At 29.9% G+C, this 72,089-nt stretch overlaps 1 protein-coding gene across 1 annotated transcript; it reads right to left on the reverse strand.

Moving 5' to 3' along the window:
* Window positions 1-21,995: 21,995 nt before the first annotated feature.
* Window positions 21,996-58,917, reverse strand: LOC135950384 (mucin-5AC). The gene is made up of 3 exons (XM_065499931.1): window positions 58,812-58,917; window positions 42,144-42,392; window positions 21,996-25,093 (listed from the first exon to the last, which is right to left on the reverse strand). The coding sequence occupies exons 2-3, from the start codon at window positions 42,376-42,378 to the stop codon at window positions 22,383-22,385; spliced, it is 2,946 nt and encodes a 981-aa protein (XP_065356003.1). The 5' UTR covers window positions 42,379-42,392; window positions 58,812-58,917; the 3' UTR covers window positions 21,996-22,382.
* Between the last annotated feature and the right edge of the window lie 13,172 nt (window positions 58,918-72,089).

Consider the following 72,089-nt stretch of genomic DNA (forward strand, 5'->3'; position numbering starts at 1 on the left):
ACATTCAGATTGACTTTTTTTTTGCAAATTCGAATTTTTTTTCAAAATGGGCCCTTTTTTAAAAATTTTTTTTTAGTCAAAAGAAAGCTTAGGTCCATTCCTTTAAGATATTTTAGGTCCCTTAGTGGGATACGAGTGGGATATCTATCAAAATAAATATTTTGTAACTCAAGATATACAATTTTTGATTTTTTGGCAAAATCAAAAACTTTTAAAAAAAGGGCCAATTTGGAAAAAAAATCGTATTTGCGAAAAAAAAAGTCAAAAATTGTAAGTCTTGAGTTAAAAAATATTTATTTTGATAGATATCCCACTCGCATCCCACTAAGCGACCAAAAGGGTCTTCAAGGATAATATCTAAGCTTTTGTTTGACCTAAAAAAAAAGATTAAAAAAGGGTCCATTTTGAAAAAAAAAAAGTCAACAAAGTTTTTGATTTTGCAAAAAAAGTCAAAAATGTTATGTTTTGAGTTACAAAATATTTATTTTGATAGATATCCCACTCGCATCCCACTAAGCGACCAAGTAGGTGTTCAAGGAAAATATCTAAACTTTATTTTAAGAAAAAAAAAAAAAGGACGCATTTTAAAAAAAGTCAAAAAAGTTTTTGATTTCGGAAAAAAAAATATTAAAAATTTTTTATTTTTTTTTTTAAATATTTTTTTTCGAAAGATCGAAGAAATAGCTATCTATACTATTTGGGACACATTTTGCTAAGAACAATAGGTAATAAGTTACATGGATAAGAACAAACCCCTGTTTGACCAAATTGTCAAAATTTTACCCCCAATAACTCAGAGAGTTCTCGACCGATGTTGTTGAAAAATTGTGTCTGAGTTACTATCCAATAGAGCTAACCTTGGTGCAAATTTCATCCCGATCGGAAGACATCGATTTCAAAAGTTGGTTCACTTGACATGAAATGCCCCATGTATGTATTACTTTTGTTTTCAACAAAAAACAAAACAAGTAAGAAAGTATGGTCGGTCAAGCCCGACCATATAATACCCTACACCAAGTAAATGAGTAAAAATATTTTTCTTTTAAAATTTCAATAATTTATATTTTTGAGTGATTTTCGGAAGTGGGCCTTATATGGGAGCTATGACCAATTATGGACCGATCACCATAAAATTAGGTCGTGTGATTTATGTCTATATGAAAGTTATTTATGTTGAATTTTGTGTATATACCAAAATTTTTAAGTGATTTAAGCACGTTAAAGTGATTTTCGGAAGCGGGTCTATATAGGAGCTATGACTAATTATGGACCGATCGTAACAAAATTTGGTGACATGAATTTTGTATATATAAAACTTATTTGGAGCGAAATTTGTGTAGATACATATATAAATTAAACATTTATGACCAATAAAGTCCAATTTCGAGAGGACATTTGTATGGGGGCTAGGTGAAATAATTGACCGATTTCATTCAGTTTCAATAGGCTTCGTCCTTGGGCCGAAAAAATTTTATGTACCAAATTTTATCGAAATATCTTCAAAATTGGGACCTGTACTCTGCGCACAAGGTTTACATGGACAGCCAGCCAACCAGCCAGACGGACATCGTTTAATCGACTCAGAAAGTGATTCTAAGTCTATCGGTATACTTTAAGGTGGGTGTTACACACATCTGCTCACACGCATAATACCCTCCCCACTTGGTGGTGAAGGGTATAAAAATTTTAAATTTAAAAAAATTCGAAAAAAAATTTTTTTTCAAAAAATGAATAAAACTAAAAAAATAATTAAATTTTGCTTACCTAAAAATATTTAAAATTTTTATTTTGAAGTATAATTTGTTGAAGGGTATATAAGATTCGCCACAGCCGAATATAGCTCTCTTACTTGTTTTTTATTCAAAAACTCGTTGTAAATTTCACACTGCTAAATTCATGCATTTAAACGTTATGTTTAAATGCATGAATTTAGCAGTGTTTGTTAATTTTTTACTATTTCTGCCAAATTTCAAAATTCTGTAGGTTTCCTTGTTTAGACGCCATCGTATTTTAATTGTTTTGTAAACGTCGGACGAACATTTCGTTCCATGATTTTAGAACGATTTTGCCCAGTTTCAATACCAAACATTTCTGTTCAGCAGAGAATATTTGGGGAAAATTGTATCCCCTTATCGTGTCATTAACTGACAGATCGTCTTAAAATTGTACAAGGAACCAGAATATGAATACTTTTCTGGGTATATGACCAATATTTCAATGTATTACAAACGGAATGACAAAATCAATATCATTTTGGTGGTGGGTATAAACATAATTTAAATCTTCCCCTACCAACAGGAACCGCGCCTGATGATAATGTTATTGTTTTGTTTAGCACAATGTATGACCCACTTAAAAGTTTACCAGAGATTTCCATTTTATTAAAAACAATATCAACAAAACTCTTCCATAATTGGACCACAAACAACTAATTAAACTTTTATTATAGTTTTTTTTTTATTCCCAAACTACATGGCTGGATTTTATTTCAAAGAAAAGAGTAAAACATTTTTGAAAAACAATGTGGAGGCCTGTTTTTAGGCAGACAATATACGCATAATAATTATACTGCAAGCGAGTTGGTATTTTTGGCAAAATATTTTCGGTATTTCTTTCTTGTACATATTTTTATATGGGTAACGTTCTGCTTTATAATGCGCAAATAAATTGTATGCTTGGCCTTGAATAAAAGCAACAAGTTCATTGAAATCGTTTAAATTCAATTGTAGACAAATATTATTTGCAACATAAGATAATGAATAATACAATGAATTTACACTTTTTATTTGTATCATTAGAGCTTTAAAGTGTTTGGATAAAAATAAATGTGTCATACGCTTGACCTTCCTTAGAGTTATGCATTTCCAGATGTTGAGTTCTTCAAATCTTTTATCCGGTTTTAAACATTTCAGGAAGTAAATACATATTATTTAACAAATTTCAATTCAAAAAAGTTTAAAGTTCTCAGAGATATTAATAAACAAAAAAATCATTAAATATTCCAGCTCTCAAAGCTAAATTACAATATTCATTGATTTTAGTACAAATATTCACGTGTTTGCTTTTAAAAAACAACAGACTATAAAACCGGTATTTGTTTTTAAATGAATTAAATCATTAAATACACACATTATAGCATATATTCAGACAATTTTTATTTATTTATTATTATCATCTCAAAGTTTGTTTTGTTTGTGGGCAGACTTTAAGATTAAGATTTGTGTTTAAACTTAGTACTCAGTTCATATCTCTGTACTTTGGCAGATTTTATGTCTATGCTTGCAAATAATATGCATATGTAGGTCAAAAATAATACAGAGCCTAATTTCAAATAGGTGGTAACAAATATTTAAAACATATACAGTGAGTGATAATACCATGGAAACTTTTGGGGTATTCACATGGTCTGCTATTAGTCATATTGTCATAACGTCCTAATATATTATATTGGTTGTTCTTGTGTTTTAAACAAAAAAAGTTTTATTTTATGACAAAACAATAAACATAATTCAAATAGTGTTATTAGTTTGAAACACAACAAACATTTGTTTAAACTATAATAATATATTAGAACGTTATGACAATATGACAAAATAGTAAACCGTGTGAATACCCCATTTATTTGAAAACAATATTTATTTTTAAACAAATATAAATGTAAATTTCTAAAATAAATTCAAATTTACTAAAATATGACTCTAGTTTGGAGATTACAGCACTAGAATGACCCCAAACTAGGGTTGTAACCAAGTGGTTACAATCCAATGAGTTGCGTGTTTTGAAGTGGCCGGTCCAATCGTCTGATCTCAATTTCAGAAACCAATGAAATATTTTCAGATGCGGGAATGGCCGAATATTAAATTGTTAATTGGCTCAATGTATCGTTGCTGTCAAAGGTTCGAGAGAATTACCCTTTTTTTATAGATGACGTATCTTTTGAACACGGTTTTTGTTTTTTTATAACTTATACGTCATTTTGAAGGGTACATATCTGTCATTTATTCCCACCTAGTTATTGAACATTAAAGTTCAAACAACAAAGTCAGTCATATGCGGGAAGTTTTGCTTTACTTTTTTTTAATTTGAAAATAAAGTGCCGCTGAAGCATATCGATTGCTCACCGAAGCTTCTGGTGAATGTTGAATCGGTTTCAACGTGCGAGAGTTGGTATGTACATGGTGATTTTGACACGGAAGACATAGATCGCTCAGGCCAGCCAAAATAGTTTGAAGACCAAGAATTGGAAGCATTACTTGATGAAGATTGTTGTAAAACTCAACAACAGCTTGCAAAATCATTGGGTACCATACGAACTGAAGCCGGGAGACCTTGTAAGACGATTTTGCATGTTCGAAATTAGAGTGTCCAAAAAACCGGCAAATTTATAAAACCGGTTTGCGGTTTAACCCAAAAATTGTGTTTTTAAAAAAACTGGTTTTGATTTTTGTCTTTTAAAAAAACCGATTAATCGGTTTTTGTTTTTGTCTTCAAAAAAAAATATGAAAAATTTATTTTAATTTGTGGACGCTAATTAGAAATATATTAAGAATTGTGTACTAAATCTTCTGAAATTTAAAATTTTTGAATTCTTAACGATCTATCTTTATACAATTATTTTATATATTTTACGAAATATTGTCAAATGCTACAATTTTCTATAAAATAAATCAATATTTTTAAAAATGTTGTCAAATATTTTCAAAAATATGTTTAAATGAGCTTTAGAAAGTATATTTCATTAAAACCGGTTAACCGTCTTACAAAAACCGGAATTTTAAAAAACCGAAAAGTTAAAGAAAACCGAAACCGGTCCAGTTTACAAAGATGAAAAAACCGGTTGACCGGTTTTCTGTTTCGGTTTTAGATACTCTATCCGAAATGCTGCAAATCATTTTTGCATCGAATCATTACTTGCGATGAAAACAATAACCCGAAGAGTAAGATATCGTCTGTGATGCCCTGCCAACCAGCCGAATCGACACCAAAGCCAAATATTCATGGCGCTCTGTATTTGGTGGGACCAAAAGGGTCCTATCTATTATGAGCAGCGGAAATCTGGCCAGACCATCACAGGGAACCTGTATCGAACACAACTGATTTATTTGAAGCGAGCATTAGCCGAAAAACGCCCAGAATATGCGACCAAACATGAAACCATAATATTCCATCATGACAACGCTCTGCCACATGTTGCAATACATGTTAAAAACTTTTTAGAAATACAGTGGGGAGCTCAAATGAGTACATGTTTCTATTTTCTGCACTTCTTATGGAATAAAAATAAAACTAATAAAGCAAATCCAAAAATGTTTTCTGTCATTTATTTTATGTTTAATATGTAACAAAATTAATTACAATTCAAAACAAAAAACATCCAGTTCTAAATAAAAAACAGACAAAACTAAAATAACTCGCAAGTACTCAATTTTGCACCCCACAATAACTTTAGGGAAGAATTGCATTTTTTAAAAAAAATTTCAAAATCCTTTATTACGTAAATAAAATTTTACACGCATTGGCATATTTTATATAAATTTTTCATTAACTTTTTTTGGAATACTCTCTCTCTCGTGCTTAATCCGCTGTTAAAGCTCGTACAAATTGGTAGGAGTTAATCGGTATTGTTTCAACTGCCAATTCACGATTCACAAAAAATTCTCAATAGGATTGAACTCAGGACATTGAAAGTAACTGCATTAATAAGAAATTTTTCTACGAACACCATTCTTTACGATATTTGACGTGTGCATTGGGTCACCATCCTATTGAAAAATTACTTCTTCTGCAGGATTTCCTCTTTTATATACAAAAACGTGATGATGAGACTACAAAATCGGTATGGTGAGTCTGCAAAATACGCAGATGGTTTTCTTTACCCATTATTTCATTGATTCTTTGCATTGGTCCAAGGTGGCACCATATAAAGCAATCCCATATCATTACCGTGTTTTACTGTTTCCTTACTGTGTCACCAATTTTGAAAAAATCGGCGAAATAATGAGTTAAGAAGACTATCTGCGTATATTGAAGACTAGTCGTACCGAATTTATAGACTTGCCATTCCGATTTTGTAGATAAGAGCGCCAATCATGTCGAAGAAGTTATTTTACAGCAGAATGGCGAATTAAAGCACTCATCAAAAACTTTGAATAATGGTTTAGTGAGTAAAATTTCTACCGAAATAGTGTCCAGTTCGATATACCGACCTCAATACGTAATCATCTTTGTATTTTTCACATTCATCTTTTGACTTTGTAGATTATAACGCTTATCCTGCAGAAGAAGTAATTTTTCAATAGGATTGTGACCCAATGCACACGTCAAAAATCGTAACGAATGGTGTTCCTAGAAAAATTTCTTATTAATGCAGTTATCAGCCCAATGTCTTGAGTTCAATCCTATTGAGAATTTTTAGTGAATCGTGAATTGGCGGTTGAAACAATACCGATTAACTCCTACCAATTTGTACGAGCTTTAACAGCGGATTGAGCACGAGAGAGAGAGAATAATCCAAAAAAAGTTGATGAAAAATTTATAGAAAATATGCCAATGCGTGTAAAATTTTATTTACGTAATAAAGGATTTTGAAATTTTTTTTAAAAAATGCAATTCTTCCCTAAAGTTATTGTGGGGTGCAAAATTGAGTACATGCGAGTTATTTTAGTTTTGTCTGTTTTTTATTTAGAACTGGATGTTTTTTGTTTTGAATTGTAATTCAAATTGTTACATATTAAACATAAAATAAATGACAGAAAACATTTTTAGATTTGCTTTATTAGTTTTATTTTTATTCCATAAGCAGTGCACAAAATAGAAACATGTACTCATTTGAGCTCCCCACTGTAAGTCGTTGGGAATATTTGCCTCAATTTTCAAATATTTTCAAATTTATTCAATTTGTATTCGATTTGAATTAACAAACATTTAATCATTCAAAGGTTGAATGAAAGCAGATATGAATGAATTCCGGAATTCGGGAATGGTTTTATGGAATGAATTGCTGACATTTAAAATTCTGAATTCAGCTAAAATTTTTTTAAATATTCGAAGCTCTGGTTGCTGTGTAGTAGTAATTCAAAACAATGGCTATCCAACAAAATTCTGAGTCACTAAAAGGGCCAGACAATTTTTGTAAAAATGAAACCTAAGTTTCCATTGTTTTGTCAATGCCATAATAATGAATACTTTTTAGTTTGTTTTCTATTTTCGTACTTAATTTATTATATTCATATTTTTTGTTGTTAAAATAAGTAAATAAAAGTATATATTAATGAAATATGTACTAAAAAAATACAAATTTCTTAAGATTTCTTCTTTGGATTTAATTTTGGAAAAGTTTCCATTGTATTGTCAATCACTGTTTATGACACAAAAGTTTCCATACATGACATTGCAAATAATGTTTATCAGCTTAAAAGAATTATTAACAAATAAAATAAAAGAAAAATACATATGTAAACACTGGCATTAAATAACACTAGTTTACAATGTTTTTGCTCATGAATTGAAACATATTGGGATTTGTGTAATTAGGTCTTCTAACTTCGGAAAAAATATTAAAAAAAATCCTAGACGTCAAACTTTAGAGATATTTCTTAAAAACAAAACATATAAAAATTTACAATTAGTACAAAAAAATTAAAAGTGAAGTGTTTTAGTCCTCTTTTTATAATTATTTTCATTTGTCTCCCTCACGACACTCCCACAGTAGTCTCCTAGCATATTCTGATCCCAAAAACCTTGATAATTCCTCTCGAAAATCTTCAAATCTTGATGGAAACGCTCTCTATGTTCATCACTCATGTGTCCGAGGTTTTCCGGGAAAAAATACACATGAGAATGTAAAAAGTGAATTTTGAGGGATATATTTACACCCATCAGTTCAAAATTATGTAATAAATTCGCAACAATATCTCTGTAATTTCGACTTTTCTTATTCCCCAAAAATTCTTGAACAACAAGTTTAAAAGAATTCCATGCTGCATTTTCAACGTCGGTTAATAGACACTCCAATTTGGTATCAACCAAAATGTTTCTTATTTGAGGACCCACAAATATCCCTTCTTTTAGTTTAGCCCCAGAAAGACTCGGGAACACGCTGCATAAATATTGAAATGCTGGTTTTGTCTTATCTAAAGCTTTTACGTAATTTTTTAATGTAAATAAGAATTTTGCAGTGTTTGTGTTATACCTTGATTTGACTGAATAATTTTTCCGCAAATAAAACAAAAATGGTCTGGGTTTATTTTACACTTTCCAGAAGACATTTTAAAATAGTTTTTACTTTAGAGTTTTGTATTTAATAGCGATTTATTAACATTTATCTACAGGAAAGATGTACTTTTAAACAGTATTTATTTTTTTCCCGTTAATTTTTTTTGGAATTTGTCAAAAGAATACAACTCTGAAAGTATCTAGTAGCTTCGCCAGAGTGTTATGTACCCAAAAACGATGTGAATACCTAATTACCACAATTCGGTACACTACAGTATGCATTAGTAGTACTCAGGTCAGGGGAAAAATAAAAACCCATATATCTCAAAATTTGGACGTATAGAAGGGAAACAAAAAATGGTCAATTAACTAGCGTCCCTAGCTCTTCTCGAAAATATAAGTTTCATTCCATGAGCAAACAAAAATGTTTGATTTGTAAACTAGTGTAATTATCAGTCGTATTTGCTTAATAAATTCCATTAGAACTTATCGATAATAACCGGTCTTGTAAAACTGCAAATCATTGAGAACTTAATTACAAACTTTATTGTTATTAAACCTAGTTTAAACGTAAATTTTGTAACAAAGTTTGGAAATATTGAAAACTATAAATCGTAAAAAATATTTGAAACCTTTTGAAAATGTTTTTATTCATATCAAAAACCTTGTTTCTTCAATATCTAATCAGAATATTCGTATGGTTTTTTTTTGTGTGGAAAATTGCACTAGAGAACAATAAAATTATTCACAACATGCTATGTTTTAGATTCTAAATCAACTTGAAGTTTAAACACGTTTAGATTAAGATAATAATTCTAATACTAAATTATTGCAATTTACCACACATAGTGTTTATTTCAAATATTTATTGTCCTCTATCAAAGTAATTAAAATAACAAACTCACAAAATTGATAATTGTATTATCAAAAATTTTAACTGTTTTCCTTTTCATTTTTGATATGTACTTTATTTTATCATGATTTATGTATTAAATGATTAGTAATTTTAAAATAGAATTTTTAAAACAAAATTGTGATAAGCTGAGTTCACATTTTTGGTATTTTTTTTTTTTAGGCGGTGATAAGATTCGAAAACAATCTGTATATTTGTTGACCTATAACAAGTGGTTGGTTTCTCTTTTATAACTATTACTCTCACACTGTCATTCAGCGTTCTCTGGCGATCATTATCGCTCAGACATTTCAATATTAAACTCAATGCTAACTAGAAAATTATATTAATTATAGCAATATATTTACGTATCTACGTACATTCTGATTTGTAGTACATATTTCAGTGTTGCCTTTTGGTTACATTTGTTATATATTCCCCAGAATTGGTGTAGTGGGGTCTCAAAATAGGTCACCTCAGAAAAAATTTCAGTGATATATTCTAAAAGCCCTCGATTAGGCACATAGGATGCTTGTGTTGCTATTTATCTCGATTTATACGTATTTGAAAATTCAAATTTCACCAAATTTTTGTACCGAAAAACCCCTATAACTCATTGCTTCCTAAAAAAAGTTTCTTAATGTACAGGTCTAGTTTTAAAATAGAAAACGCATAAAATATACAAATTTTGGTTTCTCTAGGATCTTTCGAATTTAACCTATTTTTATACCCTTCACCTTCGTCAGAAGGGTATATATAAGTTTGTCATTCCGTTTGTAATTTCCACAATATAATTTTCCGAACCTATAAAGTATATATATTCTGGATCCTTATAGACAGCGGAGTCGATTAAGCCATGTCCGTCTGTCTGTTGTCTGTCTGTCTGTCTGTCTGTCTGTCTGTCTGTCTGTCTGTCCGCCCGTCTGTTTGTTGAAATCAATTTTCTGAAGACCCCAGATATCTTCCGGATCCAAATCTTCAATAATTCTGTCAGACATGCTTTCGAAAAATTTCCTATTTAAAATCAGCAAAATCGATCCACAAATGACTGAGATATGAGGAAAAAACCAGGACAACCTCGATTTTTTACCTATTTTTGACCTATATCTGGATTACTAAGTTCAAAGACCTTTGCGTATATAACGACGTATATACGACCATAGTAAGTTGGACCTACAAACTGGGTCAAAATCGGAAAAATATTTTTTAACCCGAATTTTTTTTCACCAAAAAAAATTTAAAAAATAAAATTATTTTTTTTTTAAATTTAAAAAAAAATTTAGAAAACAAAAATATTTTTTTTAAAATTTAAAAAAAAATTATTTTTAAAATTTAAAAAAAAGAATTTAAAATTCCAAAAAATGAAAAAAAACAACTTTGGAAAAAAAAATAATTTTGTTAACCTAAAAATATTTAAAATTTGTATTTTGAAGAATAATTTGGTGAAGGGTATGTAAGATTCGGCACAGCCGAATATAGCTGTCTTACTTGTTTTTTATCGAATTTATAAATTAAGTCAAACCGTTTATAGTCATATACTCGGTATATTCATACTTGCTTCCTTATTTGTTTTGTAAATATAAATTGTTTCAGCAAATGATTACTGAAACATTTTTGTTTTTATATGCTAAATCGAAACTTTTTCAAACAAACCCTGGCAATACTAAAATGTATACATTTTTACGGCTGTAAATTCTGTTCAAAACACGATATTACTCAATTGCATATAATCTACAATTTATTTTATTCAATTCAATTATGTTTATAAAATGTTGTTTGGTGATTTGAGCGTTAAAACGTCATAAACTCTCGTGCACGTAGCCGGCAATTTAGAAGTTGATAATATGTAGTGTAAAAAATACACACATATCTACAATCTAACATTTATAATCGTGTTTTACACTGAGAAACGTTTTTGATTATAAATTGATTAATTTAGATAAATTTTAAATAAATTGAAGTGCTTATTGCTAAAACATGATAAGCTATGTGGTTTCAAATTGGTTAATTTTATTGCATTATACCTAAACTGCCCTCAGCAAAAATATTTTTATTTTCACTTATTTGAAATTTAAAAATTTATTATTTTAATTTTGTGACTTATTTTTTTATTGCACTAAGCAATTAATTTAATTCATATATTAATGTGAAATAGCGTATTTTATACGATTTGCTTGATAGAATATAACACATTTTTGATAAACAAACCTACATGAAATGCGTTATAGAATTAACTAAATAATGTGCATATTTAAACAATAATTATTACTGCTGTTTATATTTATCTTTATTATTTTCTTTTTATTTGTGCCGTTTAAATAATAAAAACAAGTCCAATGAACTTCAAAAATTTCATTTATCATTGTTTTTATGCATCCATTGAAACGTTTCAAACCGATAAAATTAAATTTCACATAACATCTCATACTTATTATACATATTTCCTTGCATAGATTACTTTTAAAATATTCTTCATTTAAAAAATATTTTCTTTACATAACGAAGAAATGTCAAACCACAATTGTTATGTGGTACAGGGACGGAAAATTCAGTACTATTGTACTTTTAGACCAAAGGATCGAAAGAATTGATTCTTAATTCAATTTTCAAAATCAAATTAATTATATCTTCTTAAAAATTCCATTAAACCATAATTAATATGATATATTATTTTCTTAGTACTCCAAACGTATTGAATTAATAAATATTGAATGCAAATTGTTTCAATTAAGTACTTCCAATACTATTTTGATCGGATTTCAAAAACAGATTTTTCCATGTCTGATGTAGTATGTAAATCTTTATTTTTTTCTGTTTCTTTAAAGACTTCATAATTTTGATTGATTTTTGGTTGATGTTCAAAGTCTTCTGTTAACTGCAAAGACTTTCAAAAAATTTAACAACTTTTATTGAGACAATCACTCAAACTTAAAAAATAATTTCACATTGTTTACACATTTCTAATGTGTTTTGTTTATTTTACTAAAGTACAACTATTGTTGTCTACCCAAAGTACAAACGTTAGCAGTGACTAAAAAATTTTATTATCATTTCGGTTATTCAATTCTGCGAATAATCGTTGAGTCATGTTTTGCATAAAATAAAATAAACTAAGATTGTCAAATTTTATACTAATTATTTTGTCTGTTGGAACGATTTGTTCAGGCCTGAAACAAAATCGTTTCAGATTTTCAAAAACATGACCTTTTACCAAAAACAAATTATATTTCTAAGATAAATTCAAATTTACTAGGTTCTCTATTAAAATATAGTAAATTTAAAGGTTTTTACGCATTGAAGTTTAATAAAATACATTTATAGAATGTGATTATACATCTTATCATTAGCAAAACAATGGAAACTTTTAAAATTCTGCAAGTAATTGAATACTGATCTCTTTTCGGATGAATCCAAATACAATTAAAGAGGTAGTAATAGTAATTCATATCATAAAAGATACTACTGACAGATCCATTTTAAGCGATGTTATGTATACACATCCTGAGGAAAAATGGTAGGAAAAAAGGGAGATTCCATTGTTTTGTCAATACCATAATAATAAATACTTTAGTTTAGTTTGGAAGGGGTGTGTACTTTCACTCGAAAACCATAAGGTCCGTTGTGATTCCCTTCAAGAGTCGGTAATAAGAAAAAGTATGCCTTTTCTGAAAAAGGGGGACATGAAGAAAAGAAAGAAGAAGAATAGTAGTGTCTTAGAGATAGCAAAAAGAGAAACAAAAAAAAAACCTCCAAATCTGTATAAAGAAGAAAAATGTGGTTACGGATTTGAAATCGCAGTAGAATATCCATTAAATAGTCAACCTATTTCCCTGATTAAACCTAGTATGCAACTCTCGCAAGTTCATCTATAAATCTGTTACCTAGACTCTGTTGTTTTTGTAGCAGCAGTGTTTGCTGAGTTGACAGCCTTTGGCCGAGTGAACTCGGGTCATTCCGGTGTGTAGAACCGGCTGTCGTGGGAATGCCTAGACTCTGTAGTCTCTGGCAGTTACACATAATGTGCTCTAATGTCTCCAGTTCCTCTACATCCCCACACATCCTACAAAAATCCTGTGTGCTATTATCTCACTTACCTATAAAAGCCCTAATTGAGCAGTGACCGGTTTTCGCTCTTACTAGAATTCTGAGACTACACCTATCAGGTGCCAAAAGGCCATCCGTCCTACTATTCCAGGGTTGATTGGTGGAGTCAAGGAATCTTTCAAATATTTGCCTGCAGTAGTGACAAATCGGAAGTCTTACTCCCCGTTCCCTAGTACCAAGTTCTAGATCTGAGCCATGTCTGACCAGTTCATCTGCTACCTTATTTCCCTGTATGTTACAGTGCCCTGGTTCCCAACACAATCTGATTGAGTAGCGTACCAATAACTCTTCAAAAGCTCTCCTACAGTGACGTTTTATTTTATCAACTCTGTGGCTTTCCAGACCGCGAAGATCTCTGCCTGGAAGACGCTGCACTCGCCAGAGTGTAGTAAAAACTGTACCCCCATCGAACAGTTGATCAGATCCAACCCATTCATTCCTACTGGTTAACTATATTGGGGGTGATGCAGCGAAGTTAAAGGTCGTGACCCTATGATCAGAGATCTCAGTGGGAATAATTTCCTGATAGATAATACCAGCCTTGTTCATAAAGTTCACATTTGTTCCGAGGTTGGTAAAATGATTTCGAATACATCATAATATCTAAAACGGTTGACCGTATGGAAATTCCTGCTTTTGGATTTTAGAACACTTAGCCTAAATTCAAAATATCGATAAAAACGTATTAGTACATATTAGTACCTATTAGTATATTTTACTCGTTTTCTATTTTAAGGCTAAACATGTTGAGATACATTTAAAAAAATTAAAACAATTTAAGTACATTTTTTTCTAGAAAGCCAAGACTAAATATAAATGCGGAAATTCAACGTTCTCACAATAAAACAATTTAAAATCGATCTTATTTTATAAGAGATTAATAGTTAATAATTAATCGAGGACTTTAAAAATATATTAAAATCTTTGGGCAAACCACAACAAATTTCCAATCGTTTGAAAAATTTTACATGTCCGAGGTTCTCTACTTTGAGAATCTACATTGCCGCGAGCACATTGCCAGATCTGACAACATTGTAAAATCTGACAACCGTGTGTACGTAGCTTAAGATACAAGTTAGAATTGAACAAAAGTTAGCTTAGGCTAAATCAGCTTAAATATGCTTTTTTCCAAAACATAATTAGTAGCCGGATATTTTTCAACCGAATAATTTGGAACACTAAACCTGGCCAACTAACTTAATGCCAGTACGCCTCTTGTTTATTTACACTTTTTCCTGATTTTATTTTTTTTTATTTCAAATATTATGATTATTTATGTTAACACACACAGTGTTTTTGAAAACAAATTTATAGCATTGTTGTTTACAGAAATTTTGGAAACTTTTTAAAAAACAAACCACACAGAAAATATAAATAAATATAAGTAAAAAATAAAATAAGAAATAAAACTTATAAATAATAAAAAAAAGTAAACAAACATTTTAATAACACAAAAATTTAAATGAAATATACTAACACTTTGCTATATATATAAAAAAATCAAATCCAATTTAATTGTTACTCAATTATATGTTCAATGATGTTGCTATTGATGTTGCTGCACACTTTTTGATCATGGCACACAGAAAGTAAAGCACGCGATAACTTGGTATATTCTTTTATTTGATTTATTTATTTTTACTTTTATTTTAAAACTTTTTCTTTTCTAATACAAATTATTTGATTGTACACAATATCACATACACCAACAACACTTTATTTCCAACACAAAAAATCTCTCCCCAATGCGGTAAAAGACAATTTTAAAAAGTATATGTTATTTATATATGGTATATAAAAACCACATAAAAACCGTCTCGCTATATAGTGAAGTGTATAGGGAGAGGAGGTATAAGGCAAGGAATTGACTTGACTTGATCTTAACCGATCAACGCGTTGAAAACAACTAAATATTCAACTGTTTTTTTTTCATAAAATTTACTTTATATTTGTCGATTTTAAACTATATGGCTCCCTCTCTTTTATTTTACAACTTGTGTCTCTCTTAATTGATAAAAGCAAATATTAATTTAATTTGTTATGTCTATATATTTTGTTGTTATTTTCTTTATTGTTTATGTACATATTTTTCCCTATATATAATTTGTTTAAGAAATGATGATAAACATTCATTTATTGTTGGTTTTGCAGTTATCGCTGATCATGATGTGGTCTCTTAAATTTAGTTTTATTATGATTTTGTTGTTATGTTTTGTGCTGTTGTTTGTGTTTTTCTTTTGCTGGAGCAGCATTGCATTATCTCTGTTCTGTTTAGGTTTTTATTTTCTCTTAAGAGATCCCCACAATTAGTGTTATTGTTTTTATTTATCGAATATAACCTAGATAATGGGTAACCGAGTCATAATTTTGTTATTTAAATCTAATCAGAAGAACTTTGAAATTATTTTTTTGATCCGGACTCATTGATTTCGATATTAATCGAATTTACTGAATCAATCGTCGTCTCATTTGAAATATTTTGCCATTCCCTTATAATCGCATCTTTCCTCATGATATAATTTTGAGTCCATATTTTGTGATCTACAATTTCATATTTTCATCAGCATGTAGATACATAATATCGCTTAAAATGATATGAATTGGTTCCCATACCTAGCCCTGGAAACCAGCCCCATAATACAATATTGCCACCGCCAAAATTGAGATAAAGGTATGATCTGGAGAATGTTAGTCCCAAGAATTTAAAAAAATATCAATCAAGATTAATCGAACATTTTGGCATGATAACAAATATTTGTCGTATTAGTAATCGAATATTTGTCAAATATTTTAGTGATAAGAAGGACAAATATTTAATTTATTTACTTAAATATAAAAGAATTATAACTAGAGTGTAGGGTTCCTAATTTCCCGGACTTTTTTCATTCCCGGGAGGAAATTAAAAAATCGTTTCATTCCCGGGAATTTTTGAACACTAAATTAAACCAAAAACCAGACAATTTTTTTCGAATAAATTGACTTATAATTTGGTTGTTGGTCTAGCCTTTATAAGGGTTTCTGATTAAATAGTGGCATTTGATCGGTATTGTCACAGTCGTAGTTTTCATCAGTATGAAATCAATAAATTCATTGTTTAATTAAAAAACTTAAGAATTGCGACCATGTTAAATCTACAAAACATGCGTAGTTAGAGAAATTTTTCAAATCTGATTGTAAATAAAGAAATTTGAACCACTATTACGTTATTATTTTCTCTAAATATGAATAATACTTATTGAATATCCCTAAAATATGTAATGTTAGGCATCTTAATAATTCGTTTAAGAGCATAAACTTTAAATTTGATTCATTCTTAATAACCAAATTTTTCTGCTGTGGCTTGAGTTGAGTGAACAAAATTCGGTTATTTCAATAGTAATTCTTCTTTGCCAATTGACTATCCATTGTTAGAACCGAAAAAATCTATGGATATAATAGAATAATTCAATTAGCAACAAACTTGGCCATCGACGCGTATCTGAATATAGTAACTTTTAGAAGAAAACTTATGAAGAAATTCCCGAAAATTCCCGACAAACATTAACCAAAAAATTTTTCCGCGTAGGAACCCTACTAGAATGTTCAAAAAAACCGGTAAATTTGAAAAACCGGTTTCCGGTTTAACCGAAAAAGTAGGTTTTTGAAAAAACCGGTTTTGATTATTGTCTTTTAAAATAACCGGTTAAACTGTTTCGGTTTTTGTCTTCGAAAAAAACGCTTAACCGGTTTATATTAAATTTTTATTTAATATGCAAAAAGGGGTCCTTAAAAATGTGTTAAGAATTGTGAACTAAATCTTCGAAAATTTAGCATTTTTGAATTCTTTACGGTTTTGGATACTCTAATTATAACTCTTTTTCTAATAAATAAAGGTTTGTAAGATAGTAATCGGTTTGCGTCACTAATTCATGAATACCTATCAGTAAACTGAAAAAGACAGAGAGCGAGAGTGAGAGACATTCGTCTACACAAATGTACTGCATCAAGATCACATTTTACCGGTCGCTGATTACGTTTTGTTAATGCATTCATTATTTTACCACACAATTGTTTTGCTCCCCAATTTTGCTCTCTGTAGTGTTCCAGCAAAAAAGAAATAAAACTATATGAAGATGATAAGCACGAGTACACATGTACCTACCCGTTTGAATGACAGACGTTATTGCATGGGGGAGTTAGCTTCTTTTTGTGCTCAGGGCTGATTTAAATTATTAAAGAAATTAGTTAAGAAAAGCTAATAAGATTTTTTTTTTCACTTGTTAAACGAAATATAACAGTTTTTTTTTTAAAAAACTTAAATTTATTTTTCAAGAAAACTGAGATGTTTCAGTATGTATCATTGTTTAAAGTGGCATTAAACAAACGGTTAAAGAAAAACACGAATTATATTTTCTTTAATAAATCTTCGTAAGTTCTTGGTAACTCAGATCCTGCATGTAAATAGGAAATATTGCATCATCTTACAAAGTTTAGTTGCTTTACCACAAATGTTCTTTTTGTCTTTTTGATATTTATTGAAAGAGTGTCTGTCAGCTACTTTTTCCACTATTCTTCACTAAATTTCTTTCAAATAAAGTGCCAGTGATTTTCAAACTAAAGTATCTTAAACAAATAAGCCTAAATGTATGCTGCGAAAATTATTGGTTATAAAGTTGTATCTAAAATTTAAATGACTTCAATACAATTCATACATGTTTTATTAAAAACTTCAACATAACAACTTAAAAATTTTGCTCATCATTTGATATTTTTATTGGTAATTTAAATAATGATTTTATTAGAGATAATCTGAAAAATTCTTTTTATATAAAAAAAATTATTTTCATATAAAAATCGATTTTTGGTTGAAAATATAAGTGATCACAGATGCTCGTCCTTTTTCCATTTGGGCCACTTTTTACCGACTTATAGCCACTTTTATGTTTTACTTGATTTTCATATAAAAAATCGGTTTTTGGTTGAAAATATAAGTGATCACAGATGATCGTCCTTTTTCCATTTGGACCACTATTTACCGACTTATAGCCATTTTTAGGTTTTACTTGATTTTTGTACAAAAAATCGAATTTTGGTTGAAAATATAAGTGATCACAGATGATCTTCCTTTTTCCATTTGGACCACTATTTACCGACTTATAGCCACTTTTATATTTTACTTGATTTTCATATAAAAAATCGAATTTTGGTTGAAAATATAAGTGATCACAGATGATCGTCCTTTTTCCATTTGGACCACTATTACCGACTAATAGCCATTTTTATGTTTTACTTGATTTTTATACAAAAATCGAATTTTGGTTGAAAATATATGTGATCACAGATGATCGTACTTTTTCTATTTGGACCATAGCCACTTTTATGTTTTACTTGATTTTTATACAAAAATCGAATTTTGGTTGAAAATATATGTGGTCACAGATGATTGTCGTTTTTCTATTTGGACCACTATTTACCGATTTATAGCCACTTTTAGTTTTACTTGATTTTCATATAAAAAATCGATTTTTGGATGAAAATATAAGTGATCACAGATGATCGTCCTTTTTCCATTTGGACCACTATTTACCGACTTATAGCCATTTTTAAGTTTTACTTGATTTTCATATAATAAATCGAATTTTGGTTGAAAATATAAGTGATCACAGATGATCGTCCTTTTTCCATTTGGACCACTATTTACCGACTTATAGCCATTTTTATGTTTTACTTGATTTTCATATCAAAAATCGATTTTTGGATGAAAATATAAGTGATCACAGATGATCGTCCTTTTTCCATTTGGACCACTATTTACCGATTTATAGCACCTTTAATGTTTTAATTGATTTTCATATAAAAAATTGATTCTTTACCGACTTATAGCCATTTTTAGGTTTTACTTGATTTTTATACAAAAAATCGAATTTTGGTTGAAAATATAAGTGATCACTAGGGTGGCCCTTAATAAACGAAAGTTGGATTTTGGCCATTCTCACCCACCAGTTTGGTGAACATTAGTAAAAAAATCATCCTGAAAAAATTTTAGATAAATCGGCAAGCCCTCTGAAGTTTTGAGATGCATTTACAAGGGGAAAAAATGCATTTTTTTCAGTTTTTGTAAAAATTTTGCCATTAAAAAATTACTGATCACAGATGATCGTCGTTTTTCTATTTTTACCACTATTTACCGAATTATAGCCACTTTTATATTTTACTTGATTTTCATATAAAAAATCGATTTTTGGATGAAAATATAAGTGATCACTAGGGGGCGGATTTATATGCAAATGCATGTTTTTTCTCGAACTTCCAAATACAATGTAGACTAATTATCTATCCGAATCGCACATTTTGCTGCAAAATGGCATCGATTTGTTAGTGCATATTTTTGCATATTTTATTGATAATGCATATTTTGTTATATTTTACTTCAAAATGCATATTTTTATGCATATTATGCCAATTTTTAATAAAAATATAATTTTTTGTCGTTAATGGGCAATACATTGTTTCGACAAACATTTTTTTGTTGAATTTGTTATCGACTAACTTCGTTCGACATCGAAAAACTAGCATTAAGTTCTTCATTTCTCTATCAGTAATTGAAAATTATCATTTCAAAAAATTTTTCTTCAAAAAAGTTTAGTTTAACCGCTCCTGACAGTCATTTGCAAGCCGTTCTACGTGACTTTCGTAAACTAGTGATTTTGGATAACTTAGAGACAAATGCACTACACAATTAACGTTTAAAGTCCCTACACTATAGATTACATAGACACTTAAGTGACAGTTGTCTTTATGCTAGATTACATGCGATGTATAAAGTAACCAATTGACTTCTCTCTGCATTACAAATAGCTCGTCAAATGACCCAAAATATATAAATTGTAGTCAGCCAAGTGATCAGACATTATTAACAATTTCCGTCTATAAGGGATACATTTACTAATTGCTTAATTTCTGGGTTATTACGAGATAAAAATTAAGGTTGGATGCTACTTTACAGCACGATCAAAATATTGATGATTTTAAAAGGAAAGTCACAATATAGAACCTCTATGGCTTTAAACAAGTATTCATACCAAGATATTACATCGTTTTTTCAGAAGAAAAGTTATGTTAAAAATAGTTTTAGAACTTTAATTGTTTAATTCCTGGTATAATTTAAAGAGTTCTAACTGCTGCCACAAAAATATAAGTGCATATTTTTTAAATTTTTAGGTCATATTTTGATTTTTTTGAAGCATATTTTAGGCGCATATTTTCCAATAATAAATGCATGAAAATCCGCCCCCTAGTGATCACATATGATCGTCCTTTTTCCATTTGGACCACTATTTACCGATTTATAGCCACTTTTATGTTTTACTTGATTTTCATATAAAAAAATCGATTTTTTGTTGAAAATGTAAGTTATCACAGATGTTCGTCCTTTTTTCATTTGGACCACTATTTACCGACTTATAGCCACTTTTATGTTTTACTTGATTTGGTTTGAAATAGAATTTTGGTTGAAAATATAAGTGATCACAGATGGTCGTCCTTTTTCCATTTGGACCACTATTTACCGACTTATAGCCATTTTTAGGTTTTACTTGATTTTTATACAAAAATCGAATTTTGGTTGAAAATATATGTGATCACAGATGATTGTCGTTTTTCTATTTGGACCACTATTTACCGATTTATAGCCACTTTTAGTTTTACTTGATTTTCATATAAAATATCGATTTTTGGATGAAAATATAAGTGATCACAGATGATCGTCCTTTTTCCAATTGGACGGCTATTTACCAACTTATAGCCATTTTTATATTTTACTTGATTTTCATATAAAAAATCGAATTTTGGTTGAAAATATAAGTGATCACAGATGATCGTCCTTTTTCTATTTGGACCACTATTTACCGACTTATAGCCACTTTTAGTTTTATTTGATTTTCATATCAAAAATCGATTTTTGGATGAAAATATAAGTGATCACAGATGATCGTCCTTTTTCCATTTGGACCACTATTTACCGACTTATAGCCATTTTTAGGTTTTACCTGATTTTCATACAAAAAATCGAATTTTGGTTGAAAATATAAGTGATAACAGATGATCGTACTTTTTCTATTTGGACCACTATTTACCGATTTATAGCCACTTTTATATTTTACTTGATTTTCATATAAAAAATCGATTTTTGGTTGAAAAAATAAGTGATCACAGATGATCGTCCTTTTTCCATTTGGACCACTATTCACCGACTTATAGCCATTTTTAGGTTTTATTTGATTTTCATATAAAAAATCGAATTTTGGTTGAAAATATAAGTGATCACAGATGATCGTCCTTTTTCTATTTGGACCACTATTTACCGACTTATAGCCACTTTTATATTTTACTTGATTTTCATATAAAAAATAGAATTTTGGTTGAAAATATAAGTGATCACAGCTGATCGTCCTTTTTCTCTTTGGACCACTAGTTATCGACTTATAACTACATTTATGTTTTACTTGATTTTCATTTAAAAAATTTAATTTTGGTTGAAAATATAATTGATCGCAGATGATCGCCCGCCCTTTTCATATAAAAATTGATTTTTGTTTGAAACGGTACTTTGGTTTATTTCGCAAGGTATTTTAGCGGTAACTGTATTTTAATGATCTGAAAGGGTATTTTTGAGGTTAACGGTAGCTAATCCTGTTTTTAAGTTCTATAAATAATACTACTGAATAATGCTGGTGAATACAAACCCCATTATATTACTTTTAGTTCAATATCTTCCTTTACTCATTAATAGCCATTTCTTAAAAAATTGTATTTAATAAATAATTTTTATTCAATAATTTACACTTATATACTAAAAATAAATAATCAATCACAAAAATAAACGTGATGGTGTGTGGTGTATCAACTTAAATTTAACGACTCTTCAGAGGATTTTCTGCTTCGGTTACTTCTTGATTTTCTTTCTTCATCTTTTCAAATAAATAAAGCTGTTTTATATACAATTACAACAATACAAAATAATATATATAAAAAAAATACTACAACTTGTGCAAAAAGATTTCAAAGATATTTTAAGATTTGGTATAGAACAGTATCAAAAATACTTTTAAACTATAGATTATTTTGTTTTTTTTCTTCTTCTAAATAAAACTAAATGTAATTTTTTAACGCCAATTGTATTGCAAGTTTAGTGTTACGCTTTTTTAGCTTGTTGTTGTCGTTGCTGATTTCTAGCCAGATCTGTTAAATCGTCTTCGTCAATATCGGTAAGATCATCATCAACCAATGAGGAAAAATCATCAAAGTCATCTTCTACGCTGCTGCTAACTAAAGAATCAATACGTTTAATAAGATTGTGTTGATTGTTGGCCGAATTCACTGCTGCTTGCCCTTGCTTTTGAAGCTCAACTTCCTCTTCGTCTTCTTCATATTCATCGTCCATGTTAAAGGCTGACAAATCATCTTCGTCGTCAATTTGTTCTAAGAAAGCTCCGAAATTGGCATCGTCTTTGAGATTTATTCTGGATTCGGGTAATTGATCATAATCAAACACTTGTCTCGTTTCTCGTGGTATGTATTCGGTAGTAATTTTAAAATAATTATCATCTTCATAGTCCTCATACTCTTCAGCATTTATGGGTTCCAATTTTGTGCTGACTCTGGCCTCTATTTGTTGTTGTTGCGGGCTGTCCATCTTCATTGTTATGGGCTTTAGTTTGGTTGTCGTATCTTTAATCTCCATTTGCTTTTCCATTTTAGCAGCATTCTCAGTAATAGGCTGTTCTTTAAATATGCTGTCTAGGGAAGAATCTAAAAAGCTTAAGAATCCTTGCATGCCCGTGGGTGGTGGTTCATTTATTAAAGCTTGACTTGGTTTTTTGGGTGTTTCTAAAGCATTGGGATTTGAAATTTTTGGTGACATTTTCAACTCGTTTTTGCCTGAACTTTTGACTTCCTTGCTGTCGGGTTTATCCATTTTGGCGGGAATTGCTGTTGTTACACTTAACTTGGGAGCCGGTTTTGGTGTAGTTGGTTTGACAGTTGTGGTCGTGGAAGTAGTTACCACTTTCTTTGGGGTTGGTTTAATTGTTGTGGTAGCTTTGACGGTAGTTTTGGGCTTAACGGTAGTGAGGGTTTTTGCAGTAGTTTTCATTTGCACCGCTGGTGGTTTGGTGGTTGCCCTTGTGGTGGCTGGTGCTTTTGGTGTTGTTGGCTTTGTGGTTGCTGCCTTTGTGGTTACTGCTTTTGTAGTTGTTGCTTTTGTGGTTGCTGCTTTTGTGGTTGCTGGTTTTGCAGTTGTTGTCTTTGTTGCAGATGTCTCCATGGGCTTTGTAGTCTTTGTATGCAAATGTTTTACTAGGAATGTTTCTGGTGTTCCTCGCTTTTCATTGGGATCAGCCATGCGTACCACAGGTTCACGTTTCGGTATGATGGGTACAATTTTGGGTTTGTGAGGATCTAATTCGTCTTTGCCATAGGTTTTGACTTTAGAGTGACCCTCGATGATCAAATACATTGGTCCTCTCAGGGGTTTCTCTGGTTGATTGTAGTGGGAGAACAATGCATCGGTAGTCATTTTCATGGATGTTACAGTAGGTCGGTAAGCTAAATTACTGGTGTTCGGTATTAATAATCTGGTTGGACTTAAAGTGGTAGTAGTTCGGGGAGCATGGGTTGTATGCGTTGGTGGAGTTGAGCTGTACATGGGAGAGGGGGATGTTGAAGTAGTTTGTTTTTGGGTAGTACTGGTTATGTAAACAGTTTGGGTAGTGCTAGTAGTACTAGGCATAGTAGGTGTTACAAATGTTACTGGAGCATAGGTAGTACTAATACCTTGTGGTCTCATAATCGGCTCGAAATGTTGTGGCTCCACATGTGAAGACTTTATGGTTTCAACATGATATGAATTTGGATTCTGTGTAGGCTTTACAGGCTTAATGAACTCTTTTTGTAACAAATCGTGAATCCATGGTTTCCTTGAGCTTGTCACTGATGATTTGTGTCCACTGGATGCACCTCTTATCGAATTGGGAGAATAAATTTCATGATGGCCCATGCCAGCATTCATTCCCAACATTATGGCAGGTGTACTGGTTAGACTGGGACGGCTGTGATAAGATAAATAATTTACTGACTCCTGGTGATGGGAATCGTGTGCATGAGGATGAGAATAGCGGTGAGAATTAGCCGACATCATTAAAGGAGAGTGGCCGGAAGATGAAGAAGTTGTCATAGATGGTGAACTAGATGTATGCATCCAAGGTTGTGTGGCAGTAGACATATAATAGGGTTTCGAATGAACACTCATTGAGCTCATTGGTGATGAGGTCATGTAAGAATGTCCCGGCATGCTATGGCGATATTCGGTGTGTACTGGTTTTACCATATGCATGGATTGAACTTGATGCTGTTGTGACTGAGACTGTGGTTGTGGTTGCTGCTGTTGCTGCATTTGAGAAGACTGCAACTGATGCTGTTGTGCAGCTGGCTGCATTGGTTGCATGGGTGGTGGCATCAAATGTGTTGGCAATTGATGTGCATAATAACTACGTCTTATTGAGGTATATTTTGGCTGCAGCAAAGGAGTTTCCCCTTTAGCATTCTTTATCATGTTGGGTACATGTTGTTGCTGCACTGTTGCACCTCCACGCATTCTATCGCCCGTAACACCCAACAATAATATCTCATTTTTACCCGGATTGGCCTTTTTAAGTTTCGCATCTACTAAGGCTGCTGTTACCTCTTCCGTCTTGTCTTTTTCCTTATCGGAATCAGCCCAGTATCTAACACGATCCAGGGTTGGTGGACTGTAATCAAATGTGGGATCATTTTTCAATGGATCACCTCTACCAACTGGCCGCCATTCATTGTTGTTGTAGTCCATGCGTGGCGAAAAGTTGCGCACTGTAACGAGACACAAGAAAATAATGCAAATTAATAAAAAAAATAAAAAAATGAATATGTTTTCAGTTTACGAACATTATTCGACATGTGTTTTACAATGATTATTACATGATTGTTATAATTGCCTTTAACATACAATTGTGGCTTATGGTAAAACATTTTATTGTATAAAATAACAGTGGTTTGTTTAAATATTTTTGTTGACATAAAAATAATCAGCCCAATTATGAATAAAACTTTCCCGGGAGTTTTTTCCCTTTTCCCATTTTTCCTATTCAAATTCAACATTTCAGAATGTTTCTGCTTTGTTTATATAAAACTGCTGGATCACAATGGATAGGTAGAATCAAAATATGTTGGAAATTAATATCTTATATATAACTGGCTGATTCGATTGATATGAAATTTAACAAAGGCGTAGTAGAGAAATATTTGTGTTTAAGTCTCAAAATATAGCACCGTCAAAATTTATATACGTTTGTCAGAGCGCTGTGGGGTTTGAGGCCCCCATCGATCGAATTCATTCAAATTGTTTCTATTATTTAAACACTTAACAAAAAATATTATAAGAAAGTTTTTGTTTTTGATTGCTGCTTCACAGCAAATATACATATTTTCCCATTCCCGTATGAAAGCATCTGATAAAGCTTTATTTGTGGTATAATTTTGAGTCCTTATTTTGCGATCAACAATTTCCCATATGTTTTTTATGAGATTAAGATCTGTAAATAATAATAATACAATAACAAATGAGAGTGTTTTATTTAAATAAATTCTCGTTAAATATTTTGCATTATCAATTTGAATTTAAGGGCCTGTAACGACTGCTAGCAACATAAGTGGAAACTTATCAACAATATTGATAACATGCTGTTATTTACTTTGTTTATAAGTATGACAACATTAACTGTGAAGTAGCTTTAAAAGCTCTAGGTGATCATTGTGGAAGTAGAACATTCTAGTTTTTCTATTAGATTATTCATGAGACTTCTAGAAGATGACACTGTTAGAGTTAACATCAACTGTATTACCAGTGTATTATTGTAAAAGTGTTTGCATTAAAAGTGTTTATATTAAAATATCATGACACATATGGGCATTTCCTGGGGTCACGAACGTACGTTCGTAGGCTTTTGATGTCCAAAGAATTTAGAAAAAAACTTTTTTTTTTGGTAGCTCTATGTTTAGTGCAAAAGATGGATTCCATCGACTTTAAGTTTTCATAATGATAGTTATAAATATGTGGTAACGAACGTACGTAAAATAGAAGTCAACTTTGGCTGACAGTAGTGAAATGTAATAATCTGCGAAAAGGAACGGAATACTTAAAAGCGATTATTTTAAAAAGTGTATTAATTAATTAATAGAGACCTATCCAGTATTTATACAATAAAATATCTATTGGTTTTTGTTTAATTGGCTTAATTAAGTACCGGTCGCGAACGTACGATTTTTCCATATGTTTTTTTTATTATTAACACCATGGATTTTCCCATAAATATCTTCAAATTTCCTTAACAAACAAGTAAGAAAGTATGGTCGGTCAAGTCATAAAATTTCAATGAATGATTTTCGGAAGTTATTGACCGATCACCATGAAATTAGGTCGTGTGATTTATGTTTTTTTTTTTTCATATTTTATTTATTGTATCTTCACAAAATAATGTGAATTTTAATAATTTGTTCAAATCTTAAATCTAAATATTATTTTTTATTTACGTCCCACCACAGTTGGACGAAAAATTATGTTTAATTTATAGATCCTATCATCAGCACAGGTCTGTTGGATTCCTTCTTCTTAGTCGGATGTAGCCATTACTTCTCAATAATGTTAGTGCAAGTGGGTTTGGGTGAACTTCTAACTTTTTCAAATATGACTCCGCTTGTTTTTTTATTTCATTTTTCACCAGGGAGACACCTAGGTCCTTATGAATGTTAATATTTCTCACATACCAAGGCGCTGCCGTTATCATTCGTAATACTTTATTTTGGAATCTTTTTTATATAATTGAATTCTATAGCACCATATGGGTTTTATTATTGAGCTGTACAGCAAAAGTTTGCAATCTAAACTCAATCTCGAGTTTTTACCAATTAGCCAGTAAATTTGTAATAATTTTAACTTCATTTGAGTCAATTTCGTATCTATATGCTTTTTCCAGGTAAGACGTCGGTCTAGATGCAGACCTAGATATTTAACTTCAGTTTGTTGAGGTATTATATGATTATTTATTAGGATTGGAGGGCACGATTCTCTACGCAATGTGAATGTAAGATGTATACATTTTTGCTCGTTTACTTTTATTCTCCATTGTTTTAACCACCACCTTTCTATGTCGAGTATATGGTCTTGTAAAAGTACAGATGCTTCTTGGGGGTTTTCATGAATGGCTAGTATAGCTGTGTCATCAGCAAAAGTAGATATGTGGGTTCGACTGTTTGTAGGCATATCACAAGTAGATAGCAAATATAGGAAGGGACCCAGTATACTTCCTTGGGGTACGCCTGCTTCAATAGGCTGTGGTGAACTTATTAAGTCTCCCTCTTTAAGAACGAACTTTCGATGACTTAAATAACTTTCTAGAAGATTGTGTGAGTTCACTGGTAAATATTGTTTTATTTTTATAGATAATCCTTCATGCCATACTTTGTCGAAGGCTTGCGAAACGTCGATGAAGAGTGCAGAACAATATTTTTTTTCTTCAAATGTCTTGGATATGATTTCTACCAACCTGTGAGTTTGTTCTATGGTGTTATGTTTTTCTCCAAATCCGAATTGATGAGTTGGAATATAATCAAAATGATTCACTATCGACTTTAACTTTAGCATTAACAGTTTTTCGAATAGCTTTGATATATTTGACAATAGGCTAATGGGTCTATATGATTCTACTTTATGTCTTTATGAAAGTTATTTATTATATTTTAAGGGTTTACCAATGTTTTTAGGAGATTTATGCACGTTAAAGTACATCGGACCGATCATAATAAAATTTTGTGACATGAATTCGGTATATATAAAATTTATTTGGAACGATATTTGTGTATATACCTATATAAATGAAACATTTATGACCTATAAAGTCCAATTTCGTACGGACATTTGTATGGAGATTATGTGAAATAATGCACTGATTTCAGCCAGTTTCAATAGGCTTCGTTCTTGAGTCGAAAAAATTATTTGTACGAAATTTTATCGAAATTTGCGCACAAGGCACAGCCAGCCAGACGGACTGACTGACGAACATCGTTTCAGATCGACTCAGAAATTTATTCTGAGTCACAGAAAATCACAGAAGATCGAATGCATCATTCTGATACGTGTTAAAAAAATAAATGCATTCTTTATGAAAAAAATTTACTTGCGGTCGCGAACGTACGAAATTTTGCAAATAAAAAAGCTTTATTTAATTGTTACCCAGAAGTTTTTTTTATTTACAAATTAGTGACACCGAACTTAATTAAAATGTGTTCTGTCTGGCTCCAGTTGACGTTTAATGTAAAGCAATTGCAATAAAATTATGTTTTCGGTGGCGGACGTACGATTGAAACATAGATAAGAAACAAAGTAAAAATTAACCATTAATCGAACTTTTTTTGTCCTCATTACACTTTTCTCTTCTTAATTGATAGTAATAGAGTGATTTTGAAGAAAGCGTGCAAACATATATTTTTTAAATTTAAAATAATTAAATATAAAATGTCTTTAGAACTAGCTTAAAAAGAAAATCACCCCTATCGGCAATAACATGTGAAATTTTGTTCCCATGAAATATCCATTTCCCTCGAAGGGAAAATTGCTATCGGGAATATCACGATGAATTTTACATTCACAATAGTTGATTTTGTTCGTAACAGCTGTTTATTATTTACAAAATTCCATCTAAAAATTTCACAACAAGGGAAATTTTTTCACGTGAACAAAATTGATGAACGAAAAAAGGAAAATATTTCATGTGAAATATTGATTCGCGATAGGGGTGAATATAAAATTTTCCAGTTTCCAGCCCAAATTTCTCATTTAAAACAGCTGAGATATGCTATGAAACGATTCTATTATAAATAAAAACATGGACTGTTTTTTATAATTAAAAAAAAATAAAACATGATGATTATCAACATTTTATTTTTCGATTCTGGTAGACCATTTAGGGGAAATGACCATATTACAATATTTTGTAATTTCACAGATGACACCAAATATTTCACAGATTAACCACTGTACGTAGTTGTCCTGTCTTGATAGCTAATGCTCCGTACTCTAAACTTAGACAAGTCTTAATGGTTTAGCAAAGCTTTTATTTTTTTATATTTTTTTGAATTACTTGACTCTTCTCCAATTTCCAGTAGTCTGTCTAAGCTGGTGTTATGCTGCTGTGTTGTGTCGTGCCAAATCAGTTGTATAAGTGGCATGATATGTGCACCTACTAGCATCTGCTGTTGCTGGTGGTTTTTTTTATTATCTTAAATCATAACTTGTTAAAGTGTTAACAAATGTTTGCCACTACCATCACTGCCACCACCACCACCGCCACTACTCGTATCACCATCACCTAATATCGTCACCAACCACCTTCACGTATGTTTTTTTTTCCATCTTATATGTAGCAAGTAGAGTCAGTCACTCACTCGTGCACATGTTGCAAGTTGTGGTGGTATGATTGTGACTGTGACTACTTACCATCAACATTTCAAAGTCTCCGTTTGTCTAAATATCTATGTATGTATCTAGTCTGCACAGTTAACACAGATACTCAAGAGTACGAGTGTTGTTTCTGATGAAATACAACAACTACTGTTGGCTTCTGTATGAGTATTTATGGGATAGTGTTTGTGAGTGTGTGTTTTTGAACCACTTTGGTGTCTGGCAACAGTCTGAGGAGTGTCTGGTTTTTAGACAAATTATACTGATTTAATAGTTGGTTGAATATTTAGACATTTTCAGATTACAAGAGCAAAATTTCGTTAACAACTCTGCTGCTCCATTTAAGAGTAATTTGATCATATAATTGTAGCCTTGAGCAAGGATTTTTATTTAATTTTTGCTGTTATTGTAATTGTTTGTAAATTAAACAGTGTTAATAACATACAGCATCAAAGGTAGGTTGTTAAATAATTTTTTCGATATGGTAGTATTGTATGTTTGAAGTGTCACAGTTTTCAAGTCAGATTGTTGTAGTCGAAAGTTGCAGTATCCAATTAAAATGTGACTATACAATAATTGTTTTATACTCAAGATTTTGTAAACAAAAAATCTATAGATCGTTAGCTAGATCGTTAGTTTGAGATGTTTAGACGAAAAAAAATAGTTCGATCCCTAGTAAGTCAAGATTTTTTAAAAAAAAATCTATATATCGGTAGCTAGCCCATATTTTTTTTACACAGAAAACCGATCGCTAGTTAGTTCATGATTTCCTTGAACAGAAAATCGATCACTAAGATTTTTTAAATAAAAAATCAATCGCTAGTGAGTTCAAGATCTTCTAATGAAAAAATTCATTGATTGCTAGCTAGCTTAAGATTTTCTAAATAAAAAATCATCGAGCATTGGTGAGTTGCAGATTTTCTGAATTGATCGATCGTTAGCTAGTTCAAGATTTTCTAAATAAAAAACTATCAATCGTTAGTTAGTTCAAGATTTTCTAATGAAATAATTTATCGATCGAAATTTCTTCCACATCCATCGATCAATAGCTCAAGATTTTCTTATTAAAAATTTTGAGCAATAGCTCAAGATTTTCTAAATAAAAAAATCATCGATCACTAGATTAAGATTTTCTAAATAAAAAGTTCATCGAACAATAAATCAAGATTTTCATATTAAAAATTTCTAATGAAACAATTGATCGATTGTTAGCTAGTTTAAGATTTCGTTTTGCTTACAAATTTTTTTCACATCCATCGATTTTCTTATTAAAAAAATTTATCGATCGCTAGCTCAACATTTTCTTTAACATAGAATCCATCGTACATAGCTCAAGATTTTCTAAATAAAAAATCCATCGATCACTAGATTAAGTTTTTGTAAATAAAATATTCATCGATCAATCACCCTTATCGTGGTTGGCGTAAACGTCATACGTCTACGACAGTTTAGTACTAGATTAAAGAAACAGTTTGCATTTTATCTTTAATCTAGTACGAAACAGTCGTAGGCGTATGACGTTTACGCCAACCACGATAAGGGTAAATAATTCAAGATTTTCATATTAAAAAATTGATCGATCGATCGTAAGAAAGCTCAAGATTTTCTGAGATTAAGATTTTCTAGTGAGTTCAAAATTTTCTAGCTTAGAATTAGCTTTAACATAAAATCGATCGTTAGCTAGATCAAGATTTTCTAAATAAAAAGTCCATCGATCACTAGATCAAGATTTTCTAAATATAACTCAACTAACTCAATATATAAGAAAGCTCAAGATTTTAAGAATAAGTCTATTGATCGCTAGTGAATTCAAGATTTTATAAATAAAAAATCCATTGATCGCTCAATTTTAAATAAAAATTATCAATCAATCGTAGGAAAAGTTCATCGATCACTTATCGTAAGAAAGCTCAAGATTTTCTGAAAATAGATCTATTGATCGCTAGTGAGTTTAGTTCAAGGTTTTCTGCAGAAATAATCTATTAATCGATATTTAGTTCAAGATTTTTAATGAAAAAATCTAGAGTTTTTCTACAAATCGATCGCTGACAGGCTTAAGGCTTTATCAAATATCGATATCAAACTAAACAAAACATTGCTCACTATCTAGCTGTGTTGCAAATACTACTACATCCTTTTTTTCTGTATTCTCAAATGTTTACAGCACTGTGCAATGTCTAATACTCTTTAAATCAAAAAAGAAGAAAAAAAAGAAAGAAAAAATTACAACAAGTACACATAAAGTTAATAAATTATATGCTACCAAAACCAGACAAATCGCTTTCCATTTTAATATTAAACGATTGGGTAAGATGACATTGATGATGAAAAACAAAATTTGCCACATACATAAGCGCAGAATTCAAGGTGAATTTTAAATTAAGTTGGATTTTAGACAGTTTATAAAAATTCTACATAAATTCCTAATCTAAACCGTTGACAACTTTAATAGTCGCTTTTTAATAGTGGGGTTATTAATTGACTTTGTAATTATACCCTTCACCTTCGTGAGAAGGGTATATATAAGTTTGTCATTCCGTTTGTAATTTCTACATTTTTCATTTCCGACCCTATAAAGTATATATATTCTGGATCCTTATAGATAGCGGAGTCGATTAAGCCATGTCCGTCTGTCTGTTGAAATCAATTTTCTGAAGACCCCAGATATCTTCGGGATCCAAATCTTCAATAATTCTGTCAGATATGCTTTCGAGAATTTTGCTATTTAAAGTCAGCAAAATCGGTCCACAAATGGCTGAAATATGAGGAAAAAACCAAGACAACCTCGATTACTAAGACATTAATATAGACAATATGGATATCTAATGATATATATTTCAAAGACATTTGCAACGACGTATATAAGACCATAATAAGATGGACCTACAATGGGTCAAAATCGAAAAAAAAAATCATATGGGCAATTCCACGAGAATCGCTACCACGACTGAAAAAGCAAAAACCCTTGAAACTCTTTTTCAAGATGATTTGAATAGAAGAAACTAATAAAATGTTACTATGTGAAAGTATTTAGATCATATTACAACATTTTAATGACAAAAATAATAGTTTAAACTGATTATATTTAACTTTTTAATGTTTTAGGTATATTTTAGGCGAAAACTAGGCTCCCAATTAGCTTGTAGTATGAAATGAATTTGACTCTGATTGTTTTTTGCTATTGTCAAATTGTTTATTGAAACCGAATGTATATTTTCTATTCATTTTTTAAGTTTTTGTATACATATATTTACAGAATATATATTGTTTTATTATAAGAAAAAATCTGTCACGTACGGTATGTCACGTACGATATTAAATTTTATTTATTATAAAATCATCCAAAGATTGTTTTTATTTAAATATGACAGATTGTAAAGGAAAAATATTTTGTTTAGTGTAAGAAATTAAAAGAAAACATAACGCCTCTCACGATTCGAATTTTTTCGCATATTTCTACATGTATGTACCTCAAAATGAGTTCCGTTTTATGTCACGTACGATATATCATTGTTTCGCTCAATATTTTGGACAACAATATTTCGAAAGAACTTTTTATTATTTTAAAATAAAGTACCCTCTGAATGGAACATAAAGACCAAATAATTTTTCAGATACTCTTATTTTTGCAAAATCTATTCCACTCTATAGGCGTACAAATGTCACGTACGATGATATGGAATTGCCCATATGTTGCCAGAAAGATGGGAAAAGGTCATACAAAATAAAAGAATTAGACCAATACCTGAGACAAAAACTTTAAGGAATAATTTGTCCAATTATTCCAACATTTTATACATGTTGTCCAGTTTTTAATAAAACAAATTCAGAATATTATCACTGAATCCATAGTTGTCATTTAACGATATCGATCGTTAAAGAAATCTGAGTTATCACTCAAATATCGATACCGACGTATATATTTCTATTTGTAAACATAAGCTATCACACAGTGATCGCTCCGAAAATAGCATTCAAAAAACTTAACAATCAATATTTTTCACCACTAGTGATCATCGTTTAAGAGAAAAATGTAAATGTGACAATTGAGAGTACAACATATTGATAATTTTAATTTTTGTAAAGCACTTTTACTGGTTTTCTATACAACATACAACATATGTAAGTAGTAAATAGTGAATACAACCTTATTTGCCGCCTGCCTGCCTCAACATAATGTTGTTTGTCAGTCAACAACATACATAGTCATTTAGCCGGCTAGTCAGTCAGTCATTCATATGTCTGGTTGGTAAAATGTGGCTTTAAATAATAACAAAGTGTATTTTTAAGTGACTGACCAACTAACTGAAACTATTGATGTGTCTATATGTCCGTTCATCCATCTGTCTGTATTGCCAGTTTATTTTTCTATATAGTTTTTTGTAATTTTTTTGTGTGATCTTTGAGTGATTGACCATCAAAATAGATTTTTGTTGTGATCCTCTCAGTTGGTTGGTCTTGTCTCGGAATATCCATTTGTTTTCTTTTTTTTTTAAACATTTTTAAAGTTGTTGTGATTTTTGTTTTTGATATTTGTTGGTGTTTTTGTAATTTTTTCCTGTTTAACTTCTAAGACAGACAAGAAAATTTATTCAATAATTTTTTGATTCATGATCTTGTTGGGCTGAGAAATATGATGTTGTTGTTGTTGCCGTTTGTAAGCCAACTTAAAGTTGTTGCGGCTTGACACTGTTGCCAGATTTTGACGATTAATGCGATTCAAATCCGAATATGTTAAAGAAATTCTTTATCGTTAAGATTTTATTGTAACTAAAACCTATAATTCTGTGGGAATTTCCTAAAAAAATTAAGTTTAACTCCCTAATCATCTGGCAACTATGGTTGTTATGTTGTTGTTTGTTGCATATGAATTGAATTTATGTGAGTTATGTTGTTTGTTTACTATTTTTTTTTCTATAGCCTGCAAGTACATATTGTCTATGAGAGTTTATTTTCGTATAAACTTTATTATAAGTTCAAGTTTTAGGTCTTCTACCTCGGGAGCTTGTTTGTTATTTGCTAATACACGTACAACATAGTATACGACCGGTCTATTTGACAGACAATTTTGAATGTTTTGTAAACAAATGCCATAAATGATAGGAGTTTTAAAAGATGCACATTTACATTTTATGTAAAGTAATTTTGCCTTAACGTACTCGTACTCGTACATAAGTATTATTATGTACCAAGAATATTAGTAGTAAATAATAGGATATGATGGGAAAAAAATACAATATAAAGCTTTAAATTGAGTTATTTTTGAAAAGGTCATAGTTTAAATCATGTATCATGCTTTAAAATTGTATTATGATAAAATGTGTTACCACTATTCAGAGCTATCATAAAATATGTTTGAATGTGTCTTTATTAATAATTATAAAAATACGGGACAGTGGTTCTTCTGTAGCAATTTTATTTAACTGGAGTCCATGGAATACGAAACACTTTTAATTAAATCAGGTCGATTTAATACAAATTAAAATTTAAATTAAGTTCATAAAAGAATTAATGAGATGCTTAACATTAAAACTTCTAAGGACATTAATATTTAGAGAAAATAATGACTAATAGTTTAGATTTGTTTAAATACATTCTGATTTGGAAAATTTCAAAACGAATTACGCATGTTTCCCAGATTTAACTAAGTCGAACTTCTTAAATCTTTTAATAAATGTATATTGGGGATTTCATGTCAAATGAACCAACTATTAAAATCGATGTCTTCCGATCGGTATGAAATTTGCTCTCGCATCCCACTAAGCGACTAAAACCCTCTTAAAGGAATGGACCTAAGCTTTCTTTTGAGCAAAAAAAAAACTTAAAAAGGGTCCAAGTGAAAAAGTCAACAAAGTTTCAAAAACTGTATGTTTTGAGGTAGAAAACATTTATTTTGATATATATCGAACTTGCTTCCCAATAAGCGACCAAATAGGTCTTCAAGGAAAATATCTAAGCTTGTTTTTAAGAAAAAAAAGTTAAAAAAGTTTTTGTTTTCGGAAAAAAAATATAATTTTTATTTTTAATATTTTTTTTACATGGGTGAGAAAATGTCAAATTTTGATCCCCTCTAACTCAGAGAGGATCTTGTTGAAAAATTGTGTCTGAATTACTATCCAATAGGTCTAACCTTGGTGCAAATTTCCCTAGTATAATACCAAAAACCTCCTCCCTTTTAAATTTCCATAAAAAAATAACTGAGAATCATGGAAGAACACTCTTCTATGTTCGTATGGATTTTTAAGGTGGACACGGAAAAGACTGCATCTTCTAAACCACAGGATCGTTTGTTTGCTAGTTTTGCTATTTTCTAAAGCTAGTAAAATAAGTATAAAATACAAACAAACCATTAGTTTAGATGGAAATTATTGAGTGCGCTCTAAATTTTCTGGAAATTGTTTAAATGCACTGTCCAACAAAATGAGATTTTTTGATTGGAACAGAATAGCGACCCTATAATTCTGAAAGGGCATGTTGAGTAGATAATTTTTGTAGAATAAACTTATAGTCCTTAAAGTTTTAATTTTTTGATCGAAGGTAGCATTATACTAACTGAAGAAAATGTTGTAAGTTAATATCTGAGAGAATTCTTCTTGTCAGAGTTATATTGAGGAATTTTATGCGGATCATTTCTGTGGAAGATCTTAATACCTTATCTCCTCTCTTTAGGGGTCAATTTGACCCATTTTTCGAGAAAACCGAAAAAAGTCCTATCAACAAAGACATTTTTAACGATTAAAATATTCTACAAAATTTTTTGTCGTAAAATTTCAGTAAGGGTTACCAAAGACACAAAAGTTGTAAATAAAGCCATTTACGCTTAATTAGCAAAATTACATGCCATATCGGGTCTCACATTTTTTTAAAAATATCTCCAAAAATCCAAGTATGATCCGAATGAGCTGAAATTTAAAATATAAATAGTCCTTAAGGAGATTTACACAATATGTGCATACATACACAGAGAAAACAGATTCGTAGTAGCAACCGAATTTGTTGGCAATCGAAAAATTCGGTTGCACACATAGAATTTTTCGGTTATATCAACAAAAAGTCAGTTGATAAAGAAGAATTTCGGTTGAAGCAACCAAACTATTGTTACCTCTTCTAAAATTTAGTAGCCATAACTGTAAAATTCGGTCACTGTGGTAGAATCATTCGATTGGCAACAAATTCGGTTGCTACGACGAATCTGTTTTCTCTGTGTATGTAAGTTATAATAAACCATTGAGAATCGCTAAGACAAACAGAAATCTAGTTATTACAGAAAATGTGATCCAAGGTAGGCTATCGATTCGAAACGATTAAAAATAACGGTAACTCTAATTTAGATAATTTCGATAACGGTATTTTGGCTAATTTCGGTAACGGTAATGTGTGTTATTGCGTTAGTGGTATTTAGCGATAAGGTTAATTTCGGTCTGACTTAAATTAATAAAAATTAAAAAGTAACTGGCGTATACTATATTATAATTTAAATGCTGCGGATTTCAATAAACTTTAAACATTTGTAGAATATCGGTAACGGTATTTACGATTATATCGGTAATGGTAGCCAACTTTTCTACCGTTACCGTTACTCCCAGATAGTGGGAGAATAGTAATATCATTGTTTTCTCCTTGTATTTGTTTAATTGTTTAAAAATCGGTACTGAGCGAAATTGTATTTGCATTTAAAATTGTTGATTGTTTTGGCGTAAAAAGTATTAACATTGTTTTTTAGTTATCCGACATATTAATATAGTGTAAATTACTGTTACTGTAAATTCGACTTAATTTTAATCTAAATTTAAAATTTAATACAAAATTTCATGTAAACATATAGCTGAGGGTAACAAATCATATTTAACTATAACATATCAAGTTAAGTCAAATGGCGATCATGCAGTTACAGCAGCCCATAAATTAACTGACCCAACAAACATTTTGGTAAAAATTTTCGAAATTCGTGTATACTTCATTTCCTTGATTTATTCAAGAATTTCGAAGACCCAGTGAATTTTCTAACCCCATAACTAACCTAAACTTAATATTAAATAGTAGTATTTGGTAAAGAAAATTGAATACAAATGTTATTTTCATTCTTTCAATAAATTTAATTTCATTTTGGTTTTTCGCATTACAACTCTCATTGTACAAAAAAGAAAAATATATATAAAATAAATCACAAGTGTATCCTCCTGAGAATTGCAAATGAACTCAAACAAAAATGTTTTAAAATGACAATCTAACAAGACAGGTCGGCACAGCAGTAGGCATTGTTTTTATTATTGTTGTCTATTTGCAACATGTTAACATTTTCAAAACTTGATGGCCATAGAAATTGAGATTATACGTGTGTTAGCAAAAAAAAATAAATAAAGTGAAATAAACTAAAAACGATAACCACGTAGATGATGATGACGACGATCATGATGAAGTAGAGACGAAGTGATGGTAATAATGCAACAGCGTGTGTCACTGATGACAGTTATGATTGTGGCAATGAGATTGTCGTTTGTAAATTGTTTAAAACAACAAAGTGTTATTGTCTATTGAACATTATTTAGTTTTTTTTTCATAGTTTTTTATGTTTTCTTATGAGAGACATTTAAAGAAAAGTGTTCAAATTAAAGAAAACCACACACATACTAACCATCATTATATACTACAGTAAATAGAAAATTTTAAGAAAAAATAATGGAAAAACTAACTACTAAAACACATAAGCTGAAATCCTTGCATAATTGCAGAAACAATAAAACTACTTTCTACTACTTTTGTTTTTCAAAACCAAATACAAAATTTTAAACACAAAAATAATAAAACTATTCCTCTAATAGGATTTGATTTGATTGCATTAAAATTGCAAGTGTGTTTTTGTTTTGTTTTTGTTATATTAATTTTTAATTTTATTTCAAAATCATTATAAACTTGAAAACAATTAGCAATTATCATTAATATTTCATCATAATTATTATGATGGGTAGATAGAGCGAGCTGAATGAGTTAAGCGAAATTAAATAAAATGTGGTAAATTAAGGATTATGATGAGTTATTTTTAAAAATAATTCATTCACTCTTTATTTGAAAATAAATAAAAAATAATATACGTTGGCAATCGTGGCTGTTGCACACGAACGAATTTTATGAAGATCGTTGTTGTTGCTGCCATCATATAGTAAATTATTGAATGTCGAAAAAAAAATATTTACAAAAATAGTAACTTCAGGATTTTTGCCCATTTGAACCACATTTGGACTGAGGCTGGTAAAAGGCGTATTTTGTGTATTAAAAACGTTTGTGTATTAAACAACGCAATATTATGGTTCGTTTGAAGCGAGCATTGGCCGAAAAACGCCCAGAATTTGTTGCAATACCTGCTAACAAGTATTTAGAATGAAGTTGTTGGGAAGTTTCGCCTCACCCGCCTTATAGAAAAGACCTTGCCCTTTCCGATTAAAATTTTTTTCGATCTAAGCAGAACGCTCAACTCCGTCTGGCGTTATCCTGACGGTCTCAATCCCGGAGAAAGGAAGAGGGTTTCAGGCAACGGAGCAAACCTTATCCCGAGTAAATTAAATATGTTCCTCCAGCATCATCGGAGGTTGCTTGCAGGCCTGATAAGTCGAAGCAGAAAAACGACACAATTAATAAGTAATAGATTGGATAATACGGCACAACACATTGGCTATCGAACAAGGACAAGATTAGGACGCTATCAAAATCATCGCGCTTGGCGCAAGTATGCAATGAAATGTTTAGATACCGGCTTGACTTCCTAGGACTATGTGAAGTTAGATGGAAAGGTAGTTGAGAGTTGCGCACTGCCTCTGGTCGCCATTTTATCTAACCGCGTTCCAAAGGCCAAGAAAGCAAGTCACCAGTGCCTTTCCTCTTAGTTCTGGACACAGTTCTCCGTCAGACAAACATCGAGGCACCAATTAGAATCCAATGGCATGTGAACCAACGGCTACATGACCTTGACTATGCCGACGACATATGCCTTATGTCACATACATGCAACAAAAACTGGATGCAAGTGTGTGGCATGCGTGTCGGCCTTAAGATCAACATGCTTACGATCAACACGCTGCGTAAAGACATCTCGAACATAGCAAAGGCCAGTATACAATGGACGACAACGAACAAAATGGAGACGATCTGTAGAAGCGGATCATCGACAACGACGACTTACGTGGCGTTAAATCCGACATATGGCACACGATAGAAATCGTTGGAGACCCTTTGTGAACACGTTCCCCTAACATATGAATATGAAAAACAGATTAACTTAAGTATGGTAGAACTTAAGTTAATCTGTTTTTCTGTTCATTCAGTGTAAATAGTTTCCTTTTGCGATTGTATAGCTAGAAGCTCTGGAATACGCTCTCTCTGGGATTCGATTCACTTTGGAAGAGAGTATCCGATATTGGCATGACTCGTTCTTGGCCTCAAAAGATGAGCAGTTCTTTTGGCTCGGAATCCATATGTTGCCAAAATGGTCATAGCTAACAATTAATAAATTTAATAAATTTATGTTGTACAAATGTTTCAAAATAAAAGCTACAAATTTTAGGAAGCAACAAAAAAAAAAAAAATTCAACATTTTATCAATTTTCAAATTCAAAATCGATTTTCTTATTTACTGTTTAACTAACTGAATTTAAGTGACATTTGTGTCCAATATTATGAAAAAACTGGGACAAGGTATGATGAAATTTGAGATTTCAAATTCACATCACTCAATAACTATAAGAGACTATGATTTTTATAGGCTTAATAAAGGGTTTTAAGAATATGATAAAATCTTTGATTTTATACAACCACAAAAAATTCGCAAGAGTATAAAAATGTCTGCTACAACTATGTGAAATTGCAAACCAATCGGATCAGTCAGTTAGAAATGACATATTTATTTCCAAAATATTTTAATTCTGCCCCACTGTGTGCTGTACAAGAACTGATATTGCGTGATAGTCTGTAACTCGTGAAATTAAGGTATTAGATTGGGATATATGTGTTGTTGCTAGGGTTCCTACGCTGGAAAAATTTCTCGGGAATCCCCGGGAATTTGTTGCCAATCGAATGATTCTGTTGCACACACAGAATTATTCGGTTCTGCCAACAGCAAATCAGTGGATAAAGAAGAATTTCGGTTGAAGCAACCAAACTTTTGTTACCACTTCCAAAATTTTGTAGCCGCAACTGTAAAATTCGGTTAGTACGCTAAAATCATTCATTTGGCAACAAATTCGGTTGCAATTACGAATCTGTTTTCTCTGTGTACGTTTCTATGGCAAAATTTGTTTCTAATTGAATTATTCTATTATATCCATAGATCTTTTGGTTCTAGCAACAGATAGTCAGTTGGCAAAGAAGTATTACTGTTGAAATAACCGAATTTTTTTCACTCAACTCAAGCCACAGAAGAAAAATTTGGTTATTAAGAATGAATCAAATTTAAAGTTTATACTCTTAAACGAATTATAAAGACCAACAACCAAATATAGTTATTTTATACTTCTTTTAAAACCCTGGTATAATTACATATAAGCCAATTTATTCGTCAAAAATTTCTGGTTTTTGGTTTAATTTAGTGTTAAAAAATTCTCGGGAATTCTCGGGAATGAAACGATTTTTTAATTTCCTCCCGGGAAAGATAAAGTCCGGGAAATTAGGAACCCTAGTTGTTGCATCAATATTGGGAACTCAACATATTTTCTTGAATTTCAATAAGCACAATTGGGAAATTGCCCAAAAAAAATACTGTTAAAGCTGATTGATCTAAACTAATTTAAACAAATTTTTAAAATTTCGATTGCGGTGTTTAAGTGCTCGTTCACGTTTATTATATTTGGTGAAGAATATATAATTAACAAATTGGTATTCAGAAAAATTGTGCTTTGCTTTTTTTGAATACCTTTAAAAGATCATTCTGTTTTCAAACAGGGTGTTTGGTTACAAGTTTATATTTTTCAATTTTCAATTATCCTTTTAAATTTTGCTATATATAGAGCAATTTATATTTTCTAAATTTAAAAACTCTGATGCTTTAACTGAACCTAAAAATTTTGTACTTTCCCAGCCAATGTCAATCACTATGACATGTCTAGCGAGTTTGTGGCGGCTTAATTGATTTTGATTTGTTTTTAACAACAATCAAAATTGCAATAATTTTTGCGATATAATTTTTTCCCTGTCTCATTTAAATCACTCATAATAATTGTAATATTTATTTTAAAATGCAATGGATTCGTTATTTATGACTTGTTTTTTTTTTTTGTTTTTTGGATGATGATTTTCGTTTTCTTTGTGACCATAATGGTTATTTAATTTTTTTTAAAGCCTTTTTTTGGAGTCTGTTAAATCTAGTATCAAAGTATGTATCAAAACTTATGCCACCGTAGTCTCAGTTATTCATACCTGTTACATCTTGTTGTTTTTGTTGTTGTTGTGGTGGTCCATTGCTCTCAACTTCTTGTTGCAGTTGTAATGTTGATTTCAATTGCTGTTGCTGGATATGTTGTGGCTGCTGCTGCTGTGTGGCCTCTGCATAATGTATCCATGTGTTGCTGCTACTAAATGCGGCCAATATGAGACATAAAAACCACAACCATTGTATCGTAACAAAATTCAATTTGTTGCGATCGGTAATCATTGCTGTCAGGGGATCTGTAAATATACAAATTGACAAAATTGTTACATTTAAAATATTTATTTTATTTTTTGTTTTTTTGTTTTAGTTTTTCTCGCATTAATGTTTATATTAACCAAAAGTGGCAAAGAGTGATAAACAAATGTAACAATTATTTCGACCAATTTACAGTAATAAAAATGTAAAATGTTAAAATTGGATAAGTAATTTTTAAGAGTTTAGGTAATAATGGTAAATAATTTTGTTGTATTTTATTTTTACATATTTATTTAGAATCTTGTAAATGTTACTTTGAAAAACTTGAACTGACCCATTAATAACTCAGGTTTATAAGGGACCAATCTACATTTAAATGTCATGGTTTGGTTCGCGATATCTTAAAAATCGACCAACTATGTTTATGAACTCCTTTCAAAATTGTAATATTGCGGTTACATGATACTTATTCTTATCTTGGATACCGTGTATTATTTTCAAAAATGTAAACAGTTTTTAATTATTTAAAAATCATAGAACATTTTTTTTCAAAAATAATAGAAAAAAATGTTTAAATTTATTTGAAATTTGGTTAAAATTTACTTTTAAAAATAGGTAGATTTTGGAAGGCTCGCAGTAATATAAATTATAACGAAATAACCAATTTTTTATTTCAAATGCGCATAACTTTAGTCTCGTTTATCTTAGGAGTGAGATCGAAAAAACCTTAACACACGTTTTTCCTTAAAACTTTTAACTCAAGTATTATTTGATTGTTTTTGATCAAGTTACCTTATTATGTTTAATGTCAATTATGTTCATTTATTGTTAATCTAATTAAAATGATTGACGAGAAAAAGTGCGTACTAAAATTATTAAATATTTTCAACAAAACCCAACTTGGTTCTACAAAAAATTGGCCAAACAATCAAAGGTCTGCCGTCAAACTGATTCCAATGTTATTAAACAGTATCGGGAGAACTTGTCCAGTGATAGAAAACTTGGTTCAGGTAGTAGGAATGGTTCACATGATGTTTCTAAAGCCAATAAATAGAAAGCATTTTTAAAAGCGCTCCCAACATATCTGGTAGGATAGCAGTCCAGTCTATTTGGTACGAAATGGCAAGAAATATGCAGTTGCGGCAAAAGAAGCCAAACATTTGTTACAAAGGGCTCTATAAATACCGAAATATTTACAAAATATGATGCTTCCATTCATAAGACTTCTTAATGTGTCTACTTATTTTTGGCCTGATTTGGCATCCTGTCACTATGGTAAGCAAGGTATTGAGTGGTAAAAGAACAATAATGTGGTATTTTTATCAAGAGAGACAAATCCTCCAAACTGCCCGGAGAGATATTGGGCTCTTGTTAAAAGAGAATTGAAATGCACTAAAGAGGTCTCCAAAATTGTGGTAGATTTTAAACGGAGATGGACAACCTGTTCGAACAAAGCGACATAAAGCTCTATAAACATCATAATGGAAGGGTTTCCGAAAAGTTTAAATCACCACTAGTGATTATAACTATAAAAATAATTTTTTTTTTTATAAATTGTAATAATATTTTCAATCAAATAAAAAAAATCGAAACTGTAAGTTTAGTGATTTCATTTTTATAAACATATATGTATATTAAAAATTTTTCGATCTCAGTCCTTATAATCTCGTCTAGCAATAGTCTCGTTTATCTATTTTCTCGTCTATATATAGTATCACATATCTGTAGTGTCTCCTATCTAATATCTCGTCTAGCTATAGTCTCGTTTATCTATATTCTCGTCTATATATAGTCTCGCATATCTATAGTGGCGTCTGTCTATAGTCTCGTCTATCAATAGTATCGTTTATCTTTAGCCTCATCTACCTATAATTTCGTTTCTTCTATAGTCTCGTCTATCTATAGACTCGTCTATTCTGTAGTCTCGTCTATCTATAGATTCGTCTATCTGTAATCTCATATCATCTATAATCTCGTCTCTTATATAGTCTCGTGAATCTATAGTCTCGTCTTTCCAATCATGTCTATTTATAGTCTCGTCTATCTATAATCACATTTCTTGTATAGTCTCGTCAATTCTATAGTCTCGTCTAGCTTTAGTCTTGTTTATCTATAGTCTCGCCTATCTATAGACTCGTCTATCTATAGATTCGTCTATCTGTAATCTCATCTCATCTATAGTCTTGTCTCTTATATAGTCTCGTCTTTCCAATCATGTCTATTTATAGCCTCGTCTATCTATAATCACATCTCTTCTATAGTCTCGTCCATTATATAGTCTCGTCTATTTATAGTACCGTCTATCTTTAGTCTAGTCTCTATAATCCTATCTCTTCTATAGTTGTTGAGAAAAAGTAATTTTTTTTTTTACTTTTTCTGAAATTTGGGCGCCTCGAAAATGATTTTTTTTTTGATATTTCTAGTGGGTTTTCCTCATGACAAATGCTATCGAAGAATCTATTGCTAAATCGACCCACCGTACTGTATATATACTTTTGGTGTCTACGACTTATGCCCAGTTTTTGACTTGTTATTTAAATACGTATTTAGTTAACTTTTACTTAAAATTAAGTTGTATTTGTATGTATACAGTTTGAGTTTTTCAGTGCTACATAATTTGTCTTATTTAAATAAGATAAAAGTATGGTAGCACTACTAAATATCAAACATTTATCGATAGTTTTGCTTAAAACAGCTGTTCAACCAAAACAAAAATTGAATTTATCAATTATTAAATATTTCATGTTATACGATATGAAAACGTTATGTCTGTCAAATATATAACCAAAAAGTGAAAAGGAATATACATGTCTAGAAATGGATTAGAAACCTGTAAATCTGAATTCACCCATGAGTTTCTGAAACATTTTTTGTTCGGAACATTTTTTTTATATGTAGTTTGACGTTTTATTTTTGAGAGAGACTTCAAACTACATATAAAAAAAAAATTGTTCCGAACAAAAAATGTTTCAGAAACTCATGGGTGAATTCAGCTTAAGAAGCAGAATCCGTTTCCTAGAAGATAGCAATCAAAAGAAGATGCAGAAAGTTATATAATTTTTCTGGTAAAAAGCTGACTTTCAATTTCAGGTGAAGAATTTTATACCGATATTTAACCATCCTTTATTGAGGGATAAGTGAAATTGTGTTAATGAATAATTTAACATATTTTTATGTTTAAAATCATTTTAGCTCAGTGTAATTACACTTTTACAACACCAACCAACAGATACCAACAGTATCTGCTCTAAAATCACATCAAACTAATTTTGTATTTTGTTGTAAGAGTAAATTTTAAATAAAATTTAAATTTTTTTTCTTGGGCTGTGTAACATGACAGGACCAACCAACCAAGTCATGACAACTTCATTAAAAATTTATTACATTATCATAGTTGTTCATATAATCGCACAACCAACCCGACAGAAAAGATGCAATTTTTTCGGGAAACATAATTCGTTTTCTTTAACGTTGAATTCAATATCAAATATACAGACATATAAAACCATAAAAAAATTATAATCATCAAGAAAAAAAAAAAGAAGAAAAAATATGATAAACGAAAGAATTGGTAGAAGGTAGGAGGTTGGCTGTTTGGTTGGTCAGTAAGTGAGTATGTATTTCGGCGGTGTAAGTTAAGTCTTTAACTTACACACATTTTGAGTTAAACCCCAAAATAATGTTAAACAAAGGAAGAAATGATATGAATCGTACGTATCATTTATAAAATCATTGAGGCGTTTATATACAATTTGCACTGTGTGGTCATGTTTAAGTTTGGAAGGCGATCGATCGGAGTCTTTAAAAAGAAGATGCAACATGTTGCATACTCGTACCATCACTGAGTGTGCGTGCATGTACGATTATTGGCTTAAAGGGTTTTCATGTTGTTGTTGTTGGTGGTGTGAGTGTGTTAAAGATACCGCCACCAAAGGAACAATAAAGGCAATTGAGAAGACAATATCATTAAATGGCATCATTGTTGTTTTTTTTTTTTTTTGAAAATGGGGGAAATAAAATATACAAAGATAAAGATAAAGATACCAAATTGCATGGGTGGGCCTTTTTTCAATTTTTGACAATTGTTGGGCGAAGAAGAAGGGGATCGATCTTCTGTTTAGTTTTTTCTTCTTCTTTCTTTCTTTTAAACATAAAATATTGTTAACATGTCCTTAGGGAGTATATTTTTTTCTTGTTACTCTGTTGTTAAATATAAGTCTCGTTTTTTATTTCTGCTAAACTCAGAGGGGTTTCCTGTAACGTTTTTTTTATTTTCTTGATGGTTTCCTTTTTTTTTTTTTTTGGTTTCTTTAAATGAAAGTGAAATTTCTTTCTTTCTGTGGTCTGGATGTAATTTTTCGTTATTAATAAATAAGCGGCTTCTTTTAATTTTTTTTTTTCATTAAAAACTACTCCAACATGAGAATATATATATTTTTTTTAAAGTTTTTTCTTAGTTTTGGTTGATGTTAAATTTTGCTTGATTTATGTTGTTTGTAAAAGAAGTCTTTTTATTTTCGTTTGTTGTTGACAGTTAATTTAAATTTATGTTGTGTTCATAACAAAATCATAAATTTTCTCACCAAACTTTGTTGTGTTTTAAATTTATTTTAAAGTTATAAATTCATGAAAAATTGTCATTTAAGAGATGTCTGCTTACAATTTGTTTATGAGAACTATAAAATGTGAAATTTGGAAAAGATAAAGAGGAAGAAAAAATGACAAATATGAAAAAAGCGTTTAGTTAGGTAGGTTTAGTTAAGTGGGGAGCAAAACCGAATTAGAAGTCATTTAGTCATTATCGTGCGACCAAATGTTAAAAAGTTACACAAATTCAGATAAAAATACAAATAAAAAAGATCGCTGCATGTTCTTAATTTTGCACTTTATTCATATACAGGAAATTTCCTTAATTAATTGCAGTTTTTATTTATCTAAGGAGTGAGATCGAAAAAATCTTAACACACGTTTTTCCTTAAAACTTTTAACCCAAATATTATTTGGTTTTTTTTTTTGATCAAGTTACCTTTAATAAGTATGTCAGTTGTAATGTTTAATGTAAATTATGTTCAATTGTTGTTAATCTGATTAAAATGATTGACGAGAAAAACGTGCGTACTAAAATTATTAAATATTTTTAACAAAACCCAACTTGGTCCTACAAAAAGTTGCCCAAACAATCAAAGGTCTGCCGTCAAACTGATTCCAATGTTATTAAACAGTATCGGGAGAACTTGTCCGTTGAGAGAAAACCTGGTTCAGGTACAAGGAATGGCCAACATGATGTTTCTATAGCCAATAAATATAAAGCATTTTCAAAAGAGCTCCCAACACAACTGGTAGGAAAGCAGTCCGGTTAGCTCAGTACTCGGACTATTTGGTACGAAAAGTTAAAGCCAATGTGGGTTTAAAAACATACAAGACTCAAAAAGTTCTGCTAAAAATTTAGAGGCCAAAATTGAAGTCAAATTTTATAGAAACAAGTAAGAGAGCTATATTCGGCTGTGCAGAATCTTATATAATCAAATTGTATTTCAAAATACAAATTTTAAATATTTTTAAATAAACAAAATTTATTATTATTTTTTTTTTCATTTTTTGGAAAAAAAATTGTTATTTTATATTTTAAAAATTTCTTTTTTTTTTGGTGAAAAAATTCGGGTTAAATTTTTTTTCCGATTTTAACCCATTGTAGGTCCAACTTACAGTGGTCTTTTATACGTCGTTGCATAGGTCTTTGAAATATTTATCATTAGATATCCATATTGTCTATATTAATGACTTAGTAATCCAGATATAGGTCAAACATTGTCCTGGTTTTTTCCTCATATCTCAGCCATTTGTGGACCGATTTTTCTGATTTTTAATAGGAAACTTCTCGAAACCATATCTGACAGAATAATTGAAGATTTGGATCCCGAAGATATCTGGGGTCTTAAGAAAATCGATTTCAACAGACGGACAGACAGACAGAAGTGAACAAACTTTTAAAACCGATGTCTTCCGATCGGAATAAAAGAATTCTGTGAGTTTGACGGGGTCAAAATTTGGCCAAACAGGTGTTTTTTTCTCATCCATGTAAAAAAGCTCTTAAAGGAATGGACCTAAGCTTTGTTTTGAGCAAAAAAAAAAAAATTACGAAATAAGTCAAAAAAGTTTTATATTTTGCAAAAAAAGGCAAACATTTTTTTATCTCGAAAAATTTAAGAAAAAGCTATCTACTATTGGGGACAAATTTCGCGAAGAACAATAGATAATAAGTTACATGGATGAACACCCATTTGGCGAAAATGTCAAATTTTGATTACCTCTAACTCAGATAGTTCTTCACCGATCTTGTTGAAAAATTGTGTCTAAATTTCATCCCGATCACAAGACATCGGTTTTAAAAGTTTGTTTTCTTACTTGTTTTTTCGTGAATACAGGAACCAATTAGATTTGAATTGAACTAAAAAATTAGTTGTGTTCGCGTACTTGATAATTTGTAATAATTTGTACAAATTAGCACTGGAAGTTACGGGATTCTGTTCGTTTACTTTTAAAAATTTGTAACGAGAGAGCAAGAGAGTGTTAAAGGTGACAGTTCGTTGATTGAGAACATGATATTTTTTACTGGACTTTTTTTATGCAGTAAAAAATATCAATTGCCCAATTCACAACTGGTGTTGTAGCGTTGTATCGTTGTATGTCGTAAATATTTTTCAAACAAATTTTTCGAAACAAAAACAAAACATTAATAAAAAAAATTACGACATACAACGATACAACGCTACAACACCAGTTGTGAATTGGGCAAATATAAAAAACAAAACTAAAAATTTGAAAATTACAAGTTTTGCAAAGAAAATATGTAAAATAACACAAAACAAACGTTTTAAATTGATTTATATTAAAATACAACTTATTTTTTCAAATTGTTGTTCGCGTACTTTTTTCGTTTATTTTTCAGATTGAGAGTAATTAATTTTTAATCTCTAAAATAAAGTTACTGCATATTTTTTACTGGAAAGTTCGCGAACACACCTATTGTTGAATATAAACAGACTATATTCATATTGGCATTTAAAGCTAATTTTTAATAATAATTCCAATCGGTACAAATAATACAATATTTTTTTCGAAAATTTTTATTTGTAGCCTATTTTTGAGAATATTGATTTATAACAATTTACAAAGGTGATGCAATTGATCGAGAAAAACTATAAGTATTTCCACTACATGTGAACTCCTGCATATTTGCTTCCTTTATTTTCTATCACTGTTTTTTATATTAAAACAAAAATCAAAATAGTTTTAATAATTTTATCACCTGTGAGTTTCTTCACACATACCCTGATAATTTTTCATGATTTAAACAAAACAAAAACAGCACTCCTTCATTTGTCATGGAAACAGATTTTATTATTAGTTTTATCGCTTGGCGTCTGCCCATACAAGAAAACGTAGACTGTATTTATATTGACCATTTAGTAATATTGTTGTTGTGGTTGTTTTTTTAGTTTTCAAGTGGAACTGCCAGCCACTATTTTTACTACTCGTACTACTACAACTATTGCTATTACTATAACTATTATTATTATTATGATTATTATTTATTTAAGTATGTATTTAAACTTCTTTTAAGCATTTAACTACATATTTATCTTTCACTTAAAGTGAAGATGACATTCTTTTAATGAAATTAACTTTTGTTGTCGCTACCATACCATTCTCATTCACTCCATTACACATCTCTCTCCTTGTCTGGGTCTACACATGGGTACATTAGGGTTGCGCGAAATGAAGTTGTCGATGTTGCCATCTAAAATAAAAGTTTAATTCATGCTAAGATACCGTTTCTCGAAATTTTTTTCATGGGTTCAGTATTTTGTTGAGCTGGATCAAAGACTAAACTGTTCCTGAAATATTGGTATCATGTGAAAGGACTTTGAAAGATGATTTCAATGTCATATCTAAAATGTATGTGTAAATTATTTGTGTATTTCTTTTTTAACTTTTTATATATATTTATATAAAACAATTAATTTACATTAAAACGTTAAAACCCTCATATAATTTTACCGAAACGGCTTTTTATGTTTTTCGAATGTCTAGTTCGAATTTTGTTTAAATTTTTAAAAATATTTTTTCTTCCACGATTTAATGTTATGTTAAGTATTCAAAATATACACAATCACCCTTATCGTGGTTGGCGGAAACGTCTTACGACTACGACTGTTTCGTACTAGATTAAAGATAAAATGCAAACTGTTTCTTTAATCTAGTACGAAACTGTCGTAGGCGTATGACGTTTACGCCAACCACGAAAAGGGTGATTATGAATATGAAAATAAGCGCTTTCATAAGCTTTCCATTGGTGTATAACACTTTATAACTTCATTGCGTTATAACAGCAACAAAAATTACATATGTATAGACTATCAGATCAGAGCGAAAATAAGTTTCGAAAAATTCAAATAAAATTCGCATTGGATGGAATTTTAAAAAAACGGAAAATTCCGTTTCGGTTGAGTTTATTTATAGTTAAGCACCCCTATCGGTAATAACATGTGAAATTTTGTTCCCATCCATTTCCCTCGAAGGGAAAATTGCTATCGTGATATTCCCATGAACTTATCATTCACAATAGTTAATTTTGTTCGTAACAGCCGTTTATTGTTTACAAAATTCCATCTAAAAATTTCACAACAAGGCGAATTTTTGTTGATGAACAAAAAATGGAAAAGGGAAAATGTTTCATTTGAAATATTGATTCGCGATAGGGATGAATACATATAAACTAATTTCAGTAAATAATTGCCAGAATTAAAAAAAAAGTTAAAATTTTTCTCAAAAATTTCATAACTTTAAATACTTTTAGACTATTACTAGAATTCAGATAAGGAATTTCAAGCTCCTTTCAAAGGCCTTTCACATGATACCAATATTTCATATATTTTCTTTAAGACAAATATGAAAATTATAAAAACCTTAAAAGAGGACCTGGAGGAAATTATCTTCTCAAACAAACTGAACTTTCAGTTTAGTTGGGAACATAGAAAAATTATTTTTTCGTCATACAAACGGGGCTACCCTAATGTACATACATAGTTTCTATGTTTATAGACTTGGTCTTGGTACATACGTATTAGTACTAGTATTCCGAGGGGCAGGCTAAAAAGTCGTTTGAAAATAATACAAAAATACTTTTCTTTTCAAAACCGTCTTCAAGGTATTGACTCTACTTTGAAAGTTACTGTGATGAATTCATTATTAAAAATTCATTTCCTCATATTGAAAGGCCTAAATCTTTTATTTTGGAAATAATTCAGTTGTTCGTGAACGATGTTATTAGAATGTCACATAATCCGTGCTGAGGTGTTTTTGAGTTGATTTGTATTTATATGTGTTCTTAGTTGGAATGGGGAATAATTGTCGGCCCAGCAAAGTTGCTTAACTCGGGTCTACAAAATTTCAAGAGATGGCAAGGTTTATGAGTCTCCTGAATTATATTATGTACAAGTATGTAAACTTGAAAACCTTAGGATACAAAAATGTATCCTATCAATTTTCAGAATATTATTTGCCACAAGTGATATTTTGTGAAGAAACATTTTAAATTCGAATTAGTGTAAAATTCGAACAGATTAAGATATCGTAATATATATATTTAGCAATTGCCTTTATTTAAATACCAAAATTCGGGGAAAACGTTTTTTTTAATTTTTTTCATAATTTACCTTGTGTTATCTTATTAACTTTTAGTATATATAAACGATTGGGTGTATGACTTAAAAATGCGGGATTTAAAATACACGGTTTATGTGTTTAATAACTTGTATGTAATTTTAAAGGGAGCATAATTGTCAGTTATTCTCACTTAGTAGTTGAACATTATTTTTTTGCTTCAAAAATGTCGAATTTTGTACCAACGAATCGTCATTTAAGGAAAATTTTGCTTTACTTCATTAATTTGATAAAACTTGTAGTGAATGTATTCCATCAGTTTCAACGTTCGAAAGATGGAAAGAAGTTTGAAGAGCAACAATTGGAGGCATTACACCATGAAGATTGTTGTAGAACTCAATAAGAGCTTCTTAAATCATTGGGAGCTACTCAAGCAGCAATTTTAAAACGTTTGCGAGCAGCAGGATTTATCCACATGCAGGGAAATAGGTCACCATACGAAATGAAGCCGAGAGACCTTGAAAGAGACGATTTGCATGTCCGAAATGATGCTTGAACTTTGTAAATGACATATCAGTCATTTATTCTCACTTAGATATTGAACATTATAGTGTAAACAACAAAGCTTTGGTAGAAATTTGTACCAACGAATCGTCATATGCGGGAAGTTTTGTTTTATTTTAATTTGAAAAAAGTGCCGCTGGAACACACCAATTGCCCACCGAAGTTTATGGAGAATGTGTTCAATCGGTTTCAACGTGCGAGAGATGGTTTTTGTGGTTCAGAAGTTGTTAAGAATTAGAATTAGGAAGAATTAGATGCATTACTCCATGAAGATTGCTGTCGAACTCAACAAGAGCTTGCAAAATCATTGGCAGCTACTCAAGCATCAATTTCATCCAAAAGTAGAGAAATTGGGTACGATACGAATTGAAGCTGAGAGACCTTGAAAGAAGATTTTGCATGTCAAAAATGCTGCTTGATCGCTGTAAAATAGTTTTTGCACCGAATTATTACTTGAAAAATCAATACATTACGGTAATTGAATGTGATAATGTGAAGCTCGAATCACGAATCGACACCAAAGCCAAATATCCATGGCGCAAAGTAATGCTCTGTATTTGGTAGGACCAAAAACTCTGGCTAGATCATCACAGGAAACCTATACCGAAAAATTGATTCATTTAAAGCGAGCATTAGCCGAAAAACGTCCAGAATATGCGGCGATACATGAAACCGTAATATTTCACTATGACAACGCTCGGCCACATGTTGTAATGCCTGTTATAAAGTATTTAGAATGAAGTAGTTGGGAAGTTTTCCCTTATCCGCCTTATAGTCCAGACCGTGTCTCGTCCGACTACTATTTGTTTCGATCGATGCAGAACGCTGTATCTCTGGGATATGCTTCACTTTGGAACAGAGTATCCGATATTGGCCTCATAACATGGCAGTTCTATTGGCTCGAAATCCATATGTTGCCAGAAATATAGGAAAAGGTCATAGCTAACCATGGCCAATACTTTGATTAAATTTATATTGTATAAATGTTTAAAAATAAAAGCTAAAATTTTGAAAAAGTCCGTAACCCAATAAATATCTTAACATTCGAATAAGAACTGATTGGTGAACAACTTTGGGACGGCTGCCCACTAGACTCCATTCCAGCTACGAACATATGTAAATAAAATCAACTCCAAAATACCTCAGCACTCATTATATCAATTATTCATTAATATTTCTTCAATCGTTTACGAGCTACCGAATAACCAACAACTTTATTTCCTAAATTTTCAAAGAACTTTTCCTAAAGCCCGCGTACATTGTGGCACATGTTAGCATTTGTTGTTGTTTTTATTTTATTTTTATTTTTCCAAACATTTAAAGTTAATAAATGTTTAAAATACATAAAGTTTTGTTTTGTTGCAAATGTTCAATAATAAGTATCGTAGTTTGTTTGCTCTCTTGTCTATTTGACTATTTTGTTTGTTTTTTTCATTTTCTTTATGTTTTTTTATCTAATAACAGATGTACAAAAACAACAACTCAACTCAACAAAAAAAAAATAAAAATATGAATGAATGAAGAAATGTTATTAACATTACGATTGCCACAGTCTTTACACTATGTAGTGTGCTACTTGCCACTTGTCACTGCAATTAGTACATGTCTTTAAGCCAACCAACCAATATTATTATAATGGTGATTTTGTTGGATTTAGGCCTGTTGTGCTGTTTGTCTGTCTGTCCGTCTGTCTGTCTATCTGTCGTCGTCTGATTGGTACTAGTATTGATTATAAGTGCGTTTAATGCGTTGTGTTTTCGTTTTAGAATTTAAAATCAAAAGTGAAAATAAGTTGCGCCTCTAGTGGTACGAGTGATATTAGCTAGTTAGTGTAATGAGCATTTAGGAAGCATTAGTGTAATTTTGAGTTGCATTTAGGAATTATAAAACCAGTTAGTCTTAATATTTGAGTTTTATAAAAAGCTTGATATCAGTGTTTACGAGCTACATATAAACAATAATACATAATGATAAAATTAAAAAAAAAAAAAAAGTAAATTGTCTGGTTAACCATTGATGTGGCTGAGGACTGTATGTGGGGTCTAAGCAACCCACAAGCATTTTTAAAATAACCTCAATATGTTGAAAGTAGTTTAATGCTAGTACAATTTTACTTATTATCAAAAAAGAAGTATTTACAATTTAAAGTGTTTAGAAAACGATTTTAAAATTGAAAAATTCTATATTATTTGTTTTATGTTGCAAACAATTGCTATTGATGTTCAAGTTATTAAGGGTAAGACCATAGAATAAAATCTACATATAAACGTTACTAAAGGTGGCAAATATTTGCTCAAAAAAGCGTAACCACTTTTTTTAGCACAAATTTGTTTGACGTGTTTACTCTTACAAGTGTTTTGTAAGATCAAACAGCATCAAATAAAATAAAATTCGGTGAGTGAATATTTTGAATATAAAACACTCAGTTAAGCTTCTAGTTCTACCCTATGAGTAAGACCATCTTTCAACAAAGCCGAATTTGACGAGAGGAATCTAAACTAGGATCTAAAGAGTGAATCAAAAAATAAACTTATTCCAGCCAAAACTTATCCTTGGTCCAACAAAATATTATTTTTTTTCATCACGTTAGTTTTTAAATCATTAATTTACAACTGTTATTTCGGTCAAAATGGCCAGCGAAAAAAAAGTACGTGAAAAAATATTCAAAACTTTTCAAAAAAAAAATCAAATATGGACTTTCAAAAAAGTAGCAAAAGATCTGAAGGTTCATCGTCACAATGTATTAAAAGCCATTAAACAGTATAACGTTACCTTAATATAGAAACGCCCTATCTGGTTTTTTTTCCCAAAATTTAGTTTTTTTTGCATACTTCGATAGATAATCCCGTAATACACCATTAATAAAATAAAATGTCACAACAATAAATTGGTTGAAGACCTTCATAAAAGTCTGTGTTAAAAAAATTGCAACTACAGAACTTTAAGTTTTATGAAGTTGTTTCCTTCTCCTCTAAAGTAAGGAAAATGTTAGTTAGGGTCTTTCTATATTAAGGTAGCGTTAAGGAAGACTTGAACATTGAAAGAAAACCTGGATCAGGAAGAAAAAAACGTACAACAGATATTGGTAAGGCAAAAGAAGTCGAACAACTCTTTCGAAGAGCACCGAACACTTCTATTAGAAAAACAGCTCGTAAAAGAGCCAAAGCTAATGCTGGGTTGAATTCGTATTAATTTCAGAAAGTTCGACATCTCAATGCGTTAAAGAATTTAGAAGCAAAAGAAGTAGCGAAATTTATAAAAAAATACACCTGTTGTGTGATGGATGATGAAACTTATGTACTGGCCGACTTCATATTTCTGGTCCGATTTGTCATCATGCACTATGGAAAAAAGGCCCTTAAGTGGTATTCAAATAATTTTGTACCAATTTTAAATCGATTTTAAAAGACTGAGATATTGTTGACTACTAACTTCAGATTTTGGAAGTATTTTAAAATTTTCAAAAATATGGTGACAAAGTACTATTCTAATTTACTTGTCTTTATATTGTTACGTTTTAACCTTTTCAAAACGTTTGTTTATTTCCTTTAAATATTCAAGTACAATTTCGTAACAATATTAATTCATTTTCCGATGAATGCATTATACTACAAGCATTAATATTTAGTTCGTGCTAGGGTATTCAATTAATCGGGTTTCTGGTTTAATCGAGCAAATAATTAATCGGGGTTTAGATTTATTCGGTTAATAATCGGTTATTTTAAATTTATTCGATTAACCGAATAATTTCTATTTTAATTTTAAATTGAAAATACAACCACGTATTTTGTGTACAGAAACATAAAAAACAAACAAAACATAACAATTCAACCATAAAATAATAGCAAATATGGTATTTGAGATCCTTTTTGTATACACATATAAGTTGTTTTAGGATGTTCTTGAGATATTCTTTTAAAAATGAATATAATTTAAATGTTTTTCTTTTAAACGATTTTTTCTTTAGATTTAAAAAACTTGACTTGGAAAACAATCTCTCGCTGATTGTAGATGTTGAAGAAATAGAAAGCATGATAAAGAATATCCAATATCTCATTTATTTTTTTTTTGGTTTTTTCTAAGCATATAAAATACTTTGTATACCATTGAAGTCCTTTTTGGATTGTTTTAGATTTTGAATACTTTTAATAGTTTCGTTAAGTTCTGATAAAAGACTCGTTTCAAAAAAAGTTTCTTCTATACATATAAATATAAACAATGTTTCAAATACATGTAAATTAAATATGTCAGTTGCTATACTCACTAAACATGATTCTTGGATGTTCGAAAAAATATGTAATTTTAATTTAAATTTGAATTTAAACGGAAAAATTTATACCAAAAATATGTTAAATCGACACAAATTTATTTGTTTATTTGTTATTTGAAAATCGGCAATTTTAAATTATTCGAACATTTAACCGTCCAAAATTAATCGGTTAACCGATTAAAGGTTAATCGATTGAATACCCTAATAAATAATGAAAACCATTTTTTTAGGCCATTTGGAATCAAAAACATTACGCACCAATTTCTAAAATAAACCAATTTTTTTTTCTCTGAAATATTATATAAATAATTTTTTTTTGCAAAAATAATGTATTGGACTATTCGTTTAAAAGGCAACTATTGATCGAATAAAAGAAATATATTTTCCTCGATTATTTGATTAATTTGTATTCGAATGAAAACCCTATTTGCAACTATAACTGATTTAGTCAGTTATTGACCTATGACCCCAAATCGATGATAATCTTTCAATGGTATACTACGATAACCAATTTATGTTAAAAAATAACTAAAAGTATTGCTTAAAAAAGTAAGGCGATCATCATATCTCGAGTGTAGAAAAGAAATTTAGATACATATATTTTAAATATTAGTATATCACTAGTAAAATATTGATAATAATTTTAAAATATTTAGAGAATCATTTGAAAACATTCCAGTCTATTACAAAATGTAGTAATCTTAGTACACAGAAAAAACTATTTCTTAAACCGTTTCAATTCAAATATTTGTCACATATTGAACTGGTTTCAATTATTTTATAATTAAATCAAGTATTCATTTGCTCAAAAACAAAATTTCTTGATATTTTCTATTGAATTTTGAGTTTTGAATTTGATTATTTTGACAATTGAATATACAATTTTCGTTATTGGTTGAATTTTAAATACAAAAATTATTGAATAGATAATTTTCGTAATTGAAAACACATTTTTGTTATTTTTTGTGTTTCAATTACGAAAATTATCTATTCAATAATTTTTGTATTTGAAATTCAACCAATAACGAAAATTGTATATTCAATTGTCAAAATAATCAAATTCAAAACTCAAAATTCAATAGAAAATATCAAGAAATTTTGTTTTTGAGCAAATGAATACTTGATTTAATTATAAAATAATTGAAACCAGTTCAATGTGGGATAAATGTTTGAATTGAAATATAATTTTTTCTGTGTAACCATAAATCATAATTATCATTGAAATATTTAAATTTTTATTTTAAATTGCTGAAACACTAAAAAGAAATTTCTTTTAAAAAAACTCTCAAATTATCTTTCACAAAATCAACCAAACCAAAGTCCTGTTTTTATACCTCGTATAATTATGTAAATTTCTTTCACATTGTTGCAAATTGCAACATTTTTTTTTGCAGTACTTATCAATAAAAAAATCTTCATAATATGAGGTAATTTAAAGCAATTTAAACAATTTCTTTCAAGAAAACAAAACAAAACAAAAATAACTATAAACGTATGTACATTGTACAATGTAGATAAAAACGTCATAAAATAATTATATGTGTTGTATGTTAAGGATGATGCAATTTCTTTTGATAACCAAAGATTATAATCAGACAACATTGTAAGCACGTGCAGCATAATTACATTAATGTTATTTAATTAAATTTATTTTAAATAAAAAATACACAGTTGAATATAGTAAGTACTTAAATAAAATAAATGTTTAACACTTACGAAATGTTTTTTTATTGCTTAGAAAAATAATTAAATAATATTATTTTTATTATTCATAGGTTATTTTTATTTTTCTTCTTTGAAATAATCAATTCGTTATTTATGAAAAGTTTTAATAATATTTTTTTTATTATGCTTGGGTTAAATTTTTTTCATTTGATACATTTAATAGGCGTAGCTAATTAATATTGTAAACTTAAAAGTTTGAGAAAATATTTTCATAATAAACATGAATTGTACATACCATAAACTATATAAACGGCAAAATTAAATCCAATTAAGGGCTATTGTTAAAATTTTGTTTAACAAAAAATGTTTAAAAGTTGTAGTTACTTTTGTATTTATGTTTTTTTTTTAATTTAATTATTTTTTTTTTATTAAATTTTTGTTATCCTTTAATAATATTTCTTTCGATTATATTTTTTTATAACTTCATTAAGAGATGGTAGCACATTTAAAAAAAAGTTTCACTTTTTATTTGTTGTCGCATTAAAAATCCAAAAAAGTAACTAAGACTTTTCAAACTGGCGGCAGCCGTTGCTAATATAATGCTGCTGCTTGTAACAAACTTGCTAAATAATCATCAAACAACAGGCAACATGCAACAACGACAACATAAATAAACAAAAAAATAAATTACTCTCTAACAAAACACTAAAAATAACGCAAAATATACACACTTGATTAGTTTAAGGTTGTTTGCAACAATTTTTTTTCCTTTTTTATTTTTAATATTTTTTTACTTCTTATTTTCTGCGTTTTTGTGATATTTTATTTTTTGGCGAAAATTAGAAAAAAATTCATTAAAGTCTCTAGAGCGATTTGAGTTTTTTTTATTCAAATTGAAAATTTGAATTTTTTTAACAGTTTTTTTTTTAAGTTATTTCCGCTAAAAGCATCCGTTACAGTCGATGTTCGTTATAAAACTGAATTCGCGTTAATTCCTCGCTAAACTAACAACTTGTCGTCAACGTTGTTGTGGTCGCTGTTGAGTTGATGTTTGTAATGTTACACTACAAACCCTCGACTGGCTCTTCATCGATATATTCGCATAAGAGTGTTTTTTTTTTTGAAGACACATTAAACTCATCGATAACAACTCGAGGCATACAGATAGCTGCACACATAAACAAACTCTTGCACAGTGGGCTCAATTGGAAAAAAGGGGGTAATAAATCTGGATCTTCGAAACTACTAAAAGTGACCACCCTGTTCAAATTACAAGTTGAGCTCAGTTTAGGAAAACTTTGTACAAATATGGACAACTTTTAATGATTGAAACTTTGTTGGGAAGCTAAAGAAATTTTTGTTTATTTTCCTAACTTATCTCCTATAGTTTAAAAGATATTTCAGTTTGAATTTTGAAACTTTCGTTTTTTACTTTGAATAAATATCTGAATATCGCAAAATGATGTTTAGCAAAATTTTCGGCTTTTCTTAAAGTGAATAAAGGTAAGCGGTATTTTTGTTTTTCCTTGAGTAGGACCCTGGAAAATCAGTTTTTTATATTTTTGTTCGTAAGTTATCTAGCAATGCAAGAAAATTACAATTTCTCCTATACAATACTTACTAACTTCAAATCAATATCTCTCGATTCCTAGACTTGACCCAGCGAAACTCCGAACTCCCGCCGATTTGGGCTGTCACACAGTGTAATTGAATTTATTGAATTTCTACAGAATTTAAAATGTTTTTAAGCCCGATATAACTTACTAAAGGGTTAACTGGAAGAATCCATATCAAAACGGACAGAAAACTTTTTTTTTCGGATTTGACATCTTCGATATTAACAAAATTTACCACACATATTACGGTTCCAAAGGGTTCCTCAAATCAATGACTTTTTCAGCGCAAACCAATTCCATTTCAAAAATATCGCGATTTGAAAATTGAAATATAAATTCATATACAAATTTAAGCACTCGTGTTTTACCATATAAATTAAAATTGATTCAACTGAGTTCTGTTTTGTATTTGCTTAAATTTATATATGAATTTATATGAAAAAACGTAATTTTAATAACTTTTTTTCTTTATAACTCCTGAACTAATCGACTCTCCATCGAAATTTTTTTGCACGAATATAGTAGAGAGTTTAGGTGTCCTCATACCGTGCTTTTTATTAATTTTTAACACAGCGATCTTTGATATTTTTTACATTGAAATATATACTCCGAAAATTGACCTTTAACCTTTAGAAAGTAAACTATTTTGTTCACACAATTTTAAGGACAATATCTTTTTAAAATGAAGTCAAAATTATGCTGGGTTTCAAAGTTATGTACAATTATGTGTATATAATTTCAGACAAATTTATAAAAATTTTCAATTTTCAAATCGCGATATTTCCACTGAAAAAGTCACTGATAGAGGAACATATTAAATATATTCACCCCTATCGCGAATCAATATTTCACATGAAAAATTTTCCCTTTTCCTTTTTTCGTTCATCAATTTTGTTCACGTGAAAAAATTCCCCTTGTTGTGAAATTTTTAGATGGAATTTTGTAAACAATAAACAGCTGTTACGAACAAAATCAACTATTGTGAATGTAAAGTTCATCGTGATATTCCCGATAGCAATTTTCCCTTCGAGGGAAATGGATATTTCATGGGAACAAAATTTCACATGTTAATGCCGATAGGGGTGATTATGTATGTGGAAAAACTTCATTAAAATTGGAAGCTTCTGTCCGCTTTCAGATAGATCCTCCCAACTGTCAAACGAACTGTCTTACTGCGCTCACTTTTTGACATTTATTATCAGTATACTCTGGCAAATCATCATGAATAGATTGACGCTTGAACAACTCTATCAAATTATCCAAATTTACTTTGAAAATCATTCGTCGATTCGTGCAACTTATAGACGACTGGTTTATCGAAAACTTGTGTTCAGCGAGAGGCTAATTTTTGGCTAAATGGGTTTTTTAATAAACAAAATTGAGGCATATTGAGTGAGATTAATCCTCTTGTTGTGTGCTACATGCTGATTTCGAGAAGTGGAACTGTTAATTGGCTTGCTAGGTCGTGCGATTTGACTATGGAGTGAGATCGGAAAAACCTTAACACACGTTTTTCCTTAAAACTTTTAACAAAATTATTATTTGATTTATTTTTTTTGATCAAGTTACCTTTGAAAAGTATGTCACTTATTATGTTTAATATCAATTATGTTAATTTGTTGTAAATCTGATTAAAATGAGTGACGAGAAGAATGTGCCTACTAAAATTGTTAAATATTTTCAACAAAACCCTACTTGGTCCTACAAAAAGTTGGCCAAACAATCAAAGGTCTGTCATCAAACTGATTTCAATGTTATTAAACAGTATCGCGAGAACGGGTCCGTTGATAGAAACCCTGGTTCAGGTAGAAGAAACAGTCCGGTTAGCTTATTACTCGGACTATTTGGTACGAAAAGTTAAGGCCAAAAAAAGTTCCTGAAAGAAACTTTGCTAAAAATTTAGAGGCCAAAGTAAGGAAATTGAAGTCAAATTTTATAAAAAACAAGTAAGAGTGCTATATTCGGCTGTGCCGAATCTTATATACCCTTCACCAAATTATACTTCAAAATTTTAAATATTTTTAGGTAAACAAAATTTATTTTTTTTCCAGTTGTTTTTTTAATTTTTTGGAAAAAAAATTTTTCGATTGTTATTTTAAATTTTAAATTTTTTTTTTTTAAATTTAAATTTTTTTTTTTAAAATTTAAATTTTTTTTTTTAAAATTTTTAAAATTTTTTTTTTGTTTTTAAATTTTTTTTTTTTTAAAAAAAAATTCGGGTTAAAAATTTTTTTTCCCGATTTTGACCCATTGTAGGTCCAACTTATTATGGTCTTATATACGTCGTTGCAAATGTCTTTGAAATATCTATCATTAGATATCCATATTGTCTATATTAATGTCTTAGTAATCCAGATATAGGTAAAAAATAGGTCAAAAATAGAGGTTGTCTTGGTTTTTTCCTCATATCTCAGCCATTTGTGGACCGATTTTGCTGATTTTAAATAGCAAAATTCTCGAAAGCATGTCTGACAGAATTATTGAAGATTTGGATCCCGAAGATATCTGGGGTCTTCAGAAAACTGATTTCAACAGACAGACAGACAGACGGACAGACAGACAGACAGACAGACAGACAGACAGACGGACATGGCTTAATCGACTCCGCTATCTATAAGGATCCAGAATATATATACTTTATAGGGTCGGAAATGAAAAATGTAGAAATTACAAACGGAATGACAAACTTATATATACCCTTCTCACGAAGGTGAAGGGTATAAAAATAATAAATAATGGATGACGAAACGTATGTTCTGGACAATTTTTCGCAGCTTCCGAGTCAATATTTTTATGTTGCTGATGCTCAATGGAATGTTGTAGAAAAGTTTAGGACCCAAAAGCAGAAAATTATCCCATAAAGTTCTTGGTATGGCAAGCAATATGCAGTTGCAGCAAAATAAATATTTGTTACAAAGGGCTCTATAAATACCGAAATTTACATCAAGGAATGTTTACAAAACAGGATGCTTCCATTCGTAAGACTTCTTAATGTGTCCACTTATTATTGGTTTGATTTGGCATCCCGTCACTATACTAAGCAAGGTCTTGAGTGGTACAAGAACAATAACACAGTGCAACAGGAAAAAAATACCATATACGGACACCACTACGTGATAAAAGACAAAAAAGACCCGTGTCTACTAGTTTTGCACTTTTTTGTTATGGGCCCCCAAAGATCATTTTCTCAGGCTCATATCTTGCAAACAGTTCGGAATTTTGATTTACTCTCTGAGGCAAAGTTGTAGCCCTTATCATAAAGAACAAAAATAGTGAACATATAAAATCAAAAAACTTCATCTTCAAGATCAAAATCGCGTACTTGTGTCCGTATATGGTTATATTTCCATGACTTAAAAAATTACACACAGTGTAATGTGGTATTTGTACAAAGAGAGGTTAATTCTCCAAACTGCCTGGAGATAAGGCCAGTGGAAAGATCTTATTAAAAAATAATTGAAGAAAACAAAAGTGTGGTAGATTTTAAACGGAGGTGAACTACCTGTTCGAACAAAGGGACAGAGAGTTTTATAAAAAACATTAACGGAAGGGTTTCAGGAAAAGATTCATAAATTCATCACTATTGAGTAGAGCTATAGAAATCAAAACTCTAGGTTTAGTGGTTTCTTTTTTATTAACATTTATATATGTTAAGATTTTTTCAATCTCACTCCTTACTCTCGATTTTTTCCTGTGGAGCCACTTGAAGTCACTGATTTATGCTGATAAAACATCAACAATTGACGCCTTCTAGGCCAACATTCTTCTTTTTCGTGACATCGAAAAAGTGGCCCAATATTAGACGTCCAGAATGCGCTTTATCAAGAACAGCTGAAAATATTTTAAAATTTACTTTTTTGTGTTATTTTTTACAAACAAATTTAAAACTATATATGTAAATTTCTTTTTTATAGTAAACTTAGAATTTTAAAATGAAATTTATTTATATTAAGTTGAAAGCAAGTGTAATTCAAGCCTTGAATTATAGTCAAGAAATTGAATTACAGTTATATTACACTTTATTTCAATAGCACTCTCCAGTAAAAAGGCAATAAAAATTCAAGCAATATGTTTTTTGTTTGAAAAATATTTAATTTTAAAAATATTTTTCAAGTTTATAACATAATTACATTTGTATTCAAGTCAAATTCCAACAAAATATTCAAATGCTTGAATTTTTGGGGCTTTGGTGCTTATTGGGTAAGATCTTTTTTATAAAACTTATTAATAAAAATATATTATTTCATATTGCCCATTCTACGAATTGTTTATATAATATTTTGCAATCGTACCAGTAGTTTAGAACATCCAGATTTATTACCACGTTTTTATTCGATTGACCCCACTGTGTCTTGTAGACACACACACACACAAGTTACTCGTCTCTTCCAAAACAAATTTGTAGAAATATAAACAATACAACACTTGCGCTTTTTTCCCCCATATCGTTTTTTTGTTGTTGTTTGTTTGACCATTTATCGTCTTCTTTAAACAACAAATTCACTTGTATCTAAACTTTGTTGTTATAAATATTGAGCCGTAGCATAGTTTACCAACAAAAGCTTTTTGTTGCTGGCACATTCACTTGCACATAGTAAATAAATTTCAAACGTGAGGTGCATCATTTAGTGATATTTTTTTAAATTTATTTTTGGAATACCAGAAAAACCAAAAAAAGAAATGCTTTTACTTGTAATATATGTTTAAAATAGAAATGTGTGTGTGTGTAGTATGATTTGTAATACATAAACTTATCAAATAATCGTTTTTAATGTTTTTAATAATTTCATCTAACCTCTAGTACACATTTGTAAGCAACAAATGTTTCAGCAACATTTGTTGCTAACGTAAGATGTTGTTTTTGCTGTTTGTGTCTTAAGTTTTTTGTTTTATACCGCTTGTTGCTTAAGACTTTTGTAAGAATAAAAATGTATGTAATTGAAATGAGATTTTTTGTATAAAGAATGTAGATGTCATTTCCCGATTATCCTAAAGACGTACACCACTGTGAATTAAAAAAATATTTTTTGTTGTCGACAATATTTTTTTTTTCCCAATCAAAGTCAGATTTTGTTACCCGCTAGGCTATTCTGAAGATTCCCTGAAAATTTCATCAAAATCGTTCCAGGAATGACAAAATCAGTATACCCCCCATCTTTTGTAATTTCGGTAGACTTTAAAAACGAGCATTTGAAAAAAATAGGACATCATCCAATACTGCATCAGCTTGACGAGTGGAGAGTGAGACCTAATGTAATTACTAATTAGATATGTTTCATGAATTTCATGAGTAAAAGAAGAGTCCGAGTAGACAATTATTATTCTAAATCTTTTTCGCTATAAAATGAAATCTCCTAGGTTTCACCGTTATCTGTCATTCGTTTCGTAATCGCTTACAACATATTATTCCATAAGGAAGTTGACTTTTGTGCCCATGCCGATGACTTTAATTTAATAATCAGCAGTGAAAAAAAATGTGCTGAAATTGGACGACCTCTTTAAGATATAGGCGAATTGAGTGATGGATCTGAAGTTACACTTTCTTCAGCAAAGCGTAAATATCTTCACGTTTGTAGATTAAATAACTGCAATGTTAGGATACAAGCATCTAACATAGCAATAACTCGAGTTGACACACTAAGGATACTAGGAATTTGGATAAATAAAAGCGGAATGATGTATCTCAGTCTCTCAAATATCGATCTCAAAGGGCCTTATATTGCTTTAGGCGCCTTTCAATCAATACCAATCACAAACATGTTTTTCGAAACAAAGGTTAGACTCTGTGTACTCAGAAGAAAATTTCAACAACGAAACTATTTTTACATAAAACAACTACACTGCTCACACATTTAGCGAACAGGGTAAAACGATCTAAGAAAATACCCAAGGTGACTCAACATACCCTTGTAAAATAGTACTCTTAAATCGAAATAACTCCCACGTTGATCATTTGAATTCAACATCAATTGATATTACTTTACATAGTGATCTAAATCTGATACAAACTCATATCAATACAAAATTATGTTTGCGATGATTAAAAATGAATTGAGAGGCTACAAATTCTTAAAAAATTCCAGACTTAAAACTGGTCAGGGTAACTGGTCACAGTGGAATAAAGGAAAATGCTTAAAATGCTGCTAAACATCCCTTGTATTCCACACAAACTATTTACCATAAATATCTGGACTTACTAATAGAAACTAAATATTCAGAAGAAGATAGAAATGGTATAGAAGAATCAACAGTGAAAAGACCAGTTTACATTAAATTTGAACAACTTCGACTGGGTCAAATTAGAGCAACACAGGAATCACTTCGTGCAACACAAAAATTCAAACCCAATGGTAGACCATACAAGGCCCCCAGAAAATGAATTGAACATTCATAATTACCTTATGATAATTAATACCAAGTGGCAGTGGATTTTTTTGGATGAAAACAAAACTATGCTCCACAGAAAATGGAGCATAAAAAGTTTTCCAAACAATTGTATGGTTCTCAAACAGTCTGCCGCAAATTTGAACTTTTTTGGAATTTGATTTGGTTGTCAATTCTAATTAATACATTAAAAAATTTGTACTAAAAGTGAATACAATACACAATTTTATAAAAATAAACATCAACGATTATTTTTTAAATATGGAGGTACTTCTTAACTGTTAGAGCTTCTAACTGTCACGCCCAAACGATTTTGATAATTTTCACCATCCTTCAAATTAAATGAGAATAAATGACAGATATGTACACTAAACGAATTTAGTATTTTTTATAGAAAAAAGTTTGTAGATCATTTTAACTTAAAACCCTAAAAATATAAGACCATTAAACTCAAATAAGAGCTCGAAACTGTGCAAACATCAGTATTTTAAATACTTTTAATAATATTCTCCCTAATTGCCTCAAAACACAGCGGTTCCAAATTCAAGTCTAACTGGACTAAATTATATTGTGGCGTTTTTATGGATTTGGGGATTTTGAGTCGATTTGAAATTTTTTTATTAGAAAAATTTGAAATACTGGATTAAAATTAAAGGTTTAACTTTGTTAAAAACTTTCTATAAAATCAACAATAAAAGGATGGACGAAGTGGGATGAGTTTTTTTAGAGGCATATTCGCTATGAGTTGCTTTAAGAGATAAACATAGTCATTACACGGGCTTGGCGATCTTTCTCTTTGATATTAATAAATGTTTTAAAATAATTTGTTATTTAAGACCCGCCTTTAAAGGTTTTTTTTTATATGGCTAATGTTCTTACCAAACATATACCCTTAGATTTAATTTTTCAAATTTTGTAATTCAATCTAGTCTTTTTTTTAAACAAAACTCTCATAAATAACCATTAAATTTTTAACAAGTCAACAGTATGACTTTTGACAATTTAGCTGTAATACGAGTAGATACACATTTATAAACTTTTAGCGCACTGCCAGTGAGTATGTAAAGATGGTGTTAGTTTATTTTTTGATAATGAACACAAAATAAACAAAAAAAAAAAAGATAAAACAATATGAGGATGTTGTCGTTTTGTTATGAGTAGAAAAAAAAACACCAAAAAATAAACACATGCCTCACACCAGGAGAGGGGATGTCAAAAAAAAAAAATATGCTGAAAAACAAACAAGCAGGAGAGGAGACATGTAGGCAGACATGCAACATGATGTTGCGGCATAAAATGTGATATGCAAAAGAGCTTTTTATAGCAACAACGCAACGCAATGACACAAAACAAGCAACAAGTTGTTGACTTTACGCATATTTTAATACACACAACCAAAACTATGGGTATATTCAGTTTGTCATTCCGTTTGTAGAATATGGAAATATTGTTGATAGGGCCTGAAGGGCCCGACTTTGTGTATGAAATTTTACCGAAAATATTATTTGTTGATACAAAATGTTAAATCCGACGTCTGACGTTCGACGTTTAGAGATAATTAAAGTAGTAGAAGTTGGCCACAAATATTATTGTTATTCAAAACTTTGCCTGGACTTACCACTATACATATCTTGATCCCGATAACTTTTAAATGCATGAATCTAGCAATGCACAGTGGGGTAGAATCAAAATTTTTGTCAAATAAATCTGGCATTTCTAAACGGCTGGTGGAGGAAGACAAGGAGTATTCGAGTTTAAGTAATTCGACTTTAAAACTCCGTCCTTCAAAAAATATTGCACTTATATTTATATTTTAATGTGACTAAGTCATATTTTTTGAAAGACCAAAAATTAACTTATCTAAATAAAAAAAAAAAATAGTTCGGAATAAATGTTGATCAAATTGTTCCTATTATTTGCTATCCTATTAAAATTTTGAAACTCAATAAATATATAATATATAATCAGCCAAATTATGAATAAAAAATTCCCCGGGAGTTTGTTCCCCGGGAGTTTTTTCCCATTGAATTTGAATAGGAAAAATGGGAAAAGGGAATTTTTATTCATAATTGGGCTGAATAAAATCTTTATTTATTAACAAAACGCAATGAAATTTTCAATGTTTTTTAATTTGTCAGTATAAATAACAAAGTGTAAAAAAAACTTGTCGAAAGGTCAAAGGGAATCCAGCAATTCCTAAAAATTGGAGCGAAAATTCCAAATATGGTGTTTTTTACAATTTTGCCCATAGGGTGCACATTACCTTCGGGGCTGGGAAAATACTTTGGGTATAAATAGGGAACAACACATCAAGGTTTCTAAACCTGCTTTCCGTTTCTGATCCCAGCTTTGGGATTTTAGAACATGTGGCCCAAAGTGGAAATTTTGATAAAAAAAATATGTCAATATGGGCGACATATTCGAAAAATAGGACATTTTATACCAAAATTTTCTCCGTAAATATAAACATAAAATTGTTATATCGCACTCGTTCAACAATACTGTATTAACTCAAAATTTTGAAATGTTCAGTAGAGGCAAAAAACTGTTTGTGATTACTTTTTAAGAGAATTTGAAAATCCGAACACATCATATTAAGCAAATTCCATTTGAAAATATATTTTCATTGTTTTTTTTTAAATTTTTGCAATTATTCCAAAATAAATCTATTTTTTGAGTTAATACCATTTTTCTGAAACTTCTCGATATTTTTTTGTATTATTTTATCAACAAAACAGTATCAACTCAAAATAGAACCAAATTTAAATAAAACAATTTGATTGTTTTTAACTTGAATAAAGGCTCAATTCAAAATAATACATTTTTTTATGAAAATATACGATGTATTTCTATTTAAATTTTTGTATTAACTCAAAATAATACCTTTTTGTTGATACAAGGTCAGTCACTAATTATCACGAAAATGGTCTCAAATGTGGTTTTCGAGATGAAAGAGTAATCGGAATACGTTGAAATTTTTACAGTAGATAGATATTGATGTTGTTAGTTGATTTCTTGCAAAAAGTAAATTTTTAAAAATTTTGAGTTAATACAGTATTGTTGAACGAGTGCGATATGTTCTTAAAGAAAGTTTTTTTTAATAATAACAAAAGAGTTAAGTACTATTTTATTAATTTTATAAATTGAAAATCTTTTATTTAAGGTTCCATAATTGATATTGCTTTGAAATCTTTTGTATATTATTGGTAATTTAGTTGTCTAACAAAAAAATTTAAAAAATTCTGTCCAAAAGTACGTCATATAATTTACCAAATTAACTTTAAAATTTTTATTTTAAATATTTTTAGGTAAACAAAATTTTGAAATTTTTTTAATTGTTTATAATTTTTTCGAAATTGTTTATAATTTTTTTTAAAAAGTTTTTTAAAATTTTTTTTTTTGAAAAAGGATTTATGACAAAAAAATTTTTTCATGAATAAAAAATTCTGGTTAAAAAATATTTTTCCCGATTTTGACCCATTGTTGGTCCAACTTACTATAGGCTTATATACATCATTGGAATAGACTTTGAAATATCTATCATTAGATATCCATATTGTCTATATTAATGACCAGGGAAACCAAAATATGCAAATGCATGTTTTTTCTGGTGAGTCTAATGAGCACATGGATAAGATATTTGCACGTTTCAGAACTATTTAAGAATTTTGGCATCGATTTGTTAGTGCATATTTTAGCATATTTTACCCTTAAATGAATATTTTTGCATATATTTGTTTTAAGAGCATATTTATATCATATTTTTGCGTTTAATAGCATATTTTGACTTTATCAAAAACAAATTTTTTCTTACTTATTTTTCGCTGTTGTGTTACAGGTTTTTAATTCCCTTGTTTAAAATTCAAAATTGAAAAATAGATGCCTTTTCACCAAAAAAAAACTTTAAAAAAAATTTAAAATTTAAAAAAAAATAAAATTTTAAAAAAATTAAAAAACTGAAAAAATGTTTGTTCACCTAAAAATATTAAAATTTTTTATTTTGAAGTATAATTTAGTGAAGGGTATATAAGAACTTGATAAGTTGATGTCGAAAATGTTTTCAGATCCAATAGACAACGATTTGTATTTGAAAATTTAAGTCAATATTTTGTAATTTATTGCAATAATAACCTTAATTGAAGAAGTGACTTTATATTTATATAAAATATCATCAAAAAATACCTCTCGAGGCCTTTCATAGCTTAAGTTCCTATTGTTTTTATGTTGTATTTATTTTTTATTATACTTCTTTTAGTTCATGTTATTTTTGTTTATTTTATGTCACTTTACCTTTTTAGAAATGAATTGTATTGATTTTTTTTAAATAAAAGTATTTTTTTTTTTGGTTCAAAATTATGTAAAATTTTGTTTTTTTAAGAGCATATTTTTTAAATTTTAAGATCATATTTTAAAGTTTTTACTGCATATTTAAAGCGCTTTTTTTAAAGCATATTTCCGGTATCCCTGTTAATGACTTAGTAATCCAGATATACATCAAAATAGGCCAAAAATCGAGGTTGTCCCGGTTTTTTTTTTCTTTTATTTCAGCCATTTGTGAGCCGATTTTGTCGAACCGAAAGAATTCCCGATATATTAATTTATGAATCATGTATGTAAAGTTGATTTCAACATACAGACTAGTGTTTATAAAAAACCGACTTTTTAAAAAACCGGTTTGTCGGTTAACCGAAAATTGGCCTTTTTAAGAAAACCGGTTTTTCGGTTAACCGACATCGAAAAAACCGGTTAAACCGGTTAACCGTCATATATGTGTACAAAACATAAAATGTCCAATAAAGTATATTCAGCTTTAAAACTTTTTAATATTTACTAATCAGGAATGGTTAATATTAAATATCTATAAATATACAAAAGTGCTAAGTCCATTTATTTTGTAAAAATTTCAAAATTATTATCTCAGTCAAATGGAATTGAGTATAAATATGTTACTAAATATATAATACTTGTTTAAATTATTGGTTTATTCATTAAATTTCAACCAAAAAATGTAAATCACTTTCTTAATTAAATATATGAAATGTTACAAGTCCCAAAAAAAACTACATTTCAGATTTCATAAATATTTCAAATTATGGATTTTAGAACGTTTTTTGTCTCTCCTGTAATATTTCTAAAAGCTAATGAGGTCAAATTTTTTGCAAGAAGGTATGTACATCGAATTCAATTTAACGTTTGGTAAGATTTAGCCAAAACTTATAGAATTATGCGGAATTTAATTTTAATTTTGAATAGTTTCATTATGTGAAATTTATTCTGAAAAAGTTTTAAAGTAAACTCATCGTCCTCTACTAATTAGAATCATTGTAATTCTTAAAAATATTAATCTAAAGAGGTTTGTATTGTAAATCAGCAGTTTAGGTTTCAAATAAGACCAATAATGTGTATACAATAAATATTAAAAATGAACAAAAACGTGAGATTTATTAATTTTAGTCCCAAATTTTAAAAACCGGTTAACCGAGTGATAAAAACCGGATAAACCGGTTAACCGAAAATCAACATTTTAAATTAACCGGTTCGCAAAAAACCGAGATTTCGAAGAAAAACCGGTT

The sequence above is a fragment of the Calliphora vicina genome, chromosome 2, assembly GCF_958450345.1.
Source record: "Calliphora vicina chromosome 2, idCalVici1.1, whole genome shotgun sequence".
NCBI lineage: Eukaryota > Metazoa > Arthropoda > Insecta > Diptera > Calliphoridae > Calliphora > Calliphora vicina.

Coding starts and splice junctions, on each gene's coding strand:
- LOC135950384 (XM_065499931.1), bottom strand. CDS start 42,378: ATGATTACCGATCGCAACAAATTGAATTTTGTTACGATACAATGGTTG. Junction 25,094..42,143: donor AAAACAACAAGATGTAACAG/GTATGAATAACT, acceptor GTCTCGTTACAG/TGCGCAACTTTTCGCCACGC.